The following is a 57,255-nucleotide window of genomic DNA, read 5'->3' on the forward strand; positions in this document are numbered from 1 at the left end:
AGCAGTTGTAGCAGGGCATGCGGCAGTGGCAGAGCGTGTGGCGCAGGGAGCAGTAGCGGCAGCAAGTATGGTGGTGGTGGGAGCGGTGGCTGTGGCAAGAGTGGTAGGGCAAGGCGGCACTCCCCATTTCACCTGAAGAGGCGAAATGGGACACCCAGCCCATACTGGGGAGCCATGCCTCGGAAACGTATAACAGGCCAGCAAGACCCCTATTGTACTTGCAGTGGATCTGGGGCAGTGTGTGGCCCAGAGAGTCCTTATCAATGCAGTTATCTGGCTGGGAAAGATCCGGAATGCTTCAACATTCAGAAGACGTCCGCCGACGGATTGTGGTCCCTAAAGAAGGCCCTGAGGAAACAGAGGCTGCCTCACGTCCACCAGAGGATGTGGGGGCTGATGAAGAGGAGGAGGAGGAGGAATTGTCTAGAGCAGTTGCTGAGATACAGGCCCCAAAGAGCAATCTGGAGAAACTTGATTCTGGGACAAGGTCCAGTCTGGACAATGGGATGAGCGAAGAGACGGAATTTGAGTCTGTGGACAATTCCACACTGCTTGCAGAGGCCAACTTCCCAGTCACTTCCTGGGGGGGGGACCCCTCAAGCCCGCTGTCCCCAGGGGCCAGGACCATCACACCAGGCTCAGAGATCCGGCAGAGAAGTACTTGCCCCAGTTCCTGAAAAGGGGTTTGTCTGTGGCCGCACGAGCCTCTCCTCAGCCTTTTGCACTGCTCCCAATAGATAGCACCCACCCCAGGCCTTGCTCTCCAAGGGGAGCCTCTGCACCCAGCTTGTATTTACATTCCTTTTTCTCTTCTCCCACCCCTCACTCCTCACCCAGAGACACTGTAACTTAAAATAAAAATTTACCAGCTAACGAAAAAAAAAAAAAAAAGACCCCTATTGGCTCCACAAGTCACCTGGTTCCTCCTTGGTTGACCAATGATGTTTTTTCCCCTTGCCACTGTTAGGAGAGCACTGTGGAGCGACAAAGCTCAGTTCATTCAGTTGTTCAGCTGGTGCAGATAATAAGTTTTTTGGCTGCGACTGGCAGATCCTCTGGTATGAGCCCATACCTTACAAAACCATAGAGACCCGTTGCTTGAGAGATGAGTCCGAACCCTCTTTGGCTATTGAGATACATAGGCTCAACCCATAAGCTTCAGGGTTAAGGAAGTATGGGGGAAGAAGGTGAACCTACCAAATTTTCAATTTCTGAAATAGATATGTGAACTGAAGCCCAGCCACCCTTTGAGGCAGCACAGCAGGGAGTTGGGTTTGCAGGCAGATAAGCTCAGAGGGAGACAGATGCATGGATGGGATTTTCCATCCAGCAGTCACAAGACGCTTACTGGGGCAACTGAAAAGCAAGAGAAAACAAAGCTAATGCCTGATGATAGGAGCAGTCATATTGTGCGGCAAAACTTTGGAACGGTTGTCAGGAGTTTGCTGAATTTTTATTTTTGTAAAAAAAAACCCAGCCAACAACATTATTGCCTCAACAGATTTGCTGACATACTACTGTACACTTATTTACATAGGGCTGCTTGTCACAAAAGATTTATCCCCCAAAGGACTTTGCAGAAGAGAGCCTTCTGCACACACACAGTGTACGCACCAGTGCTCTGGCAAATAGGCAGTGGCATGACTGATGTGGCTCTTTATCCACTGCCCACACAGTGTGCCTGCAATACTGTTTTGCCCTGTCAGTGGAGAACCTCTGGTCTAATCCAGCCTGCCTGACCCCGCCAGGCCATTTCTAGCCAACTCTGCCCTACCACCCATAAGGTGACATCATTTTGATCTGCCCCACAACTTTTTGTCAGCTCTGCGCTGCTACTTTCGCCACTTCCTTTGTGGCAGGCCTACAATTTTGTGGGTGAGGGACTGACTGTTAAACCACTCTGAGAACTGTAGCTCTCCACTGTAAACTGCTAATAATAATAATAATAATAATAATAATAATAATAATAATAATTTATTTATACCTCTCCCATCTGGCTGGGTTTCCCCAGCCACTCTGGGCAGCTCTCAACAGAATATTAAAAACACGTTAAAACATCAGGCATTAATAGCTTCCCTAAACAGGGCTGCCTTCAGGTGTCTTCTAAAAGTCAGATACAGTGGTACCTTGGGTTACAAATGCTTCGGGTTACAAACTCCCCTAACCCGGAAGTGGTACCTTGGGTTATGAACTGTGCCCCAGGATGAGAACAGAAATTGTGCACTGGCAGTGTGCCAGCAGTGCGCTGGCGGCAGGAGACCCCATTAGCGAAAGCGCACCTCAGGTTAAGAATGGTTTCGGGTTAAGAATGGACCTCCGGAACGAATTAAGTTCGTAACCCAAGGCACCACTGTAGTTGTTTATTTCCTTGACATCTGATGGGAGGGTGTTTGACAGGGCGGGCGCAACTACCGAGAAGGCCCTCTGCCTGGTTGCCTGGAACCTCACTTCTTGCAGTGAGGGAACTGCCAGAAGGCCCTCAGAGCTGGACTTTTTGGATTTTTAAAATGAAAAGCAGCCTGGAGATGGAATGAATGAAGGTCAGGGTTGTGCAAATGGGATCTCTTGCAACCCCAGCAGCGAAGATGAAAGGAAAGCAAAGCAAGATAACTCACAGCATGCAGAGCAGAGCAGTCCTCCCCAAGCCTTTCACTCACACAAGCACATGCCAGCCGACATCTATGAAAAAATTGAAAATGTTATGGTAGATCTATTACTTGTATATATTGCTTTGGGGCATATATATTTTCTCAGCTGAAACACAGCCAGCTCAGTATTGCATGTTGAAAGGATCTCAGACAGAAGGGCCCAGGAATTTGTTGTTGTTGTTTAGTCATTTAGTCGTGTCCGACTCTTCGTGACCCCATGGACCAGAACACGCCAGGCACTCCTGTCTTCCACTGCCTCCCGCAGTTTGGTCAGACTCATGTTTGTAGCTTTGAGAATACTGTCCAACCATCTTGTCCTCTGTCGTCCCCTTCTTCTTGTGCCCTCAATCTTTCCCAACATCAGGGTCTTTTCCAGGGAGTTTTCTCTTCTCATGAGGTGGCCAAAGTATTGGAGCCTCAGCTTCATGATCTGTCCTTCCAGTGAGCACTCAGGGCTGATTTCCTTAAGAATGGAGAGGTTTGATCTTCTTGCAGTCCATGGGACTCTCAAGAGTCTCTTCCAACACCTTCGTGGATCACTGCCTTGCCGTGGCGAAGGGGCTTGAATAACTCAGAGAAGCTATGAGCTATGCCATGCAGGACCACCCAAGATGGACAGGTCATAGTGGAGAGTTTTGATCAAATGTGATCCACCTGGAGCAGGAACCGAAAAGCCACTCCAGTATCCCTGCCAAGAAAACTCCATGGACAAAGACAACAGGCCCAGGAATACCATGTTGTAAATTAAAAAGGACATTTTTTGGGAGGTGGGACATTTATCTAAAAATGTAAAGTGGCTTGCTTAAGCCCTTCAATTCTCTTCATTGCTTTCATCAGTCATCTTCAGAACACCTCTCCAGCTTCAGACATACCTGGAAGGAAAAAAAAACCCAGGGACAATTAGTGGGATAACTATCATCTGGCTCAGACATCTCATTTGGCTTCTTCCTGGTGACTTCATCTGCTAACTTTATCCATTCATGAATATTCACCAGTTTCCTTTCACACACACCCTGTTTTGTCTTTCACGTATCACATCAGCAAACACCAGTCACCTCAAAGCCTCCCATGCCCTCACACATACAACATTTAAAAAAACTTCCCTATACAGGGCTGCCTTCAGATGTCTTCTAAAGGTTGTATAGTTACTTATCTCCATGTCTCGGGGGTCAGATAGCTCCATACGCTCCAACATTTCCCCAATGAAAATGGGGACATCCTAAGGAAAAGTGGGATCAAATCAGAAACTGTGACGGCTTCCGTAAATCCGGGATCGTCCTTGGAAAACAGGGACACTAGGAGGGTCTGTGGCTTCAATCCACAAATATAGCCACAGGCTTCTGTTCACTGGCTTCTGAACTTCAGCCAGCTGAGATCCACAAACATCAGTTTGCTTCAGCTTTGCAGCATTCACTGGTTTCCAAATGCAAATGCCACCAGCTTCCACCCACCAACTCCTGCCTGCTTCTATGAGGTCCATTGCTAGGCACCAGCCAGCTTCTGACGATGGATATCAGCAGCCTTCAAGCCACAATCTCCCACTCAGCAAGCAAACTTGCCTTGTTATTGTGCCACAGCATCCCGTTGCCGGATGATCACCTCCTTCCATTCACAGGCTCATCTCTTCCAAGTGGAAGGAAATTGGGCACAGTTGATGGTCACAGTCGTTGCCAGCTTTGTCCTGCTGGGGGGGGGGAGGGGGAGGAGGGAGAAAAATGTCTTTCTCCTTGGCCTGCCTTTTTATCAACTCAGCTGTCAAGTGCAATGGCAGCAGCTGGGCCTTCATCTCTTTGGGCCTCACAGTTATGGAAGCATCTCAGTAGCGATTTAACTGTCTGCTTGTTTATTATGGAAAGAAATTACAGCCCACTCTTCATCTACCCTGATAATGGGCCGGGGGACATCATAAAACTGGAGCAGGGCATGTTTTCCAGCACAAGGGCCGCATTCCTTTGCAGGGAACTTTCCAGGGGCCATATGCAATGACACACAGAGTGGGTGTCATTCCAGCTCTGCAGAAGCCAGAGGTTTCCATGCCCCCTATAATCTCTCAATCCAGTTAAGCAAGAAGCAACATGTTATGTACTGAGCTGAATAGGATCCAAAATGCAGCAGTCTGATTGGGCCTAGAACAATAGGATTCAGAATGCAGCAGTCTGATTGGTCCTAGAACAATGCAGCAGTATGACTGGTCCACAGGAGCTACCCAATCCAGCTCCAGATGGAATTGAATCCACAACCTGATTGGCCTAGAGGAGAATCCCGGAATTAGCCAATCATGTGCAGCCCATTGTGTAAATAATGTATATAAAGCAGATACTGTGGGGGAACTTCCATTCCTCCTCACCACTATGAGCTGAATAAAGAGCATGAAATCCACTTTCAACTCCGAGTATATTTCACATCATCACAGTTGAAGGAAACTTTCCAAGCAGGCATCACCATAGCCGAGGAAGAATCTATGCTTCCTGCCTCGTGACGTCTCAACCCACATGTCAGACCCATCCATTGGCATCCTGGCTTTTCTGGGGTTTATCTTGTCATAGTTCCCATCAGAAACTCTGTCTGAATCTGAAACTCTGTTTGCCGAGCGTATCGCTCTGTGACTTTGGAACCCACATGTCAGATCCAGTCATTAGCATCTTGGCTTTTTCTGGGTTTGCTTTGTCACTGTCATCACCACCAATAGGGTGCCTTTGCAGGATACCCATATTGCCTCCCCCTTTTGCTTCGTCCTGAGCACTGGTACACCTGACCATCTTCATGTCAGACACCAGCAACCTGGAAGACCCATGCACACATCCTGCATGAAAAGAATGGGTATCAGACATAACATCACATGTCCCTCCAACCTTCCCACCACCCCCTATGTTAACATCACAACATAGTAAGAAGAAGAAGCCATTTATAATGTCGCTTTCGTTCTTCTGGATGGTTTCACTCTGTTTACAGCCTGAAACAGAACAGCCACGCTGCATCAGCTGGGCTTCTCGACCTGGAATGAAAAACATGTTAGACATCACAACATTCAAAGCTGTCAACCGGCCCTTATTTGGCGGGAAAGTCCCTTATCCCAGTGCTGTGTCCCACTGCTGTCCCTTACTGATGATGTCCTGGGTTTCAAAGGAAGCAGCTCCTCTCCCTCCCTCCCTGCCAGCCAGGGAGGAGGTGACGGTGATTTTCCTTGCTGCATTCCCTTTGCCGGGTTGCTGCGCTGTGGGAACCACCGCTTGAGGCTTCGTTTGGCTGCTGGCTGGGCTTTTTGCCTTTGGCTCGGTGGGGCTCAGAAGTTGAACATACCTGTGCTCTGAAAAACCCTTATTTTGGCTGCTGGTCCCTTATTTCCAAATCTGTAAGTTGACAGCTATGCACAACGTTACAGCTTTTCAGTTCCATGGTCCTGGTGCTATGCACCTCCAAGGAAGAAAGACTGGTGAGGGACACGGCGTGAGGAGCAACCTGAGGAGAAGACAGAGTAGCCTCTGTCTCCCAGGCTACAGTTTCCTACAACTGCCATAAAATAAATGATAACTCTACCTTGTTCCGGTCGCCGAGAGTTGTTGAGAGATGCCTTTTCCCCTCGCAGAGCTACATTTCCCAGATTTTCCTGGGAAGAGGGATCGATTGAGGAAACCAATCAGGGAACTGTAGCTCTGTGAGTGGAACAGGGATCTCCTAACAACTCCGAGCACCCTTAATAAACTAGAGTTCCCAGGAAGCCGTGACTGTTTAAAGTGGACTCTCCTTCCTTGGAGGGTTCTTAGCAGAGGTGGCCACCTCTCATGGATGCTTTAGTTGAGATTCCTGCATTGCAGGGGGGCTGGACCAGATGACCCTTGGGGTCCCTTCCAACTCAGTTCTATGATTCTATGAAATTTGGTTGTATTTACAGGGATCCTGTCAGCTGCAGGAGAGCGAAAACATCCAGAGAAAATGACCAAGTGCCATCTAGTGGCGATACAAAGGCATACAAGGGTGAAGGAAAGAAATGGAAAAGTTGCTGCTTTCATTTCTGTATTGCAGGGGAAGCCTTCGTGAAATTGTGGACTATGTTCTGCAGTGTTCCTGGCACTGGGCAATGGGGACACATTAAGTATTCTCCTGGTTTACCACCGGTCTTTCTGCCCAGCAGTCTCCCTGGCTCAGCTGACAGAGCTGGTCTCAGAGGAGATATGGATGACATCCAGACTGCTGGTTTTGGGGGACTTCAACATCTATGCCAAGGTGACTGGCTTTGGGGTAGCTCAGAACTTCATGGCTACCATGACAACCATGGGGCTGTCTCAACACATCATTGACCACACTCTGGACCTTGCATTCTTTTTTTTTGTTTTGTATAATTTTAGTAAGTTTTTCTATTTTACATTTTAGAATATTCATTTAAACAACATTCAATCAATGACTTCCCTTCTTCTCTTTCCGTGGATCAGTTTACATACCATAAACCCCTGCATATTTTACACAAGCTAAACCATTCAGTATTCCATTATTACATCCATCAAAACTTATCTACACTGGTTTTTGTTTTTTTGTGCACCGTTCCTGGAGATACTGCAATACCAGGTCGATGCATGGAGTGGATGGAGCAAGCCCCTATTCCATCTCCCAGCTCTAAAAATCCATTTAATATATAGTCCTCAAACAGAGGACATATCAGATATTAAACTGATAAGAACAGATACTACACTTGATCTTAGCCAAAACTTATTTGCACTGTTGAATTGATCTTAATGCTGCCAGCGTTTTTAAATGTACACATGTCCACCCATATATTCAATAAACATTTTCCAATCTTCTTTAAACATATGTTTTTCGTGTTCTCTTATTTTATATGTTAAATCTGCAAGCTGCATATATTCCATCAGTTTAAGTTGCCTTTCTTCTTTGGTTGGGACCTCACTTGTTTTCCATTTTTGGGCTAACAAAACATGGGCTGCAGTAGTGGCATACATAAATAACCTTTTTTGACACTTGGGAATTTCCATCTGAATTATCCCCAACAAAATGAACTCTGGGGTTGTTGTTTTTTTTGAAAAGTACTTTTAAACATTTTTCCCCCCCGATTTATTATAAACTATTTCCCAATACATCCTGGACCTTGCATTCTCAACTGAGCAGGAAGAGGATGATCTGAAATTGACATCAGTCCCTTGTCATGGTCAGATCACTTCCTGTTGAGCCAGTTATTAAACAATGGACTGTGTGTTGGACCCACTGTTCAAGAAATGCTGGGTAGACAACCAAATGTATATAGCAAATTCTTGGGTCAAGGGCAAATACCTGAAGAGGGAACTTCCTCTTGGAGTGTATGGGAGGAAGGACCAAATGTGGTTTCCATAGGCTGAGGACCACACCATCCTATGCCCATTTCTGGATGTCACAAGTCAAGAAGGATATTGACAAATTGGACTGTGTTCAGAGGAGGGCAACCAAGATGAACAAGGGTCTGGAAGCAACATTTGAAAGGGTTTGTAGGTTTGAGTTGAAATATTTTGTAATGTCAATATTGGGAGCTGGTTTACATTTAATGAGGTGAATTTTATTAAGAAATAAAGAAGGTAAATAAGTGGTCATAGAAATGCTAAGATGTAAGGGATTATTTATGAAAGCCAGAGAGTGGGATGGAGGGGAAGTCGAAGCTCAGTTTGAGCATTGTTTTTTGGTTATGAGATTATGGAATGGAATGTGATTATGGTAAAATGTAAACTCAATAAAAAATATTATATAAAAAAAAGAACAAGGGTCTGGAAGCCAAGCCTGCGTATGTTTAGCCTGGAAAAGAGGAGACTGAGAGGAGATATGATAAGCATCTTCAAATATCTCAAGGGCTGTCACGTGGAAGAGGGAGCAGGCTTGTTATCTCCTGCTCTGGACAGTAGGATTCAATCAAACTCATGGCTTCAAGTTACAAGAAAGGAGATTCCGTCTAAACTTCAGGAATAACTTTCTGACGGTAAGAGCTGTTCAGCCATGGAATGGTCTCCCTCAGGAGGTGGTGAACTCTCCTTCCTTGGAGGTTTTTAAGCAGAGGTTGGGTGGCCATCTGTCATGGATGCTTTAGCTGAGATTCCTGCATCGCAGGGGGTTTCCCTTTATGATTCTATCCTTCTATGAGTAAGCAGGGATCCCTGGCTACTGGACTTAAATAAAGCCTGGAACCTGTTTCAAAGACAGGCTGCCCTGCTGAGCAATGACACAGATAATGAGCCAGATGGATCAATCTTTTGACTCAGTATAAGGAATTCCCTGTGTTCCTGCGCAATGGGGCCTCAGATCCTGCTCTCAACTTTATGCTGCTATAGAAACCTAGCAAACTGCCTTATACCAAGGCACTGCATGAACTCCTGCCTCCTAAATACAGCACATCGGGCCATTTCCAAACATTCTGCTCAGCGTTGGCCTGCCATGCTGCAGTGTGAGCACATTTGAAACTGAAAGCATGGAAAAAGAGTGGCATGAACAGCAGTGAAAGATAATCCCTCATGGTGCAAATAAAAGGTCAGCCCTGACAGCACTTGGCTTATTTACCTAAAAAAAGAACAAGACCCCGAGGTTATGTCATGGTTCGAGTAGAAGAAAGGATGATGTTGCCTTTCATGGGGTTCTCACAAACATCTGCAGCTCTTTAAAGAGATGATTATAAGACGCTTCGTAAGGATGATGCCCTTTAACTCTCCGTAGGACTTTCCCCAAATTTAGCAAAGGGTAACATCTGTACGTTCCAGAGCTGGCTGGTTTCAGTTTTGGTTCTCGGAAGGGAGGCCATACAGTGGTACCTCGGGTTAAGAACTTAATTCGTTCTGGAGGTCCGTTCTTAACCTGAAACTGTTCTTAACCTGAGGTACCACTTTAGCTAATGGGGCCTCCTGCTGCTGCTGTTGTGCTGCCGTCGTGCGATTTCTGTACTCATCCTGAAGCAAAGTTTTTAACCTGAGGTACTATTTCTGGATGGGACGCAGGTGGCGCTGTGGGTTAAAGCCTCAGCGCCTAGGGCTTGCCGATCGAAAGGTCGGCGGTTCGAATCCCTGCGGCGGGGTGCGCTCCCGCTGCTCGGTCCCAGCGCCTGCCAACCTAGCAGTTCGAAAGCACCTCCGGGTGCAAATAGATAAATAGGGACCGCTTTCTAGTGGGAAGGTAAACGGCGTTTCCGTGTGCAGCTCTGGCTCGCCAGAGCAGCGATGTCACGCTGGCCACGTGACCCGGAAGTGTCTCCGGACAGCGCTGGCCCCTGGCCTCTTAAGTGAGATGGGCGCACAACCCCAGAGTCTGTCAAGACTGGCCCGTACGGGCAGGGGTACCTTTACCTTTACCTTTACTATTTCTGGGTTAGTGGAGTCTGTAACCTGAAGCATCTGTAACTCGAGGTACCATTGTATATGCAAAGCGAGCGAACAGTTTGGTGGGCTCAAAGAGAATTTCACCGTGCTCCAGGGACAGGAACTATGTCAATTCATATGTGTGAACCCCCACTGTATACAGACGTATGGCCCCCAGAAGCCATTTTGCTGTCTGAGACATTCTTCTTCCCACCCCCCAGTACAATTTATTCTTTGTAAAATACATTTTCGAACAAATACAGTACAAAGGCTAACAGGCTCAGGCTCCCGCATCTCTGGCAAGGAAAGGCTGTGGATTCAGAGGGCATCTCGGTCCAGGAGGAGACCTTCTTAGAAGTTCCAGCACCAGAAGTTCCAGCACTAGGGCTTGCCGATCAGAAGGTCAGCGGTTCGAATCCCCGCGACAGGGTGAGCTCCCACTGCTTGGTCCCAGCTCCTGCCAACCCAGCAGTTCAAAAGCATGTCAAAATGCAAGTAGATAAATAGGCGGGAAGGTAAACGCCGTTTCCATGCGCTGCTCTGGTTCGCCAGAAACGGCTTAGTCATGCTGGCCACATGACCCAGAAGCAGTACACCGACTCCCTCGGCCAGTAAAGCGAGATGAGTGCCTCAACCCCAGAGTTGTCCGCAACTGGACCTAATGGTCAGGGATCCCTTTACCTTTACCTGCTACCTGTGTGAGCTTGCAAAGTGACCTTTCTCTCAATGCAGTTGACTACACAGCAAAATGAAATGGCACGTTTCCCACTAGGTGGTGCTCCAGGATATAGGCAAAACTCTTTCAACTTGAATTTTCTGCTTGCCGTCTTTACCCTGCTCTTGTGTGGCTTCTTTCCCTGTGTCTCAAAGTGATTTTGGATGTTGCGATGCTATTTTATTGTGATTTTGTTTGTTTGGTTTTCATCTCCATGTGGCTCCCTGGGGTGGCCTATTGATTGTATAAATAAATAAATACCGCTCTAGCATTGCCGTCAGATAACCTTTAGGTAATAAAAAGTTAAAATGCCAATGAAGCACTATGACTTAACAACACACTTCGTGGTCAAGGGGGGGGGGGCACTCACCCGGACTTCCTTTTGTGCCATGTTTCTAAGCACAGTGTCTGAGCACTTTTGGTTTGTTTGTTTTTTGCCCTTGCACTTTCCCTGCAAAAAACAACAAAAAACTGAATTGGAGAAAATGGCAACCTGCAGAAAACCCAAATTTGTTCTAATTCAGCATCAATGTATTCCCGGGGAAAGTGTGTGTGTTTCTGCAAAGAGCGCTTAGACGCAGAACTTCAAAATGCCTGGAAAGGGTGGGGCAAAAGATAAGTGGGGATGAGCTTGGAATGCACCCTAGTTGGAGTCAGATGTTAGCTATCGCCACTTGGTAGGCTTGACGTTGAGCTCTAACCTGTGTGCGGTCAGATTCAGAATGAGTTATCCGCCACCGGCGCTCTAGCCGTCTCAGTAATTGTTTCATTGCCCTCAGATCCGTGGAAAACCACGGGGCTGTCTGGGCTCCATGCAATCGGAGAGGGCGCTTTGGAGCCAAACAGTCAATAGCCCTGGTTAACTCCGCATTCCAGCGGGCCACCAGGGAATCAGCTGAAAGGCCATCAACATGGGATAAAGCATCCCCTACCACTCTCTGGAAACCATCTGGATCGATTAAGTGGTGGTGGCGGACCATCCAAATCGGTCCCACCTCCCTGCAGAGAGAGGGGAAGGGTCGCAGAGAAGTCCAGTTGCACCAGGAAGTGTTCTGACCATGGCACTTCTTTAGTTTTGCTTTTACTTAGTGTCAGATCACCAACATCCATCGAGGTGTACACCAGGTCCAAGGCATGTCCGCAGCTATGAGTTGGGCCAGACTTATTCAGGGACAGCCCTGTGGAGGCCATGCTTTCCACGAAGTCCCGAGCAGCCCCTTGTAAGATCGTGTCGGCGTGGATGTTAAAATCCCCTAGGACGACCAAGCTAGGTGGTGGGTAAACATTTGAAACACACCCAAAATTCAAGAAAAACATTCTAGGAAATCACATGGTTTCTTGAAAGCTGTTGCCTTTCTTAGCTGTGAGGCAGGCTGCAAATTACAAATGCACACAGACAAAAATATAGAGGCAAGAGCTAGTTCTGAGTCACGCACTTGGCAGAGATGGGTTTTTCCCTAGAGAGCATTTGCATCTCTGCAGCTGTCGTTCTGGACCTTCAGGCTTTGCACGCAGGTAAAATCCCCATGTTACAGACTGAAGTGCTTGAGAACTGTTATCCCACATAGATATGAAGCCTCCTATTTCTCCTCATAAGGGTTTTTCTTTACCTTTATGGGTTTAAACAGTGCTTCAGTTCAGGTCAAGGCTGGAGTACCATCACTGAAAGCAATGTGTTCCCATTTTTAAGCCATTATGGCTTCCCTCAAAGAATCCTGGGAACTGTAGTTTCTTAAGGGTGCTGAGAGTTGTTAAAAGATCCCTGTAGGATCCCCAAAAGAGGATGTATCTGGGAATTCCCAGACATATGGCAACCCTACACTAGTTGCAGTGTCTGAACTGACCTCAAGGGTAGCCCAATGTAGAATGCATTGCAGTAGTCCAGTCAAGCAATTCCTGTCCAGGAACAGCTAAGTAGCTGGAGAAAAGTAGTCTTGGCCACTGGGGAGATCTGTGCCTGCAGTCACAAGGATAGACCTAGGAATATTCCCAAGCCATATACCCTTATGGGCTGTGTCAGTCAAGAAGGGCGAGGGTTGAGAATGCATGCAGATAGCTGCATACTGAGAAGCACCTTCTCCAGGTCCAGGGCCGGATTTAGGTTTGATAAGGCCCTAAGCTACTGAAGGTAATGGGGTCCTTTATATGTGTCCAGCTGCCCTTTGTCAACAACAAATTGTCGCTGTTTTTTGTGTTGAATATCTACTATATGGTGATTTATGGACCTAATAGGTATCTAAAGCCATTTGCACATGTTGCCATGCAGCCAGTCCATGCAGAATGTAGGCACCCTATATATAGAAGTGAGCAAAGCAGTGATATTTTAGGGAGCAGGCTAGCAGGCGGGGCCCATTACTTACATCATAGGAGCCTACACAATACAAAACACTGTTGCTGTATGTAGGTTTTATTTGTTTTTTATCTTATATTTTGGAAATGTACATCCAGGTGTTTTTTTCCTTTAAATTTTTTTTGGCGCCCCCAAGAGAGTGGGGCCCTAAGCTATAGCTTGTTTAGCTTATACGTAAATCCAGCACTGCCCCTGTCCCTGAGCAGCATCAACAGAAACTGATCCCAGGAAACTCAAGTAGTTGGAATGTTGAAATCCTCATCTGGACATGCTATAATTTGCGGCTGATGGATTTGGGGTCATGTCTGAGCATCTGAGCGGTGTAAGAGTCGCTCCGAAAGAAAGGGAAAGAAAAATCCCTTAATGTAAGTTGCATTGGCGAACTTTACACAACCTGGCCCACCCACTCAATGGGGGAAAACCCGAATTCCCAAATGACACTGGTTGAGCCAGATGAATACATAGAATGGTTTGTGATTCTTACTGAATAAACAAAGCAAACTGACTGTTGCGAAGAGTAAATAAAGAGGCCTTGCCTCTTTAGAATGCAATTTGCTCTTTCCCCTGTTTAGTATCTCTGCTGCTTTTTTTCATCGAGTTTGGAATTTCCACGCTTCTGTAAGAATTTTGTGTTGTGGTTTGCAAGAATAACGTGCCATTTAAGAGAATGCCTTTTGGCTCGTAAAAGCTCCCTTATTCTGGCAAATGAATTTCTGTGGCCCAGATGCTTCATTCTGCACTTTCCTTGCAAATTAAGACAGTTCTGCCAGATCAGAAGAAGAAGAGTTTGGATTTGATATCCCGCTTTATCACTACCCTAAGGAGTCTCCAAGCGGCTAACATTCTTCTTTCCCTTCCTCCCACACAACAAACACTCTGTGGGGTGAGTGGGGCTGAGAGACTTCAAAGAAGTGTGACTGGCCCAAGGTCACCCAGCAGCTGCATGTGGAGGAGCAGGGAAGCGAACTCGGTTCCCCAGATTACGAGTCTACCACTCTTAATCACTACTCTATCCAAAGATCTATCTATCCAGCTTCCTGTTTGTCACTGTGGCCAGCCAGATGCCTCCACAAAGCTCACAAGCAGGGCATGAGTGCAGTAGCCCCCCTCTCATTGTTAGTTTCCCAGAGGCTGGTATTCTGAGCTTTGCTGGAGGTAGCGTAAAGCCAGAATGACTCCATGGGCTGAGCACCTGCTTGGCCCACAGATGGTCCCTGGTTGGGTCCCCAGCATCTCAAGCGGGATGTCCCCTGTCTGAAATTCAGGAGATTCCAAGCCAGTCATTGTAGACAATATTCAGCCAGATGGAAAAGCCATGTTGGCAGGATTCAGCTAACTAGTCCTGCTAGCAGAAGCCCATGCAAGGGCTTTTTCTAGTGCAATGGGGCTTCCCCACTCTTTCCCTCTGCATGTCTCCCATGTCTGTCCTGCTCCTCTGCTGAAGAATGCAAATTCCTAAGTCCCTATCTACCAAAGACTTTAATGCACAAATCAGGTTGGCACATAGGTAACGTGCAATGACCCTTCACAGTCAATGAACTGCTTGCCAGCATAGGAGAAAAGTATTTAATCAGCCAAGTACATTTATCTAGCATTCTTTCTCTTGATTTGTGTTCTCATATTTGCTTCTCTTTGGATGTAATAATACAGTGGTAGCTTGTTTCTCAAACGCCTTGGTACTCAAACAACTTGGAACCCAAACACTGCAAACCCAGAAGTAAGTATTCTGGTTTGGAACTTTTTTCGGAAGCCGAACGTGCTCCGTTTTGAGTGTTACACTGAGGTCTGTCTGTTTTGGATTTTTCTTTTGGTTTTTGCGGCTCTTTTTTTGTTTTCTTTTTGTGTCTGTGTGGAACCCAGTTCAGCTACTGATTGATTGATTGTGTGACTGCACTGCATTGTTTATTGCTTTCATTTTATGGATCAATGGTATCGTTAGATAGTAAAATTTATGATACCGTATTTTTCGCTCTATAGGACGCACCCAACCATAGGACGCACCTTGTTTTAGAGGGGGAGAACAAGAAAAAAAAATTCTCCCCCTCTCTGCCCGGCGCCCCTTCAGCGAAGCGGCAGGAGGTGCTGCGCAGAGAGGGGGAGATTTTTTTTCTTGTTCTCCCCCTCTAAAACAAGGTGCCGTTCAAGGTGCATTCAGTCGCCTTCAGGCGGCTACCTTGGAAGCCTGGAGAGCAAGAGGGATCGGTGTGCACCGACCCCTCTCGCTCTCCAGGCTTCAGTGAAGGCAGCCCAAAGCCTCCAGAGTGTGGCGGGAGTTCCCGCTCCGCTCCGGAGACTTCGGGTTCCTTTCACCTGCTCTTTTTTCAAATTTATTTTGAAAAGTGGTAGACTAATGTAATGGTTGTAAGGGGTTACGTGTGCGTAAGTTGCCTTCAGTTTTGGTTAGATTGCCTGGCCAACCATGCTTTGGCTGACAGCTCACACTCCGTGGCCGGTCAGTCACTTGCAGAATCCGTCAGTGGGCGTTTCTTGAACCTCTTCCAGCATAAGATCTGTTTGACGCCAAGTCTCCTCCTACTTTCCCTGTGCGGAACTCGTCTGTGCAAGTAAGGGGAAGGCAGAGGCGTATCAGCGCTCTCCCCACTAGTCTCTGGTGAAGGGTCTTGGAGCCCTGTCTCCAAATCCTCCATCTCCTTCTCTTCTCTACTGATGTTACGCTGAATTCCTTCCCCCCTGCTGGTCCCCTCTCCTGCATCGTTTTGGAGCCTTGCCTCCACCTCTCGCTCTGATGTCAGTTCCCTGACAACTAGTGAACCAGGTTCACGTCTCTGCTTCTCCACATGCAGCTGCTGGGTGACCTTGGGCTAGTCACACTTCTCTGAAGTCTCTCAGCCCCACTCACCTCACAGAGTGTTTGTTGTGGGGGAGGAAGGGAAAGGAGAATGCCAGCTGCTTTGAGACTCCTTCGGGTAGTGATAAAGTGCAATATCAAATCCAAACTCTTCTTCTTCTTCTTTTCACAGCTCAATTCTAGGACACATATAGCAGCCCAAAGGAGGTCCCATATTTACAGGTTGCAAGGTGCAGCAAGTACTTAAAGAGTTATAGACACAGGGCAAAAGCACAAGCTAAGATGTTGATCCAACAGGCAACCTGCCCCCCTGCCCCTTCCTTTTGAAGAGTGGGGTGGGCCCAGTGTGGCAAGCAGCCAGAGTCCCAGGACTGGGCAAGAAAATGGGCACTCCCTTGCATGGGTTTTGTCTGCAAGGCTTGCTTGTGTTGGGACTGGCGTCTCGACGTCCTTGAACCCCAAGTTCCAGACCTGTTGAGAGCTGAGAGCAGCAGTTTCTTTCTGCTCCTAAATGCCAAGTCAATTTGCCTTAAACTAACACAGTATACAAATGGATCTTTATTAGGTGATCCAGGGTGGAGGAGTGGAACTTCCTGTGCAAAGACAACCTGAGCTTCTGGGGAAAATTTACAAGGGGAGTGGTGGAGGTGCTAAAATCTAAGATCAGCATCTGATGGAAGGAAATGGGACTGCATGATTCATGCATTCCCCAGTGTTAATTTGCTGTTTTAGTTTAAGTGGGTGAATAAATGAGCCTCCATCAGGCAGCTGAACAAAGACAGGTTTTAAAATCTGCAATAAACACAAGAAGAACGCTCTGAAGGCAGCACTTCCTGTGATATGGTATTCGCTTACACAGGCCTGTTTCTGTAGGGCAACTCCTCTGTTTGTTCACGCTCCCTAAGACTTCTCCCCAAGTACTGCTTTGTGCTAAATGTCAGATTAACCATCCAATGTTCTGCTGACATCAATATGGTTACCACCGACGTCACGGGGACCATGGTGGAGTGGAACTAACTTGTGCTTCCTCTGTTTAGGACTGGCCAGATCATGCTTCAGTTGTAGGCAAACAGCTCTCCTTTTGGTCTAATTTCTTTTTGTAAGTAGCCAGGCCATCTGCTCGCAGTTTTTCTCATTTTTATTTTAGCTCAGTGGTATTCCACATGGTGCGCCTTTTATGATCACGGGGTCCGATTCCTCATCTTCAGAGGATAAGACCATGGACTTGGATGGAGGTCCAGAAGGAATTGTCCACAGAGCCAACCAAACAGGTCCTTACTGCCCCAAAAGCTCCAACTAAGAATGTATAAGGGAAGGATTTCAATTTGTATTCAAAGGCAAACTGACCTAATTCACATTTCCCGAAACAATGAATGAATGAGAACACAGCCATTCTTCAAAAGTCATACTTCTCTGAATTTTGCAATGCAGTTTTCTAGCCTAGTAATGTGTAAAAAACAAAAGTCAAACCCCACACAAATAAATGCATATATTAAAGTGTGGATAAAAACGTATATAGTTGTGAAGTGAAATTTGTGTAGGGAAATGGACTGTATTAGATATGCTTTGCAAAAATGTAATACATTAGGAATAAATGCATTCAGAAATGTGTCTGTTATGAGAAATTCTCACTAAAATGCTGATGAACTTTCATGAGAACTTAAGAAATAAATGAATCACTAACTGATGTGGAAATGTGGAGTGTTGAATGGTCTCTTTAAATTTGAAGGTTCATTATTGTTCCACAAGATGTGTATGTCTTTAAGGGCCAGAGCAAATAACGAGACCCAGTTTTACAGCTGTGAAACAGTATAGCAGGTGCTGCTAAGTTGTGTTAATTAAGCTGTGTCAGGAATTGGGTATAGTATATAAAGAGCAGCACCTAGCTCTCTCAGTACCCTGGGGGATGGGTTGGGTCATGCTTGTTGAGATATTTAATATAAAAGGAGTTTTTGTTTTTGTTATTAAAACTTTGATAAAGTTATTTTTGAGTTCCTTGTAATGCATGGTCTCCCCAGCAAGCTTTCTGCAATGCAACTAAACTGCAAATAGCCAACATGGAGAACTTAAGGCACGAAAAATGAGAAACAGAGAGCAACTGATTTGCCCATTCTTACATATAGCACATTAGCCATGCACTGTATCCTGTAAACTCTCTCTCTCTCTCTCTCTCTCTCTCTCTCTCTCTCTCTCTCTCTCATATTCTGCTTTTCCCCCAGACAGGGACTTGAGTTACCTTATAGGAAACACAGAAACAGCTAAAAGATATCACACACACAAACACAAACAAGCAAGTAAACAGACACACACCACTCTTGTTTATTTTATATCCTAAAGCTGGATCATGTGACTCCTCATTCTTCTTTCATCCACCAACCATGAGCAGCAGCGGTGGGAGAAGATGCTGCTGGTGGGATGTTCTCTTCCATGGGACCCTCCTAGACATAACAGCCCTTGTCTGGACCTGAAAAACCCTGATTGTGACTTTCCATAGTTGATCCAGCTTATCCACATATTTGGGGTTTGCATGCCATGTCCAAGGTATTCTCAAGATGCTCCAGAAGCAATATTTTCATGTTTGGGGAAAGTAGCCACCCCCATCCTTTCTCACCAAATGGCTTTTGGCATCTGAGAAGCACTTTTGAAAGCTCAGCCATTCTACAGGAAGTCCATTTTCTTCTCACTTAAGGCCGACTGCTATGATAGACCCTAGCACTTGGCCTTCGTTAGCTCTCTGGCTCGGTTACACAAATATTATCCGGCCCAGCAGTATGTGGTTTCCTTCTACAGTTATGCTTTTCACTCTTGAAATATACTTGGAGTCGAGTGTGGATTTCATGCTCTTTATTCAGCTCATAGTAGTGAGGAATGAAAGTTCCCCCAAAATATCTGCTTTATATACATTATTTACACAATGGGCCCCACGTGATTGGCTAATTCCAGGATTCTCCTGTAGGCCAATCATATTGCAGATTCACTTCCACCTGGAGCTGGATTGGGTGGCTCCTGCGGACCAATCATACTGCTGCATTGTTCTAGGACCAATCAGACTGCTGCATTCTGAATCCTATTGTTCTAGGACCAATCCGACTGCTGCGTTTTGGATCCTATTGTTCTAGGACCAATCAGACTGCTGCATTTTGGATCCTATTCAACTTAGTATATAACAACTCTGTCGCCTGACACATTTCTTTCACTGGAGCCATAACAGACAGTTGTTGCAAGAGGGATGTGAAAAGGCCAGGAAGAGCAGAGGACAGGAAAGATTGCTAGACAACTTCTCAGGTGTTCTCTATTGCTTGACAACACACCTGTCAGAAGCAGGATGTCTCTGATGGCCAGTTATAGGGAATCAAAAGTGGGGGAAGTGCTCCTGCACTCAAGTACTTTTTGCAGGTTCCCATTGGCATCTGATTGGCCATGATGACAACAGGATGCAGGACTAGAAAGCTCTTCTTCTGTTCATATATATATTTTATATGCAGAATTCCTGTGTATGAGAAATCAGTTAATTGTCTGAAGTGTCGGTGGGTTCCCACAAGGCAAGACACATTGATAACAGCAAGAACCTTTATTGAACTACAGAACAGGGCAACAGGGGCAAAGCAACTGCTTATACACATTTCTGAAGGCCTGGGCCACTCCCACTCCCAACGTGATTGGCTGTCTAAAGTTCCAAGCTGCAAATCATGACTCAGAGTTTAAGGGCCAATGGCAGAGGCCCAAATCCTGAAATGTTCTGTGATTGGATATCATGTATCAAATCAGAACACAGGGGCTCAGAATCCTTAGTCCAGATTCAAGCTCAGGCAAACACAGACCACTGAATACAAAACACCATCTGCTCTGGATCAATATTGAGTAGAATTCCATAACAATATACTGTATGTATGTATGTATGTATGTATGTATGTATGTATGTACAGCGGTACCTCGGGTTACATACACTTCAGGTTACATACGCTTCAGGTTACAGACTCCGCTAACCCAGAAATAATACCTTGGGTTAAGAACTTTGCTTCAGGATGAGAACAGAAATCGTGTGGTGGCAGCGGGAGGCCCCATTAGCTAAAGTGGTGCTTCAGGTTAAGAACAGTTTCAGGTTAAGAACGGACCTCTGGAGCAAATTAAGTACGTAACCAGAGGTACCACTGTATGTGTATATGTATCTATATATATCTAGAGAGAGAGAGAGAGAGAGAGAGAGAGAGATCTATGGTCTGTGCCCAAACTTTAGTTCTGTGTTTAAAACTTTGGTTCAGCAAAGCAGCTTAGACTTCCAGGTAAGATCTGGGATCATGAAAAAGCAGATATCTTTCTCTGTCAGCTAATTGCTAGCAGACGTCAAATCTACTGCACCCGTGTTATCTGGTTCCTGGGTTTCAAGGTTGTAGTGACCACTTTGTTAACTGCAACAACATTTTTCAGCTGTGCTGTCACAGGTTTATTACTAGACTCAGGGTTCTGGAATGATACAGCTGAGGTGTCTTCTGGTAGGCTGAGGAGAGAGGCACGTGTTGCTATGCAAGAACGTACAAGAGACTCTTCTGGGGGATGAAGAGTGCTGCTAACATATTAGCTTAGGCTAAGTTAGGCTTGCCATTTTTGTGTGTGTTTGCATTTTTCTAGATGTTCCTCAATTCTTAATTAGTATGATTCTTAAATCTTTTATTCCTATTTGGCAACAGGATTCATGCCATGATGCTATTTTAGTAAATTTTGGTTCCATGTTACCCAATTTCCAATTAAACTTTTTATTGCACTAGCCATAGGCCATGGCATCATTCAGAAGGAGAACAAAAACAAAACAATAACCATAAAAATCATCGGGCACCACACATACAACCATGGTCACGGCTACTAAAATTATTTGTTGCATTACATAGAATAGAGTAGGCAGAAGATTCTCAGGTAAGATGTGCCAAATTAAATATCCGAATCCCCTTTGCAGTTGACCGCTATTTTACTTAGTTCTTCCTCCTGATCTTCTTAGCTGCCAGCACATAGAGTGCTACTTTATAAGTAACAAAGTCATTGGTGACTCTCAGCAGCCATTTCACCCTTTCCACCCTATTCAAATGTGTTCCATTTGTAAACAGGGGTTTTAGAAATTGGTCTCTTGGGTCTATATATAACGGGCACTGCAATAAATAATGGCACAGGTCCTTGATGCAGGGTTGTCCACACAGACAGAGTCTCTCTTCGTAATGTACTTTGCCGTACCGTCCATCTAATACCGCCGAGGGCATCAATTGGAATTGTAGTTCTGTAAAAGCGATTCTTAGTACAGCAAGTGGGAGCTTTGTCAGGTATCTGACTCAGACATGCTCTGTTTTGATAAGTGAAAACCATGGTGAGCTCTGGGTAGAAGCGATCATGGTTAGATTCCTTTCTGCATCAGACCTAAAGAGAGAGTCTCTTAAGTGCCTCTTATTCATCTTCATGGTCACCTGAAGATCTTGTAATTGATATTGGGACAAGAGGTGTTCGATGCCAGGCTTCCAGTATTTGATCTGTTCCTGTTCTGTGTGAGACATAGTGGGGAATCTCTCCTCCGAAAGAGATCGAAGTCTTTTCACATAATTTAGGCACAGGTAATCAATTCTAGCCTGTATTGTTGTCACGTCAGCTTCCTCACGAAGAAGGGCAGCTGGGGTCCCGTTGGGGAGCGAGAGCACTATGTTACCCAACAGTAGGGCCTGCCCTGTCTTCAAATTCTAGCTTCCAGACTTTCCCCCCTCTCCTGTCTTACTTCTAGCATTAACTCGTATCTGTTCTTGTTTTCCACTTTCTCTAGGGGGCAAATTCTAACCCTTGGCTTTCAAAACATGATCCTAAAAGCTGGAGGATGGGAAGAGATCAATGACACCTTTACTAAATATTGTAAGTGCATCTTTATTTTATACAACTTGGTATACAATGGCAACTTGGGATGCTTTAACTAAAAAAACCTGACAACCACTGGATAGCAAAACAATAACTATGGACCAGGAGACTCACAAGCAAACACTGAAGCAACATCTGTACAGTGGCTTATTTACAATCATTTTATAGATACATTAACAATATTATTATTAATATTATTATTATTAACATTTGTATCCTGCTTGTTCCAAGCAGCTCAAGGCAGCGTACATGAAAATACTTCATTGATTTCATCACAGTAACCCTGTGAGGCTGGCTGTTTGTCTTATTTACAAACTGCTCCACAGACTGACGCCATCAAAATGGTTTACAAAAAGGTTAAAAAAAGAGAAATGAAATACAAAAAGAAAAAGAAAAAAGAGAGAGGCTGGGACAGAGTGTCTTGCCTGAAAAGCATCGTTTGTGGCCGAAGCAGAAACTTGAACCCAGGTCCAAGTGTAGCACCTAATCCCTAAGCCACACCAACAGCAAACCTGATATCACACAGACTGTCATCAAGATGCTAGTACATTATCAATACATGCTATCGAGCAAAACATTGCAATTTTACATGTGGTTTTCACAGTCATCTACCTAGAGCCCAAAAGGGCTTTTCACAGAAGAAGCACCTTCTGGGAGTTTCTACTTCACTTTGTTTTAATAATAATAAAAAAAAACAAGACCACATTCCAAGTGCTATTTACATTTTGAGGACTTTTCCATTTTCCTCCATCCATTTTACATAGGATTCTTTCTATTCCCCTTCAAGGAAGAAACATGTGCAAACAGCTACTGCGCTTTCCTGTCAAGTGCTTTAACAAGGAACCGGAAACGAAGGCTTCCCTTTGGCATCACACCAGCACCACCCAGGTGAGGTAGCCTGACAGAGATTCCATCCCATTTTTGAGATGGGGAAAACCGAGGCAGCAGAGGAAATGCTGGAGACTTCACAGGCCCTTGAATCTGGTGGGACCTCTAAGCCAACTTTCATTTTATCCTGGCATTCTGGTAGCAGCATAAAGACCAAGCCGCTTTCTCCAAAACTAGGACCTGGGGTTGGTTTTTGAACTATGTGGCTGAGTCTGGAAGGAGGCTGGAGCTGAATTCAGGTCACCCATGAATGGCAGCTGTTTGAGTCAAGCAAGAGGCAACAGGCAAGCTCATCGCACCCTGATTGTTGAAAACAAATGTTTGTGGGGCAAGGTAGCTGTTACGCCAATGTCCAGCACACTCAGGATGCTTCTGGTTTCATTGCGGGACAAGTTTCCTTTGATGTACAAGATGGCGGAGAGGTGCTCCTTGCTGTCAAAGAGGAAACACGGAGTGTCAGAATTTGAAAGGATACAGCAACACAGAGGCAGTAGAAATATTCAACAAAAGAGAGCAAATCTGGGACTCCCAACTTTCTGAACTCGACTACTGTCCCTGATTTATCTAAGAACCTAAGAAGAGCCTGCAGGAATCAGGCCAATGGCCGATCTAGTTCAGCATCCTGTTCCCACAGGGGCTGACTAAGATACCTGTGGTAAGTTTGCAAGTAGGCTGCCGAGACCATATAAGACTGGTCCTGAAAGACCTACATTGGCTCCCAGTACGTTTCCGAGCACAATTCAAAGTGTTGGTGCTGACCTTCAAAGCCCTAAACGGCCTCGGCCCAGTATACCTGAAGGAGCATCTCCACCCCCATCATTCAGCCCGGACACTGAGGTCCAGCGCCGAGGGCCTTCTGGCGGTTCCCTCACTGCGTGAAGTGCAGTTGCAGGGAATCAGGCCTTCTTGATAGTGGTGCCCCCTCCTCAGATGTCAAGGAAAAAGAACTATCTGACTTTGAGTAGATATCTGAAGGCAGCCCTCTTTTGGGAAGTTTCTAATGTTTGCTGTTTCATCATGTTTTTAATTTTCTGTTGGGAGCCGCCCAGAGTGGCTGGGGAAACCAGAACTCTGCAACTTTTCCTCATAGGGAAGTTAATCTATCCCCTTGATCAATTTGGTTGCCCTGCAGATGAGAATATTAAAATAGTGTTTCTACATGTCTTTCCTAGCAGGAAAGGCAGCAAGTGACGGGATGTGACTAAAAGAGGAAGGACCTTGTTGTTTAACAGGTATATCCTGTCTGGGGAGTTTACAGCCAACATTGCAGTTCTCTTGACAGTAACTCTGCCTCCTGTGCTCCTGTACTCATGTGGACTAGCGGCAATGAGTATGAGAAGCACCCTTTTAATGCATGGGATGTGAGGCATTGGCACTCTAATTTAGAGTATCAATTCGCCACCAAAATGCCAGGTGTGGAAGTGTTGTTTCATTGAAGTGGGAACAGATTCCCAACCTGCAGCTAAAGCCCTGTGATACCAACTTTAAATAGACATGGCTTCCACAGAGCTGCAATTCCCAGAGTTCCCTGGGAAGAGGGATTGGTTGTTAAACTGGGAATTGTGCCTCTGTGAAGGTAATAGGGGTCACCTAGCAACTCTCAGCACCTACAGCTCCCAGAATTCTTTGGGGGAAGCCATGACTGCTGCTAGATGTTGGAAAACTGGCATTGGGCTGGACACAGATACTAGAGTACGGTCAACAGCATTGACTGAGAAATTAATAAGCCAGGCCAGAGTGGCAAAGGGCAGATACAACTCCTTTTCCTTTTATAACATGTGGCGAATGTTTATTGAATAAGTAAATTGTTCAGACGGAGGCAGGAATCCACCCAACGCTCATGGGGAAATGTGGCGTGATCTCTTAGACCAATCAAACGAAACTTTATTACACAGCATGACAAAAGTCTGTAATTTTATCAGGGCAAGTTATTTGTTGTTTCCTGTTGTAACAATTGCTTTTTCAAAATGTATCACCAGTACCATGAAAAATAAATAAAAACATTACAAAAAAGGTATTGTGTTTTAAAAAGGTATTGTGTTTTAAAGGTGCTATAGTGAGCTTATGGCCTAATTTAGGCCTCGCCAGGCTACGTCTGGGAGAAGCGAGAGAAGCGAGAAGCGTTTGTTGAGGGAGCAATCTCATGCTTTCACTGCTCTAGACCTCCAGATGTTTTGGGACTACAACTCCCATCATCCCTAGCTAACAGGACCAGTGGTCAGGGATGATGGGAATTGTAGTCTCCAAACATCCGGAGGGCTGGGTTTGCCTATGCCTGCTCTAGCCATGTGAAGATGGCAGGCATGTGATTATATCAGCAGTTATGTCTGCCTGCTGCAAAAACGTCCTAGCTGGATTATACTACTCAAGTTTACCAAATCTGTGGTGCCTTATTTCATGGGGGTGGTGCTGAGGCAGTGGCTCAAAGTCAGCAACCAGCTATCTTACCTAAGTGTGGCACTGCTGCCACACTGGCTCAAAGTTTCCAAGTAACCCAGGAGTTGCCAACCTTTTGGGGCCCCTGGGTACATTTGGGCACCACCACAAAATGGCTGCCATGGGACGCAAACCCAACCCAACATGCACACTGGACTTCACAAAGCACAATAAAATACCCATTTCACAGAAGGCAAACTGGTGAGGCTCAGGGATGAGGAACCTGTCCAAGAAACTGAATGAACAATTCTATGCAAGCCCCAATTACATCGGAGGAGACCTACATAGGGTGGCTCTGTGTTGGCAACCCGAGAAGTGAGGTCATAAATTCTTTTGCTCTTACCTGATATCTGGATATTTACTGGCAAGCATTCCGACTTCAACCATGACAGTATCTGTACCTTGGAGTTTGATGATTTCAGCCAGGCTTGGGAGAGCATAACCCAGCCATTTGGCAGTGGACCCCTATCAAGTTAAAAAGACCACATTGAGTTAGTCAACATGCAGATCCCGAGATAAAAATTAGGCCACCCATATACTCAAAATATAGAATCACAAGGCTGGAAAGGGCTAGGCTGCTATGGAGACCCTGAGACTCTCAAGGCAGAGTCCTCACCATATTCAAAGAAATCTGCTCAGGAGATTTTTGGCAGACAAGCCATATTGGAAACATGTCCCATGAAGGCAAACAGGTTGAAAACTACGTTGCTATTTATTTATTCTGCTAAAGAACATTTCAAAACACACACTTCAACTTCTGCCAGATGTCGAATATCTGGCACCCTCAAAATGTCCCCACCTCTTCAGCTCATGTTTCTTGCATCTCAATACTCTGCCCTATAAAAGTACACAGAAATTCTAGATTGCGGCACTCCAGCTTAACTTGTCTACATTTCACATCGAAGACATGTGGTTATGAAGACAGACATCTGCCTCCATTATAACCATGATACCAGATTATACATCTTAAATAATATTTTAACAGCCTAATATACAGATGTGATGTGGTATATATCTTGCCAAAGATATGTTTTGCTAAAATTTGTTCACTGGAAGCCAAGAGTTGTGAGTGCCGAGACACTGCTGGGCTCAAGGATGAAGCAAAAGGCTGAGATGGAGGAGGAGGAATCGGAGAATGACCTGAGGGGGTGGAGGCCAGGGCACAGAGGCTGGAAGAGACGGGATGTGGCAGCCCTGGCTGGGGAAGCAGGCAACCCATTTCCCTTCTTCAGCCCTGGAGACTGGAGCACAGCAACTGTGATGGCCTGGGATTCGGACTCAGAGGCTCAACCTGAGGAATCCCAGCCTGCACAGAAGTCCCCGCCTCCAGAACCAGCTGAGCCGGGGCTGGGGCCTGAGCCTGAAGGGTCCTCACCTGTGCTGGATCCTCAGGTGCAGGCACCAGCTGAGTCTGCTCTGGCCCCTGAGGTGATGGAGGACCCATTGCCTGCAGGTGCTCCACCCTCAGCCCCGTCAGAGGAAGCTGGGGTTGCCTCTGGGTTCGGTAACCCTCCAGCCTTTCCTGAACTGCAGAGGCTCAGGGCAGAGAGGCGGAGGGAACTAAGTTCCCGCAGGAGGAGTGCTCGCCTCCAGGCTAGGAGAGGCGAGACACCTGTGGACTGGGGCTGCCCTATGCCTCGGGGCAGATAAAAGCCAGTGAGCCCCAGTCCCAGGTTGCGGGAGCAACATTGTTGGTAGCCTGTTCCTGCCTGCACCCTGTCCTGCTCTTCTGCCAGAGTTCCTGACCCCAACTGACTCCCCGCCTTGGACCCAGCTACAGCTTTGACGGACAGCCTCCATACCACACCATCGACCTCGGACTGGACTCGGACCTCGCCTCTCGGTTAGCCCCTGGGACCAGCACAGCAACAGAGGGAGAGTACCAGCCCACCATTAGAGGTAGAGGAACCAGGGTCAGAAGTGGGGGGCACAGCCTGGTTGCCCAGGACCTGGTGGTGCATCCGTCACTAGGGACAGATGCACCCACCTCAGTTCAGTCTGCACACTCAACAGTCTCGCAGGGCCCAGGAGCCTCATGAGGAAGCTCACCTTCAAAGCTTGGTGGTTGGGCATGCCAACTTGTTGGGACAACTGTGTGGCTTTCATGCAGTTCTGACCTTTTCCTTGCCCTGATCTTGGACTCCTTAAACTTGAACTGCAGGTTCAAGTCCAGCTAGCCTCACCTTTCCTGCCATTTTTGTTTGTCAACTCTCTTGCTGCAGCCTGTGCCTGTGTCGGGATGAGCCACACCATACATTTAAAGTAAATGGTTTCCCCAAAGAATCCTGGGAATTGTAGTTTGTTAAGAGTACAGAGAACGACAGTTCCCAGGATTCTTTTCGAGAAGGCATGTGCTTTAAATATGTGTTGGATGTGCTTTAAATGTATGATTTGGACCTGCCCTTATTTGGAAATGAGGATGTCAAACAAAGCTTATTCCCAACCATACGTGCTGAGCATTATGCACAAAAAATGCTTCATATATCCTCACAAAAATTAACCGACACTCTGGTGTGAATTTCTCCTAATATATAGATTTGTAAGTGATTTTACCCAACACAGGAATTTTTGCAAATAGTCTTCCCCAAGGCAATGCAATTTTGTACATTATTTTCACAAGGATGTGTATTCTTATGCACACACTCCATAGGTACATGCATTTCTGTACACATTGCTTGGCTGGAGAACTGCATGGCAACATCTGGAGAAGGGTAGGATTTGAAGGATGGCTGTGCTTCCTTTCAGAAAGTGAAAATTAGGTAGGTTCATCTTTAAATGCAAACTGAATCACATTTCTCGCTCATCCTTTAAAGCCCTATATGGCCTAGGACCCTTGTACCTACGCAACCGCCTCTCCTGGAATGTCCCACAGAGGAACTTACGGTCTTCAAACAAAAACATCCTGAAGGTCCCAGGCCACAGAGAGGTTAGGCTGGCCTCAACTAGAGCCAGGGCTTTTTCGGCTGTGGCTCCAATCTGGTGGAACGCTCTGTCACATGAGACTAGGGCCCTGTGGGACTTGACATCTTTCCGCAGGACCTGCAAGACAGAGCTGTTCCACCAGGCCTTTGGCCAAGGCACAGCCTGACTCCCTCCTTTGGCAAACTTCACAGAACTTTAGTCAAATGGTTGCCATCAATTTGAGTTGAATTTATTTTAATGAAATGATTTTAGAATGTTGTATTGTTTTATTGTTGTTAGCTGCCCTGAGCCCGGCTTCAGCCGGGGAGGGTGGGATTATTATTATTATTATTATTATTATTATTATTATTATTATTATCCCTAAAAGCATGCAGCAGTAGCTTGTTAAATGTCAGGGGCTGCATGTTGAGACTGAAAAGCCTATGTTGAAAAACAAGACTTACATTCTCTAAGCAAAACGTGCACAGAATAGAGGCGTGCTGTTGGACAAGCTCAGACAAGTTCTTTTGCAGTTCTGGGGTCCTCAAGCTAACCTTCTTCTTCATAAGCCTTGAAATGTACTCTTGGACCAGAAAGAAGTGGATTTTCTCAATGACAGCCTAAGCAAAAGAAGCAAGTAGTTAGTCCTTTGCGATCAGACGAAGGAGAGAGAAGACACACACAAATCAATATAGCTTGAATTCTAAAAATACCAAGAGAAAGACTTTCCAATCTTGCCTAACTGGTTATTCTGAAAACAAACTGGTTTTTATAATTATCTAGAGCAGGAATGGGTAGAAGGCAGATTGGGGTTTACTGGAAGATCTCCTGAGTGATCTGTACTGGATCGTAAAGAATTTTTGTTCCCATTTGTTCAATGATAGCAGCAACGAAACATCTCCTCTCTAAATTATATAGCTGAAATGCAGAAAACTTTTTTTTGGGGGGAGGGGTGTTATTGAACTGTAACCATGTTAGCTTACGGGCTCTCTTAATAGGCCATAATTTGTTCCAAAAAGACTTCAGAAAAAATAAACATTGAGTGAGTTATGACCGCGAACGATGTACAAAGCATAAGAACTATCAGGTGGGAACCATAAACTTCCCCCCCTGAAGAGTTCCTGCTGCACGTTGACTGTTGGCTCTCATAATTAACTTCATTAGCTGGGTAGATTATTTTAAGAAGACAAAAGTAGGAAATTTGAATGCATGACCCTTCCCTTGTGAGTTTACATTGGCTTTTTGGAATGAAAAGCAAGCTTTCAAAGGAAAAGGGCTCTTGTGGTTTGGGTCAAGCCCTTGAGCTTCTGAAACTGAAAAAAGGTCAAGGACAACGAGCAGTAGAGAAGGATAAGTGAGCGCAGCTGATTTGGTAGGCCAAGGAATTGAAACTGAGGAGGTCTCTTCTTTGAGCCAAATGTAAGACACTCGGCAGAAGGTCTAGAACTGTGAATGCTGGATCCCTGCAGAACATCAACAAAGGGTGGTTTAAACCCTTTCCTCAGCCTTTCAGTTCTCCCCTGAATTTCAATATATTTTCACCTACAGCCTCCATCCTTTTCTTTTGGGTTTCTGGGAGCGATACCTCCAGTCTAGGAAGTCTTTTTAAATTTCTCCAACACTATACGGTGCATACACTCATACATAAGGGAAATGTGTGCGTACAGCATCAAAAACAAAGCCTTTCTCAGTTTTAAACTCTCTTATAAACTACAGTGGTACCTTTGTTTACGAACTTAATCCATTCCAGAAGTCCACTCTTAAACCAAAGCGTTCTTAAACCAAGCCGTGCTTTCTCACAGCAGCGGGGGACTCAATTTACAAATGGAACACACTCAACAGGAAGCGGAACATGTTCTGCTTCCAAGGCAAAGTTCACAAACCAAAAGACCTACTTCTGGGTTTGCAGCGTTCTTAATCCAAGTTGTTCATAAGCTAAGCTGTTCTTCAACCAAGGTACCACTGTACTGCCCATTTTCAGCCTTAGGCTACAGGAACTGATTAATCCTAGTGCCGGTCTTAGAAAAAACATAAAACTTCCTCCTTTTCATTAGCTTACCTGGCGAAGAGGGTCTTTGAGAGCTCTCAGCGTAGAAACATGATGTATGGCAGTTGCTATGATTTCATCAATAATATCAGTGCAGGAAGCCCATTTTCTCTGGGTAAACTTTCTAAAAATAGGCTGGGGGAAAGTTCAACACAAGAGAAACAGTTCAGGTTTTGGAACAGAATTTCCTACATTTCCTACATTTGCATTTTGCTACTTTTGCACATTAGGAAAAAGGAACTGAAAAGTCTTTCAAAATATGGTATGCTACATTACTAAGATTGGTGAGGGCAGGGCAACCAGTAACCTCAGACAATTCTCACTAACCCTTCTCCTTCCAGGCTGCGTCCATCACAACAAGGGTGGCCAGATGCAAAGAGGGGACAGGGCTCCTGCACTGTTCACAGTTGTGCAGAAGAGGGAATTTTAGCAGGTGCTATTAAAGGTCCAGGAACCCCTTCCTCTTTTTCACCTGGCGGTGCTGACTCCAGATTTGGGGTGGAGGCCTTGGGCAAGAAGACCCCCCACCCTCTGTCTTATTCCCCTATCAGTCTGTTGTTGCCAGCTCCTCCTCTGCCTCACCTTGCGACAACTTGCTTCCCAGACAGAGACAATGAGCAAGCAGGCAGTGGAAGCTCCTTCTCACTTCCATCCAGTACGGTTGTTTCCTTGCTCATCCCATTTCCTCACCAGATCAAGAGGCAGCAGAGCAAGCCGGCTGCAGTGGCGAAGAGGAACGGCAAGAACAGGCTGACCTTCTCCAGGCTTGTGAGCGGTGCCGGCCCCATCATTAGGCAAAGTGAAGCAGCCGCCTTAGGCGGCAGGTGCTGGAGGACGGAAACAATAGCAGTCTCCCGACTATTCCTCCTAAGCCCTGGGGCTGCTCCTCTCTGTTGGAGGACAGAGACTAAGCTGCCTGTCAGTAGAGTGGAGGATGTTATTCTGAAGTGCTGTCAGCCACTGGTACAGTGGGAATAAGGAGAGGGTGCCATCGTGCCTGTTATGTACCGAGTTGAATAGGATCCAAAATGCAGCAGTCTGATTGGTCCTAGAACAATAGGATTCAGAATGCAGCAGTCTGATTGGTCCTAGAACAATAGGATCCAGAATGCAGCAGTCTGATTGGTCCTAGAACAATGCAGCAGTATGATTGGTCCACAGGAGCCACCCCATCCAGCTCCAGGTGGAAGTGAATTCGCAACCTGATTGGCCTACAGGAGAATCCCAGAATTAGCCAATCACGTGGGGCCCATTGTGTAATTAAGGTATATAAGGCAGACGTTTTGGGGGAACTTCCATTCCTCGCTACTATGAGCTGAATAAAGAGCATGAAATCCGCACTCGACTCCGGGTATATTTCAGTGCCCTTTGCCTCAGACAATAAAAAACATTGGGCAATGGTTGATGTCCCGGCCCTGATGCCTGAATGGCAGAAGGGAGGAGAAAAGCAAGAACCAAGTTCTTATTGCCCTTTTTGGACACCTTATTTGTTATAATTTGTTTTGTAATTTTTTATACTGCCCTCCGTATAAGTTTCCAGAGTGGTGAGTTATTTCTTTTAATCCTCTTTCTATGCACACCCTTTAACTGGCTGAGTGGTGTTGTCCTAGGAGAGGCAGTTCTGCCACCTCCAATATACTATAGTAGAATCACAGAATTGTAGAGTTGGAAGGGACCTCGAGGGTCATCTAGTCCAACCCCCTGCCTTGTAGGAATCTTTTGCCCAACGTGGGGCTCGAACTCACAACCTTGAGGTTAAGAGTCTCATGCTCTGCTGATTGAGCTATCCACAGGGGAAACCCAGAGGTGTATCATGCAGCTGTAGGGTTACCTGCAGTTCCTGAACCACACATTGAATGAGCACATCACAGCCAGTGGTCTCAATGTCCCTAAGAGCATTAACAATTTTCATTCGGATATAATCCTGTCCTGATGTTTTTTCAGTGTGGGACCTGAAAGGAAGGAAGAAAGAAAGAAAGAAGCTGTGGTTTGTCCTGCCATTGTTTCATGACGTCACCTGCTGCCTTTAACTCTGCTCTTGCAGTGGCAGTTGATGAACTCATAGAATGATAGAATTGTAGAGTCAGAAGGGACACCGAGGGTCATCTAGTCCAACCCCCTGCAAGGCAGGAATCTTTTGCCCAAAACGGGGCTCAAACCCATGACCATGAGATGAAGAGTCCCCTGCTCTACCAACTGAGCCATCCTGGTAAAGATAAAGGTAAAGAGACCCCTGACCATTAGAAGAGAAGAAGAGTTTGGATTTGATATCCCGCTTTATCACTACCCGAAGGAGTCTCAAAGCGGCTAACATTCTCCTTTCCCTTCCTCCCCCACAACAAACACTCTGTGAGGTGAGTGAGGCTGAGAGACTTCAGAGAAGTGTGACTGGCCCAAGGTCCCCCAGCAGCTGCATGTGGAGGAGCGGAGATGCGAACCCGGTTCCCCAGACTACCGCTCTTAACCACTACACCACACTGGCTCCAGCCAGTGACTCCATTAGGTCGAGTCATGGCCGACTCTGGGGTTGCGGTGCTCATCTCGCTTTATTGGCCGAGGGAGCCGGTGTACAGCTTCCGGGTCATGTGGCCAGCATGACCAAGCAGCTTTTGGCGAACCAGAGTAGCACACGGAAATGCCGTTTACCTTCCTGCCTATTTATCTACTTGCACTTTGACGTGCTTTTGAACTGCTAGGTTGGCAGGAGCAGGGACCGAGCAACGGGAGCTCACCCCATCGCGGGGATTCGAACCGACAACCTTCTGATCAGCAAATCCTAGGCTCTGTGGTTTAACCCACAGCACCATCTGCGTCCCTTGAGCCATCCTGGTAGAATGCAAATAAACCCAGTGGCATCAAATTCCTAAGTAATGGTGCAACCCCCCCCCCAGCATTAACAAATTATGTTTGCTTGCCTGTAAAGTGCCACAGGGCCCCTTATTTTTTGTTATAGCCGAGCAAGGGACACATGCGCTGTGGGAGGACCTTGTTATGTAAGTCTAGCAAACTAAATTAATGGATTTATGGCAGAGGTGGAGCTTCCCTCTTAGCCAATATACATCTCATAATAAATTATTATTTATTATTATTATTATTATTAATTTATTTATATCCCACCCATCTGGCTGGGTCTCCTCAGCCACTCTGGGCAGCTTCCAACAAAATATTAAAATACAGTAGTCCATCAGACATTAAAAGCTTCCCTAAACAGGGCTGCCTTCAGATGTCTTCTAAAAGTCTGGTAGCTGTTTTTCTCTTTGACATCTGGTGGGAGGGCGTTCCACAGGGGTGTGCCACTACCAAGAAGGCCCTCTGCCTGCTTCCCTGTAACTTATGTAACAACATAAAATCACTCTGCCTGTGCTCAGGGGCACCCTTAAAATGCCTGGTGTGGAAAACTACATTAGGGAAAGTGTTCCTTCCTATTTATGAAAGGAAGGTTGTGCCTTTTTTCAGATGGTACATGGGAGCTGCATGTTTGACTTGCATTCAAAACAGTAATTAAAAAATATATATAATTGGGTCCCCACTGAAACACTGTAACCTGCCCTGCAGGGATGTAGTCTGAACCTGTACCATTGGTGAAGTTCATCCGTTTGACCATATTCATTACATAAACAAAGCTTCCGTCTTCTGGAACTGGGTTGGACAACTGAATTATGAATCATTTTATAGATGCTAGTCACTGATATGTCTGCAGAGGCACCCAGTACTGACCACGGGGAAACATGGGATTCTGGCCTAAATTAAGACTGGCGGACCTTCTGTGACAGCCTTTGCCAAGCTGGTGCCCACCAAATGTTTTGGACTTCGACTCCCATCAGTCCCAGTTCTCACAGCTCCCATGTACCTGACCCTCCCACTATGCGTATTGCAAAACGACAGCGTTGCCATTCATTACTTACCGAAAACCCAAGCAGCTGTTCATGTTTGTAACTACCGTCGCTTCAAAGTATTGGTTGTTCTTCTTCTCCCTCATGAAAATGTCCAGCGCCTTCTTGTAGCTAGAGAGGCAGCGAAGGAATGAGGTAAGGGTTAGAAAGTTGGCATCTGTATATAATTCGGCATTGATATAATGAGGCTATTATTGGGTTATGGTAATCGAAAACTAGGGACACGGGTGGTGCTGTGGGTTAAATCACAGAGCCTAGGACTTGCTGATCAGAAGGTCGGTGGTTCGAATCCCCGCGACGGGGTGAGCTCCTGTTGCTCGGTCCCTGCTCCTGCCAACCTAGCAATTCGAAAGCATGTCAAAGTGCAAGTAGATAAATAGGTACTGCTCCGGCGGGAAGGTAAACGGCGTTTCCGTGCGCTGCTCTGGTTCGCCAGAAGCGGCTTAGTCATGCTGGCCACATGACCCGGAAGCTGTACGCCGGCTTCCTCGGCCAATAAAGCGAGATGAGCGCCGCAACCCCAGAGTCGGTCACGACTGGACCTAATGGTCAGGGGTCCCTTTACCTAATCAAAAACTAATAAAAATTATTATCGAGAAAGCTGGCATCTGATTCAGAGCCTGCGCTGACATGATCTGAAACGCATTCCTTCGTGACCTTGCTATCCTACCTTTGCAGAAAGGTCAGGAGCTCTTCCAAAACCAGCGTTGACATTTGCTTGCCAAGCTCTGCGGAAATGCCTTCAGCTTCTTTCTGTTTGTTGTGGATAATCTAAAAACACACACACACACAAAATTCCAAGAGTCACCACTGCAGCTCCTACTTTAATATCCGGCAATCCATAGTTAAGAACATAAGAACAGTGGTGGGTTGGATTCCAAAGATTCCACAAATTTGCAGCGTTGGGAAGGACCTTGAGGGTCATTCTAGATCAACCCCCTTCAATGCAGGAATCTTTTTGCCCAACATGGGGCTCGAATCCATGACCCTGAGATTGAGAGCTGCACGCTCTACAGACAGAGGCATGGATGGACCAGTGGCAGCCTCCCCTCCTGTGGTTTCATGCAACATGTGTTCAGTTGCTTGATTCTATGATCATTTTTTATTTATTAAATTTGTATACAGCGTGTTCTCCTTAATAGAAAGCACGTGTTGCGGTGGGGTCTAGCAAGCCACCCGACTGTTGCTGGGCAGATCTGTTTGGATGGCCACAGGCTGTGATTGGGTACTTGTGTTTCTGGGGAGATGTCAATGTTACTAATTTGTGGGTTGGGCTCAAAGGTTTCAAATATTGGGCACCCAGCTTTGGGCTTTCTCTTTTGCTGGGTGCACCGGAACACCCGCTCACCCTCCCTGAACTGGGGATTTATTTTTTTTAAAATAAAATATTTATTAAGATTTTTTATAAAAACACAAACATACATAAAAAATACATCACATCAGAAAAAAAAAGAAGTAGAAAAAGAAACCAATAAAAACATAAGTAAAACAATGAGAAAACAAAAGAAAAGAATCCGCTTTTTAACTTGCTATCTTTATAACCTTCTTTCCTGACTTCCTCACATCTCCTTTTTCTGTGTTCCCCTTTACACAATCAAATTCAGCAATTCCTTATCCTCTTTCCAATCTTATTTAATATTATACATTTCAGCCTATTATGTCTTCGATTTTCCTTTCCTTTTAAATCCATTTATCACATGTTCTTTATAACATAGTCCCTTATATCATTTATTTAGTTTCGACATAATTTTACTCTGGTCTTACCCTTCTTTCTTAAAACATTTTTGCATATTTCTTTTTACTACGTCACTCATGCCATATTATCTTTATTAGAACTGATATCTTTATTAGAACTGATACAAGAATTTGGTCATGTAGCAAGATTTAAGTTAAATAAACAAAAAACTAAGGTTTTAGAGAAAAATTTGACAACTATGGAAAAAGAAAGGTTTCAGAAGGAGACAGACTTAACTGTGGTTAAAAAAGTGAAATACCTAGAGATTAACATGACAGCTAAAAATTTGAACTTATTCAAAGATAACTATGAGAAATGCTGGATAGAAGTCAAAAAAGATTTAGAAATTTGGTCAAAATTGAAGCTTTCCTTGTTGGGTCGGATTGCTGCTATAAAGATGAATGTATTGCCAAAAATGTTGTTTTGGTTTCAAACTTTACAGATTGTGGACAAGATGGACTGTTTCAAGAGGTGGCAAAGAGACATTTCTAAATTTGTCTGGCAGGGCAAAAAGCCCAGAATAAAATTTAAGATATTGACCGATGCTAAAGAAAGAGGGGGGTTCGCCCTGCCAGACATGAAGCTGTACTATGAATCAGCAGCATTCTGCTGGTTGAAAGACTGGCTACTTCTTGAGAACACTGACATCTTGGACTTGGAAGGGTTCAATAACACTTACGGGTGGCATGCATACTTGTGGTACGACAAGGTAAAAGTAAACAGAACATTCAAAAACCATATTGTCAGGAAAGCTGTGTTCCATGTCTGGACAAGATATAAGAACTTATTGGAAAACAAGACTCCAAGGTGGTTATCACCTATGGAGGCTAAGGCTTTGAAAAAACTCAATATGGAGGCCAGATGGCCGAAATATTGGGAGATATTAGAACAAGAAGGAGACACACTGAAATTGCAGAGTTTTGAGAAATTAAAAGATAAAGTGCGAGATTGGTTACACTACTATCAAATTAGAGAGGCCTTTAATATAGATAAAAAAATAGGCTTCCAGGTGGAAAAATCGAAATTAGAAACTGAACTGCTAGAACCTAAAACTAAGATTCTATCAAGAATGTATAACTTGCTGTTGAAATGGAATACTCAGGATGAAACAGTTAAATCAGCTATGATTAAATGGGCACAGGACATTGGCCATAACATTATGTTTGCTGACTGGGAAAAGTTGTGGACCACCGGTATAAAATTTACGGCACGTAATGCCTTAAGAGAAAACATTATGAAAATGATCTATAGGTGGTACATGAACCCAGTCAAGCTTGCAAAAATCTATCATTTGCCTGATAACAAAAGCTGGAAATGTAAAGAAACTGAGGGAACATTCTTTCACCTTTGGTGGACATGCCCAAGGGTTAAGGCTTTCTGGGAAATGATATATAATGCATGCACATATTTTATTACCTGGATGGCATCTATATGAAGTTCACTGTGATAGTGACCAGCTAGTTTTGGTGGCTCGTTTCCCTCTGCCCATTTCTTGACTTCCAGTTGCAGACAGTTAGCCAGGGAGCGTTTAGCAGCATCCTTTATAAGGAAAGAAGAAAACACCAAAACACAGATTAGCAGCAGTGTTCACATTTCAGTTACTCTGCCACCAATTGCAGGGCCAATCAAAAGTGTCTGAAGGGTCTTAAGGTCCAGGATTCAACTTTAAGTTGGCCAGATGCAGAAAAGGGTGGGACTCCTACACATTTAGTTGCATAGAAAGGGACATTTCAGCACAAGTAGCTTCTACACAACTATTAAAAGGCCAGGAGCCCTGTCCTTCTCTTCACCTGTTCAGCTGTCCCCTTTGGGAGGGAATGAGATTTGCCACTATGAGCTGTTTCACCTGTCTTTTGTTTGCCTGTTCACATGGAATGCTGTTTGTGATTGTATAATTATCATTTAATGTTCGGAATACTGATTTTAGAGTGTTGTTATTTCCTGTTTTATTGTGTGTTTCCCTAGCCTGGAACTATATATGGTGAAGGGCAGATTATAAACCCTATTTTAAAAAATTCTTCAAACAATAATCACAAATTCTCACATAGAAAGGTGGCATTTGTATGCAGGTGTATTTTGATGCATTTAATAGAATGGAAGTTTATGAGTCATGGCGGAGGGGAGAGCACATGTACTAATTCAACACTTTGTTTGTTTTGTTGCTATTTTGTTAATGTTGCTAATATTGTTTTATAGATATGAATGCTGTTGTACTTTGTGAATCCTATAATATGATTTTTGGTGTAACTGTGATGTTCAGCTTATTTTTTAGTTGTTTTGTTAATAGTGTTACATAGATGGTAATTGTTTTATTTGGGATTTGGGATTGTTTTACTGATGATATGTTAAGTATTCCATACGATTTATGTTATTTTAATATTTTGTTTGTAAGCCGCTCTGGAACAAAAAGTGGCATAGAAAAAGAAGAAGAATAAAAAAGAATCCCTGCTTCCGCAGCCACTAACAAAAATAGAACATGGATAGTTGGGGAAAAGAAGAAAGAGAGAGAGATTTGCTTCAGATTAAGCTCCTGTGTGCTTGGGAGAAGGTTTGCAAGGCATTTTGCAAAATGGTCCATCTCACAATTATCCCCCCCCCCCCATACTTTCATTTCACATACAAGATGATGATGATGATGATAATAATAATAAATTTTATTTATATCCCGCCCTCCCCGGCCAGAGCCGGGCTCAGCGCGGCTAACACCATTAAAATTACAGTAAAAGCATAATGGGGGGACGGACGGACACCAATTTAAAATACAGGTTAAAATGCAATTTAAAATGCAGCCTCATTTTAAAAGTAGTCGATAGATCAAGACCATAAGGGGAGGGAAACATAAGGGTCAGACTGAGTCCAAACCAAAGGCCAGGTGTAACAGCTCTGCCTTGCAGGCCCTGCGGAAAGATGTCAAGTCCCACAGGGCCCTAGTCTCTTGTGACAGAGCGTTCCACCAAGTCGGGGCCAGTACTGAAAAGGCCCTGGCCCTAGTTGAGACCAATCTAACCACCTTGCAACCTGGGACCTCCAAAATGTTGTCATTTGTGGACCTTAAGGTGGGGCATACCAGGAGAGGCGGTCCCGTAGGAACGTGGGTCCTAGGCAGTCACATTATTTTAGAGCAGGGAATCTGAGCCTACCCTGAGTACCAGCTATGGCTGGACTCGAGCTCACATCAGCGGACAACTATGCCTGCCTTGAATGAGGCCCGGCCAACTCCTGTATTGCATGACACACCCTCTTACTTTGGGATCTCCTATTACAACACAATAGGGGCCACAATAAACATAGCAGAAAGTGAAAAGGCACTCTTATTTGCTGAAACACTGAAGGAAGGTGAGGACAGGTGACCTCACCTAGGCCCGAAGTCACCCCCCACCAAAGCAGGCTCGAAGCTTCTCAGAGCTTTTCAAAATCATTTTTCTCAGCAGCTAAAAGGCATTAGCTAAGCATCAGAAACATTCCGCTTGCTGTAACTAAAAAGATTGCAACAAAGGTAGGGAACACAGTCCACTGTTTCTCAGGCCTTTCTGATGCCTTCTGGCCTTGCTAAAGAACCACATTGCAACTTGCTTTCTGTCTGGGAACCATGCCAGAACAAGAGATTGAAACATATCTGAACACTCTGAAACCCCTTTCCTGGGAAGGGTGCCAAGAGTCCCAATAGTCCCAAGACAGCTTTCTGTTCATGCTCAGAGGGACTCCTGAGGGAGGAGAAAGGAGGAGGGAACTGGAAAGGGGTATATATGCTTGTGCACATGACAGTGAATTTCGTGCATGCTTTTTGTGACTTATCACACTTGCTCCTTCTACCAGTTCATGGATGGTAGAAATAAAAGCCTTTTCTCCGAAACTATTCCTTGAGTGTCTGTTGACTCCCACTTCCCTTTCCCAGGCGCAATATTTTTCCCACCCGAGGGCAAAGCCTCATAAGGCTACACCACAAATTGGGTGGACTACAAAAACCGTTTTGTAACAGTGCCTGGACAGATTACGAATAAAAAACAAACAGGCCTCTTACCACTTCGTTAGTCAGGTACGCCGCTTCAAACTGTTTGATCTGCCTGAGCGGCAAAAGGCTTCCGAGATGGGCTTGGTCTAAGTCTTTCACTAAAATGGGGTGGTTTCTGATTTCACTGAAATGACAAAAGAAGATCACATTCACATCCCTTGCAGTTCATGGCAGCTGCTTATTCCAATTCCCAAAGAACAACAGATGTGAAAGCAGACTTGACTGCATAGCCACAGAATACTTGGCTCCAATGTGAAGCCGGTCTATGTTGTATATCCAGTGTTTTTACATTTCTGACTTGTTCACAGCCTTGAGCAAACGGCTGATCCAGCAAATTCTTTATTGGGACTCAAGCACAGTACTTTGCATGAGGCATTGAAACAGTGGTGGGGAAAGGATTTTAAAGGACTCGTTAAGAGAGCTGAATGGAACTGCTTTTCAACACACAAGAAACCTGAAAGGGAATTGGAGTTCAAGTGAAGTACAGTGGTACCTTGGGTTTCAGACGCTTTAGGTTACAGACTCCGCTAACCCAGAAATAGTACCTCGGGTTAAGAACTTTACTTCAGGATGGGAACAGAAATAGCGCAGCCGAAGTGGGAGGCCCCATTAGCTAAAGTGGTACCTCAGGTTAAGAACAGTTTCAGGTTAAGAACGGACCTCTGGAACGAATTAAGTTTTTAACCCGAGGTACCACTGTAGTCATAAGGACATAAGAAGAGCCTGCTGGATCAGGCCAAGGGCCCATCTAGTCCAGCATCCTGTTCTCACAGTGGCCACCAGATGCCTGTGGGAAACAGGGCCTGCCACCCTGAAGCCAAATCTCAGGGGCATGTGAGATCCCCAAAAGTGCCCCATGAAAAGACCCCAGTGATCAAGGTGGAACACCAAGAATCTGGCAGCCTGTAAGGAACTTTGGGTCCAAGTTATATAGGGCTTTGTGAATTAACACAAGAATTTCAAACCTGACCTGGTGGCAATTGGGTTACCAGAAATATTTGAAATGTTGCTTAATGATTTCCATTAGAATCAGAATGGGCGTAATATATATATATATATATATATATATATATATATATATATATATAGACACACACACACACACACACACAGACACCGTATTTTTCCGTGTATAAGACAATATCCCCTCCCCCTATTTTTAAAATGGGGGGGGGGGGTCGTCTTAGACACGGATAATGCATATGGGGGATTTCTTTATTTGAAGTCCCCAAAAATAGGGAGCCTATTATACACGGTGGCGTGTTATACAAGGAAAAATACGGTATATATTTTGTCATCACCATCAAAAGCATCCAAATGTGCAGCAGCAGAACATGCCACAGTCAATTGAGCCCTGTCTCCCTATTCTGATCAACGGAAGAAAGGAGACTCTTTCAAATACTAGATCAGAATATGCACAGGAAGCTGTTCTGCTCAGTTCCTGTTTGCCCTGGCTCAGCCTCTCCTGCATTGTACACCGCCCCCCCCCCCCCACTGAAACATGCCTACATTTCATTGGATGCCTGGATTGTTGAAATTCTGCTTCTGCAATTCCTTAACCTTCAGAACCAGCATTTTTCAAGGGTGTGGGACATAAGCCTGCCATGGGGAAAAGGCGGCCTGAAAGCCCTAGTAAACATGCAAAACATTTTTTTTAATCTTATCCCTCAATTCCATTTTCTGCAGTGTTCCTTCAGCATAACTCATTTTGAGTGCAGAGTGTAAAGCGGAAGGTCCAGAATAGCTTGGTAGTAGAGCACACTCTTCGCATGCAAAAGGTAGACCTGATACAGTGGTACCTCAGGTTACATACGCTTCAGGTTACATACGCTTCAGGTTACAGACTCCGCTAACCCAGAAATATTACCTTGGGTTAAGAACTTTGCTTCAGGAAGAGAACAGAAATCGTGCTCCGGCAGCACGGCAGCAGCAGGAGGCCCCATTAGCTGAAGTGGTGCTTCAGGTTAAGAACAGTTTCAGGTTAAGAACGGACCTCCAGAATGAATTAAGTTCTTAACCCGAGGTACCACTGTATCTGTGTCTGAAACCCTGAGAGCAATTGACAGTTAGATGCACTAATGGGCTGACTCTTTATGAACCAGCTGTTTGTTTGATGCAGAATTTGGATGGTAGATGTTGAGATGTGGGAAAGAGGAAACGGTTCAGCCAGTGAACAGAGAGGCACACTGTCTGCTTTTGGGCTGGCCAGACGCAGGGCAAAACCGCTACTTACTTTGGATAGATATTCTGCACCCAGGTGAGGAGGAGGTAAGTGTCCTTCCTGCCCAGTTCGAACTGAGCAACCATCTCGAGCTGAGCTGAGAAGCACTTGTGGTAGAACTGCGCATAGGTGCTGCATACTTGGAAGTCCTCTGGGTAATGGCCCTTGATGTATTTCACCACAGTGATCAGGTCATCTTTCATAGCCTTCCCCATGTGCAGGAAGCTGTGGGCGGTTGTCGAGAGGCCCTCGTTGCTGTCAAACGGAGGCTCTTTCATTCTGTCGGTTACGGACTCCTGGACTGCACTCCTCCACTCGTCTTCCCATCCTCTGGGCCGGCAATGCGCAGCTTTCCCAGATGCCTTTTCTTCCAACGTGCATCTCCTGTCCTCCTCCACCTGTTCTGCTACTGTCTTCACTGCATCCCTCAGGAGTTCTGGCTCAGCCTGCGCGATGCTAACGGACTGACGTATGATCCTGAGGACCTCTTGCTTCAAAAGTCCAAACAGATCTTCAATTTCACTCTGATGGTCGACACTGTCCTCTTTGCACTTGCTGCCAGAGTCAGTGCTGCATTCCCTCTCCATGGCCAGGAGATGTTGGCTGGCGTCGAAGAATCTTTGATCTTTAATCAGTTCCCTGATTTGGTCAGCTGGCAAAACAAAAGGAAGAACAACTTGGTACCCAATAACACTGAGATTCAAATTTCAATTGTCCATGCATTTAACTTACATCCTGCAGTAATAATAATAATAATAATAATAATAATAATAATAATATTTTTATTTTTACCCCGCCCTCCCCAGCCAAGGCCGGGCTCAGGGCGGCTAACAAGCAATAATAAAAACAAGTTGAATGAATGCAACTTAAAAACAAGATTAAAATACAACATTAAAATATTGAAACATTAAAATATTAAAAGCCTCATCACAGGAGGAGAAAAGAAAAATAAAGTGGGGGAGGGAATCAAATTGGCTCCAAGCCAAAGGCCAGGCGGAACAACTCTGTCTTACAGACCCTGCAGGGCCCTGGTCTCATGAGGCAGAGCGTTCCACCAGGCCGGAGCCAGAGTTGAAAAGGCCCTGGCTCTGGTTGAAGCTAATCTAACTTCCTTAGGACCCGGGACCACTAGGGTGTTGCTATTTATGGACCTTGAGGCTCTCCGTTGGGCATACCGGGAGTACGAGGGTCCTAGGCCGTAGACGTATGCACAGCTCATAATTTGAGAATAGAAACGATAATTGCTGTTTCCAGCAATTTATATTATTGTTTCCAGTAACTGGTAGCCAGAGAGAATGTGATCTTGCCAGGACTCTTCCTCTGCCAAGGGAGTCTTCAGACATTACAATGAGCTCAAGACAGTGAACGCGGGACTGTCATGCCCGAGTTGGGGTGGGTGTTTGAGTTCCTGCCTTAGCGTACACCAGAGTTTCCCAAACTTGGGTCTCCAGCTGTTTTGGGACTACAGCTCCCATCATCCCTGACCACTGGACCTGCTAGCTAGGGATGATGGGAGCTGTAGTCCAAAAACAGCTGAAGGCCCAAGTTTGGGAAACCCTGGTGTACACTGAGGATGTGTACACATCACTAGCTTAAAACACAGCAAAGTTGATGCTGTTGCAGCATTTCAAATCTCTTCCGCTTATCATTATAATGTTCAGCGTGGCTGGATGTATTTACAAGTTGCCTACTCTTCGTCCACACCAGTGGGCAGATAGAGGGCATGGATGGCTTCATATGCCTTAAGTTTTCATATGGGATAGAAGCTGATTTTAGGGGGAATGCATCGAAACAACTATTTCTCAAGAAACTACATGACAGAGGTGGCTTGTGGCTCATGTTGTGAGAACATGCCTTCACAAACCAGGAGTGGGAGTGTCCTGGGTGTATATACAGGAGAGCAAGGAGTCTCACAGTCTTCCAAGTGCCTTGCATGCACGGGCTTTATTGCTTTCTCCTCTTGCATTTTTAGATCAGTGACACAGGAAGGATCAATACTCTTGATACCCAGGGATGGAGGGATCAGCCCATGCCAAGTTCACGTGTGTTCATTCATAACTCTGTTCTATCCTATTTCCGCATCAATCTTAGGTTTTTTTTTAAAAAAAAATGCAGAAAAATCTATATTTATATTTAAATATGTATATAAGTACATGCTTTTTTTTATAAGTACATGCTTTTGAATGCATTCTCTTTATTATATGAGAAAACATTTTTACAAAACTTTTTTTTCGCTTGCTGTTCTGGCTTCTGGGATAGCTGCGCTCCATAAGACGCACACATATTTCCCCTTACTTTTTAGGAGGGAAAAAGTGAGTCTTATAGAGCAAAAAATACGGTATTTTATACATTTGGAAACATACGTAAAAGGGCACCGTTGCGCCCATGAGACCATGTTGGAAGCCCCTGCTCTAAGAGACCAATAAATCTGGTCAGAAGAGAATCTTAATTGATGGACAAATTTATGTTGGGGGCAGGTGGTCCTTCGGGGTGGTCATACTGTACCTGTAACTGGTTTGCTTTCCCTTTCATTTGGAGGGTCCTTCTCTGCTCTTAAGGGTTTTATTCTGTTTTCTCCAAGTGCAAAGTATTTCAGACCATCAATGAGTCCCATCTTCACTTTCTTCTTTTTCTTCTTGTTATTTTGCTTAGGAGTACAATGGCATGTGTCATTGTCTTTCGAAGGCAACCCTTGACTTTCAGTTTCCACCTTGTCCTTCGGCGGAGCTTCTTCTGTCGAGGATTCGATCGACGTGGAGTCAAATTCTGATTCGGAAGATGTTGAAGGCTTGGGAGCCTCACTTTGGACCTTAGATTTTGAATCCTCAGCTTTTACAGGACCGCTAGAGAATATGGTGAACATTTTTATTCCCATCATCTTCTAAGCCTGCAAATCAAAATGAAGAAGTTGTCAGGTTGCAGGATTTGCATTCAAGAAGCCGAAAAGGAAAACCATCCAATGGTCAAAGGTTAGACAGAGGAAGAAGAGTTCAGTGACCAGCTCCTGTGTTTAACAAAACAGTGAAAAAAGCTGATACTTATTTAAATATTTAGCAGCACAATAGCACTTTTAGTGGACACCGTGTCATTTGTGACGCATACAAGTTCACTTATCTGAGTGTTGTTCTCATACCCTCCAAGTGTCCCTATTTTCCAGTCCCGGATTTATAGAAGCCGTCAAAGTTTCTGATTTGATTCTGGAATGTCCTGCTTTTCCTTAAAATGTCCCTATTTTCATCGGAGAGATGTTGGAGGGTATGGAGTTATGCAACCCCCGAGCCAAGGAGATAAGTCACTATACAACCTTTAGCAGACATCTGGAGGGAATTTTTAATGTTTAATGGTTTGTTATGTTTTCAGATGGCGCTGTGGGTTAAACCACAGAGCCTAGGGCTTGTCGATCAGAAGGTCGGTGGTTTGAATCCCTGTGATGGGGTTTAACCCACAGCGAATTAAGTTCTTAACCAGACGTACCACTGTATATAGATGTAAATTTAGAAGTAATCACTATAATGCAAATAGGAACACATCTTACCATATTGAAGAAGAGTGCTGCCAACTGAGCTGTGTACGTCCCCAGTCTGGTACCCAACTCCAAAGCCCATCTGCTCTCCCTCCCCACGATTCTTTATCTTTAAACCGCACATGGACCAGGCAGCCCTTCAGTCAGAGAGGACTGTGAAGTGTGAGATAAGGCTACCCTTTCCTCTTGAGTTTTTTGTGCAAAATACTTTTGGGTCTGCCAGTGGAATGGACACCATTATTAGCAGAATGGGTTTCACCTTCTCTGCAGCTCCCGTGCCCCCTAAAAAAAACATGCTCTGGAACAGTTTGAGAGTGGGGGCTGCATGTGGGGTAGGGGGGGGGAGAGAGGAAGGGAAAGTCCATCTGTGCAATGATGATGCCCATAATCTCCCCCACACTAATTCATGGGAAAATCACAGTGAGCACCAACTGGTTTCATTGGTCCCAATGGAACATTTGTCACTGACTTCAACAGAGTTTTTCTTTCTTTCTTTTACTCTTTTGAGATTTTCCGGTGAAGTGGAAAAAGTGTTCAATTACTTGAAGAAGAAGAAGAAGAAATGATTCAGGGACATGTGAGTGACAGCAGCCTTGAAACTGGAACGGTCACATGGCATGGTTTCTGGAATAATGTGTTTTTGAACAGGCAAACTCTCTTGTTTATTTTAGTGGTGACACGGAAGCTAGACAGCCATCTCTAGGGAGGGATACATCTTTGATGCAGCACTAATTATATTTCGGAAACAATGGCTGTATAATTTTCCAAGTTTGTGTTGCCCAAGAAGGATAGCGGAAACCATGCAGTTCTCCCTTTGTTAAACTGCACTCCAGAATTCCTTTTTTTAAAAAAAACTTTTTAAAAAATGTTTCACATGATATTTATTATTACTTGCTAGAATCACAGAATAATATGATTGTAGAGTTGGAAGGGATCCCTTAACCCCCTGCAATGCAGGAATCTCAGTGTTTTTTAGTAGAGGATTATGCACGGGGACCTTGTAAAGCAGGGTGAGTTGGTTTGAAAACTTTAAATCAAGGCAATTCAAAACAGCAATTTATTTTCAAAAAACCATCATGAGAAAAAGGGGGGGGGGAGCAGATTTGAACAACTGATTATTATCAAGTTCCCCCAATGGCACACCGTCTATTTCCTAAACAACGATGCATGTAAGCATGTCTGTGGACAACTAAATATACCACCTGCTGCTTGATTAAACTTCATGTTTATATTAGAGGATTATGTACAGGGTGAGTTAGTTTAAAAATCTTTGCATTGCCTTGATGAAGAGAAGATTTTGGATTTGATATCCCGCTTTATCGCTACCCAAAGGAGTCTCCAAGCGGCTAACATTCTCCTTTCCCTTCCTCCCCCACAACAAACACTCTGTGAGGTGAGTGGGGCTGAGAGACTTCAGAGAAGCGTGACTGGCCCAAGGTCACCCAGCAGCTGCATGTGGAGAAGAGTCTACTGCTCTTAACCACTACACCACACTGATTTAAAGTCTGCAAACACATCATTATAAAAAAGGAAGGGAACATCTGATTTGAATCAGAATAAAATCAGGTTTCCCAATGGCACCCCGTAGATTTCCTAAATTGTACATGCTAAGTGTACAATTAAATTTATTTATTATCATTATCTCATGTGTCGACTGCTCTTCCTCCCAAAGGAGCCCAGCGTGGCACCTGCTATGATATGTTAACAGTATACAGTATACTCTTTCCAGTGCTGCTCCTTTCAGTTTCATTTTCCGTTTTCCCCTAAATCATGTTTCAATCCCACCATTGCTCCCATTCCAAAACCTTTGCTCATGCGAGTCATCTGTTTTGGATTAGGGACAACTTATTTGATTACAGACGGAACTTTTCTGAGGCAAACAGCTGGCGGCATTTACTTTCCTAAACTGAAAAGGAAATGCCTTTTGCTTATACAGTGGTACCTCGGGTTAAGTACTTAATTCGTTCCAGAGGTCCATTCTTAACCTGAAACTGTTCTTAACCTGAAGCACCACTTTAGCTAATGGGGCCTCCCGCTGCCACTACGCCGCCAGAGCAAGATTTCTCTTCTTATCCTGAAGCAAAGTTCTTAACCTGAAGCACTATTTCTGGGTTAGCGGAGTCTGTAACCTGAAGCGTATGTAACCTGAGGTACCACTGTACAATTGCAGATTTAAGATAATCCAGGCTGCAATACAGTTTTATTCACAGTTCCTTGGGAGTGAGATGCATTGAACTCAAAGGGTTCTGAGCATATAATATGTATGGGATTGCACAGTAAAGAGTATAAAAAGTAGGAGCGCACACAATCACCCAGTTGGACACTGCAAATCTAGGGGGTCATGTAGTCAAACTCCTTGCTTAGTGTGAGACTCTTGCAACCACAGAGTCCCTGCTCAGAAAAGGAATCTTGCAACTACTGAATCCCAGACAGACAGCCATCCAGATTCCAACCCCCCCCCATATGATTGCTTCTATACAAGTCCCTCATCCTGCTCTCACAGTGGCTAGCCAGTTGACAGTAGGAAATCCACAAGCAGGACATGAGTGCCATAAAGCACTTTTGATTTCCAAGTCATGAAATGAATGCACCATTTACATAAGAGCTTTTTAGGAACAGGAAAGGCACTATACTGTCCTTGACTCTTATTACTTTGGTTATGTTGTCGGATTAGTAAATCCAAAGCTATTAACAGCGTTTTCTTTTGAGTGCTTGGCATTTATTTTAGCAAGGCATCAGAGGCTCCTGAGACCTGGCCATGTATTGAGAGAAGCATGCAGAGCCCACTCTCTTCTCCTGTGAGCAAACTGGATTTAAAGGGTGCAACTTTTTCTTTCTTAGTAACCTTTCCTTCTCAACAAGTGCAAAACAACAACTCTCAAGGTCTTTTCGTCGGCTTTGCTTGGAAGAGCTGAGGCAGATTATGTTTTTTAAAGCCTGTGCAATAGCAGAAACTCCCTGTTGTTGAGTCATTTTCCTGATAAGCTTAAACTGCTCTTCGCTTACACTAAATAAAGTAATGCAAACATAAAACATTGGCCAGGTCTGCTTGTGAGTAAGAATGCTTAGGATCAGTGAGACTACAGAATTCCACATTCAACATTGCAGTCACACGATCCACACACAGAGCATGCGAGAGTCTCACATGTGCTTGTCCGCGTCACATGTGAAAGAGGTACAGTATTTGACATTAGTGTGAACTAGCGTCAACAGTGTGAGACAAGCTCAAAGACTACATGGAAACTTCTCTGTGCCTTTGTCTATTCTGTGCAATTCTGAGTTGAGCAGAATCTTAGAATTGTAGAGCTGCAAGGGACCACGAGGGTCATCTTGTCCAACCCCCCCTGCAATGGAGATCAAGAGTCTCATGCTCTGCTGACATGAGTTACAGTCTAACCCAGAAATGCTAGTCAATGGATCTCAAAGTTTAGGTCCCACCAGAGTCCCATAATCAGGAGCTGTATGCCAGATCCAGATGCATCAATATCTGGTTTGCAGGGTGCAATAGCCACACCATGGGTAGGAAACCTGTGTCCCGCTTGATGTAACTGGACTACAACTCCCACCATCCCCCACTGACCATGCTGGTTGGGGCTGATGGGTGTTCAACATCAAGAGGGTCACAGGTCCTCCGCCCCAAGCTGCCTAAGTCACACATACAAAGCAGCATCTAGCTGTGCTGGAGGAGACTCTTGAGAGTCCCATGGACTGCAAGAAGATCAAACCTATCCATTCTTAAGGAAGTCAGCCCTGAGTGCTCACTGGAAGGACAGATCCTGAAGCTGAGGCTCCAATACTTTGGCCACCTCATGAGAAGAAAAGACTCCCTGGAAAGACCCTGATGTTGGGAAAGATGGAGGGCACAAGGAGAAGGGGATGACAGAGGACGAGATGGTTGGACAATGTTCTCAAAGCTACCAGCATGAGTTTGACCAAAGTGTGGGAGGCAGTAGAAGACAGGAGTGCCTGGCGTGCTCTGGTCCATGGGGTCACGAAGAGTCGGACACAACTAAACGACTAAACAACAACAACAACAAAGCTGTGACCATCATTGCCTACAGTTGCAAGTCTAAGCTCACTTACCTGGGAGTAAGCCCCACTGAATTCAGTGGGCTTTACTTCTGAGTAGACACGGTTAGGCTTCCACAGCAAACCACCACAGATCTTGCCAAACCCAGCCCTGCCCGGCTTAACTTAATTTTCACACATTGTTGCTGCAACGATGTGACACAACACTCGGAAGCATCTGAACACACGCCACCCTCTTCCCTCTTCCGGGAGCTCCAGGGGCAAATTTTGGATGAGCCTGTGAAGGCTGCAGTTAGAAGGGCATCAGTTCATCGGGGGGCATCAGCCAGAGGGGGGAAAAATAACAAGTCCTGGCTGGACTCACTTAGAGAGTTTGTTGTTGCACAAGACCACGCGGAGAGCCCGGTTTACAGCAAGCTTCAGGGCTCCCAGCAGAGATCAAGAAGTCGACCAGCGACGGGAAGAGGGCTGGCGACCCCCTTAAGGCGGTCTGAGATCAGCCACGTGGAGGGAGAGAAGGACCCAGCCCTGAGATCAGGAGTTGGGGAGCGGAGCAAGAAGGACTTACAGCGGATTCTGGTTGACTTTGGATCGGGGATGACAGGATGGTTGCTCTTCCTTTCTCTCTGTCCCTCTCCCTGGGCAGCTGCAGCGCGGTTTCTAATTTTCTAGAGAGCACCCGGGGTTATAAAGCAGGGAGGAGGAGGAAGAGGAGGGGAAAGGCGAAGTTACCACGCCCGCCACCTTCCCCCGCTCCCGCGTGGGCGCCTTTGGAAATTCCGTCTAACTTGCATCAGGTTAGGTGGTTACAGATGCGCAAGGAAAATCCAGAAGGCGGGATTTCCTACTCTGGAGCGCAGGGAGAGAAGTCAAGGCAGAGGAAGAAAATGATCAGGACTTGTTCTTTCCTCAATGGCAGCAAAAAGCCTGGGGTAGGCATCGCAGGAGGTCTGCGCCAAATGATTTTCAGAGCGAGAGATTTATTTGGAGAGAAAGCCAGGAAGAGGAGACACGACGGAAGTTTATAAAAAAATCGTGCGTGGCAGAATGGAGAAAGTGAACAGCTTTGGTTCGTCTCTCGTTGCGCTCAGTGAGGCTGAAGGCTGGGAGAGTCAGGGCACATAACAGAAAGGCGTAGCCCCCCTAAATCAAGTAAATGAATAAAAATACTTAACTCTCTGACCAATCGCTTCGCAGGTAGCTCGATTTTGTCGCGACCCCCTAACATAAATCCTGGCTACGCCCAGGAACTTTGTTGTTGTTGTTTAGTCTTTTAGTCGTGTCCGACTCTTCGTGACCCCATGGACCAGAGCACGCCAGACACTCCTGTCTTCCACTGCCTCCTGCAGTTTGGTCAAATTCATGCTGGTAGCTTCGAGAACACTGTCCAACCATCTCGTCCTCTGTCGTCCCCTTCTCCTTGTGCCCTCCATCTTTCCCAGCATCAGGGTCTTTTCCAGGGAGTCTTCTCTTCTCATGAGGTGGCCAAAGTATTGGAGCCTCAGCTTCAGGATCTGTCCTTCCAGTGAGCACTCAGGGCTGATTTCCTTAAGAATGGAGAGGTTTGATCTACTTGCAGTCCATGGGACTCTCAAGAGTCTCCTCCAGCACCAGAATTGAAAAGCATCAATTTTTCGGCGATCAGCCTTCTTTATGGTCCATCTCTCACTTCCATATATCACTACTGGGAAAACCATAGCTTTTACTATACGGACCTTTGTCGGCAAGGTGATGTCTCTGCTTTTTAAGATGCTGTCTAGGTTTGTCATTGCTTTTCTCCCAAGAAGCAGGCGTCTTTTAATTTCGTGGCTGCTGTCACCATCTGCATGATCATGGAGCCCAAGGCTTGGATGGCTTTAAAAGAGGATTGGACAAATTCATGGAGGAGTGGGCCATGAATGGCTATGCAATGCTTCTGAATAGTGCTTGCTGGAAACCACAGGAGGGGAGAGTCGCTTTTGCGCTCAGGTCTTGCTTGAGAGTCTCAGGCAGGCATCTGGTTGGCCACTGTGAGAACAGGATGCTGGACGTCAAAGTGTAAGTAGATAAATAGGTACCGCTCCGGCAGGAAGGTAAACGGTGTTTCCGTGCGTTGCTCTGGTTCGCCAGAAGCGCCTTAGTCATGCTGGCCACATGACCCAGAAGCTGTATGCCGGCTCCCTCGGCCAATAAAGCGAGATGAGCACCGCAACCCCAGAGTCATCCACAACTGGACCTAACTCTCAGGGGTGCCTTTACCTTTAAAGGTAAAGGTACCCCTGCCCATACGGGCCAGTCGTGTCTAACTCTAGGGTTGTGCGCCCATCTCACTTAAGAGGCCGGAGGCCAGCGCTGTCCGCAGACACTTCCGGGTCACATGGCCAGCGTGACGAAGCTGCTCTGGCGAGCCAGCACCAGTGCAGCACATGGAAACGCTGTTTACCTTCCCGCTATTCAAATGGTGTGTGGGTGTCATGTCATGCGATTGATTATACAGGGCAGGGCTCACCTGCCTCCCCCCCCCCAATATTTTATTCAAGTTGGCAATCCTGTTCTTGTGATTGGTACTTCAGAGTACCACAGGATGCCCAGAGTTTGATGATTAGCTGGTAGAGCCTAGGAGTTCTGGAGGACATCACAACAACAAGAAAACCGAGATCCTTTTTCTTTTTTTGAAAATGCACAGCATGAAGGGTGGAGTTCAAACAACAGTCCTGTGTCTTCCTCCCAGCCCCGCAGCTGTAGTGGGAGCAGTGAGGCCTCACCTGCTGGTCCTGCCTTCAACCACTGCCCATATCTGGTGTCTAGGTGTTCCCAGCAAAACCTGAAAGGTGACACCTATAATTGTGCAGTTTTTTAATTGGGTGGAGAGAGCTTGCACACATGAAACTGTACCCAGGAACCATCTCCCTTGTCACGTTGTCACCTTGATGAATATAGCTGTCATTTTGGGTTGGGGGAGACATGCCTTTGTTGTGGCCTAGGGTCTGTTAGCCTGTCCTTCTCTCCATGGTCCTTCACATGGAAGAAGTTCAGCCCTGTATGGGGAAGTGCATTTTAATATTCCAGAACTTCTTTTTTTAAAGTCTAAGTGACTTCTTCTTTTTAACAAGAAGATGAAAACCACCATTGAAATACGCACACCTTCCCTTTCTCATTTAGCATTGTCCTTTAAATAAATCCCATAGCAGGTTTGGCAAAATGAGGTTGTCTGGTAATGTATGTGCTATTGTTACAGGGTGTGCTTCCTTCCAAGTTGTCATTCATTCAAAGTGTCTGTTCATTCAACCGATTTTGTTAACTGCGTTTTCAACACTAGTTTAGCTGTTTGGACTTTCCAAAGAAGGGTTATTCTTTTCCGTCTGGGGTTTTCCACGAGTAAGTTTAAAACATCCTGGTTTTGCTAAAACTATAGATGCCTTTTTAGAACTGTTGACTCCTGTAAATATAGAGAAGTGAAGGGACAACAATGGAACACAGAAGTGGAAAATACATTCGTCCAGGGAGGTCAAAGCTCAAAACAAGCCCAGTGACGTAGCGTGGGTTATCAGCACCCGGGGCAAGGCAAGTAATTTGCACCCCCTAACCCTGGATTTGCGCCCCCTAACCCTATCCCTAACCCTAACCCCCAGATGTTGCGCCCGGTGCGGCCGGCCCCCCTGCACCCCCCACGCGACGCCACTGAACAAGCCAGAAAGGGAAAAAGGATTTGGGCTCATGCTCTGCTTGTGAGCCTCCCATAGGACTCTGGAGGACAACGGTGAGAAGAGAATGCTTTGATATGATCCACCAAGGTTCTTCTTCTTAGGACTTCTCTACAAATTCATCTTTTTTTATAAAAATGATATTTATTCAAAATTTCAAAAATACATAGATATATAAAAAAAGATGAAAAAAGAAAAGAAAAAAACCAGGAAAATACAACAGCAAAAAAGAAAAAAAGAATAAAAAACATAAATAACAAAGAAAAATACGAATCCAAATTACATCCTTTCATTTGCTTATTTCTTGGACCTCCTCACACCTCCCTTTTTTTATTCTAACTTAATTCATTATTTCAGCAAATTCTTCCCATACTTCTCAATTTTTATTTAAATAATTTATCTTAACAATCTGTCTCTTTTTTTTTGTTAACTCAATATATCCTTTCCAACTTTTACTATATTCTGTTATTCAATTTACCGTTAATTTCTTTAACCTTATCTTACCTTAAAAACCATAAAATTTCAAAGTTTAAACCATATTTATACATAACTCCTTCAAACCTTTCTACTAAAGCCAATTAATTCCTTTCCAGCATATTCCCTGATATTTCATAAGTGTGACACTCATTCCAAAAATAAAAAAAAATATAAAGAGATTCTCCTCTAATTTTATCCAACGTCCCTTCTTCCTGGTTTCGGGTTATGTCAGTCCTTTCTAACCATTACATCCAGTCCATCAATCTGGTGTTCTAATGTCCAAGGCTCTTGGGTCTCTTCTATGCCCCCTCTGCGGGTTTTCTTGTTCCTGTTTATACTTGCACCCTTCCCTTTCCCTTGTTGGTTTCTTTCGTAGTTTCTTCCCTTTCTTCTTGAGGAGTGGGTCTCCGGGGAATTCCAACCGGTAGTAATCTCCATTTTCTTTCATCAAGCTAGCCCATTCCCCACAGTCCCACTCCCCCAGGTTAACTTTGTAATCCAAAAAGTAGTTATTCCAGAAATAGTTGTCAGCTTGTTTCACCGTCCCACCAGAGCTAAGAGCTTCCTTAACTCCAGATACTTCCAGACACACTCCAAATTCAATCTTCCAATGCTGCGGCTTTTGGTCATGCAGGACTTTGGATCTCTCCATTTGTATCTTTTGAGGTGCAATCGCATCCTCTTCCATCTTCATCTGCCCTTGGGCTTGCCCTGTCAAGCCAGTTTCCTGAGTTGGTTGTTGTAGAATTTCTTTATCTTTGTTTCCTGTTAGTTCATATTTACTGGCTACAGCAGTCATAAAGTCCAACTTTTCATTCATCAAGTTCATTTTCTCATGCAACTGCTTCAGCATAGCATTTGTTTTGCCAAGGGCAGACGCTAGAACTTCCTCCCAGCGCATTTCTGTTCAAGGTCAAGCAACTGGTCCCACGGTCTAATTCTTACAGCTGTAAAGTCTCCCTGTAAACTGCAGCAACAAACTTACAAGCTCCCTCTAGGGGACACAATTTCTATTTATGGCCATCTTTAAAATGTATCCAACAAAGGGAAATTTGCTTTCGATTTTCAAATACTTTGTTTCCTTAAAATACAGAAGTGCAGAAAGCAGCGTTGAAGTTAATTTGTTTCTCTTTTTTAAACTATCTGTCAAAAGTGTTCCACTTTCAATCAATGGACATCTCCAACAATTTCTGTCCTGACGCCCTGTCCCCAGGTTTGGGACAATGGAAACTTATATTCCTTTACTCTCTCTCTGCAGGCTTATACGGTCAAAGTCGTCCCCACCCCCTTTTCTCCTGCTGTCAAGGGGGTTTTATTGGTTATAAATGCAGGAAATTTCAATCTTTAAATCAATTTTCCAGGCTATTTAGCTTGCAAAATCTTTGCTTCAGTCTATTTACAAAAAGCGGAGGGCGGACTTCCTGTTTAGACCTCCCCGCTTCGTTGCCTAATTCATGAGTTTCATAAATTTCTTAATCGAATCTTCCGTTTTTACTCACGGGTACTTGTTTAGAGTCCAATTGTCATCAGGAAAAAGTCAGCGCTCTCCGGCAATGGCTGTGCGGCTTCCCTCCATGAAAGTAGCAATCGGTTCGCAACACCGTGCTGCTCACCCAACTCCGCTCCGGAGCCCCAAAAGGGGTTTTCCCGCGAGTAGGGGAGGCGCTCTTGGTGCTCTGCCGAACCCCGCGTTCCCAGGCTTCTCCGCCTGGGATTTCTAGCGGGTCTCCGCCTTCGCCGCAGCGGGAAGACCCAATTTCCACGGAGCCCGTTCCTCCAATCGGAGGAACTCCGCCATTCGCCGATGGCGCTGACCCGGAAGTCCCCTCTACAAATTCATCTAGCGTGCTTCCAGATTGGGATCCTGTATCACAAATGGGACTTTAATTCCAGTTTTTCTATGTGCACATTTGGCCTGTTAAATCCCACACATTCCTGTTTTCCCAGACATTGCTGCTGAACGCGGCAGTTAGACTGGTGACTGGGAGCGGCCGCCAAGACCATATAACATTGGTCTGCCCAGACACTGAGGTCCAGTGCCGAGGGCCTTCTGGCGGTTCCCTCACTGCGAGAAGCCAAGTTACAGGGAACCAGGCAGAGGGCCTTCGCGGTAGTGGCGCCCTCCCTGTGGAACGCCCTCCCACCAGATGTCAAAGAAAAGAACAACTATCAAACTTTTAGAAGACATCTGAAGGCAGCCCTGTTTAGGGAAGCTTTTACTGTTTGATGTATTACAGTATTTTAATATTTTTTTGGAAGCCGCCCACAGTGGCTGGGGAAGCCCAGCCAGATGGGCAGGGTATAAATAATAAATTATTATTATTATTATGAGACACATTGCTGTCTACAGCAGCTTGATGGAATGTATCCACAGGTTGACTCACTGCAGGAACAAGGTCAATTTGTAGCTCAACAGCAGAGCAAGGTTGTTTGTTTTTGCTACTTAAGTCATTATAAATACAATAGGTACTCTGCATTGGGTTCCCAAACTGTGGTCCATGGGCCGGTGGTCCATGGCATGTGTGTGAGGAATGGGGGGAGCAGCAGCTGTGAATGGCAGGCACAAGTCATTCATTCATTCATTCATTCATTCATTCTATTTACATACCAGCCTCCCTCCCAAAGGAGCTCAAGGCATTCTGAAGCCTTGAATGCTGAATCTGACCTCAGACTCAAACTGACAAATGTTACACTGAACATCAGAGAACTTTGTTTAACACAATAGGGACATCCTGTGTGATGTGAGACCTGGATTGGTGTAGTGAGAGCCAGTGTGATGCAGTTGCTGGAACATTATTACGAGAAGACTTGGTGACTTTGGACCAGTCTAAGAACTCTCAGCCTGGCCTACCTCACAGGGTTGTGGTGAGGATTAATATGGAGGAAAGGGAAGAAAGGCAGGATATAAATGCAAATAAATAAATAAAATATTCCTATTGGTTTTTAATTTTATTTCTATTACTTCTTTTTTCTTGTGTTGCATTTGTATTGCAGTTCTATGGAGTTCATGCCGCAATGCAATCAAATGCAACATATAATAAATCAAACCGTAGAACTGTAGAATTGGTAGGGTACCCCAAGGGTCATCTAGTCCAACCCAATACAATGCAGGAATCTCAAGAACTTGATCGTTCAACGTGGCAGCACCTGCACTTTTGAACTCGCAGCCTATTGATATCAATCAGGCACCTTCTCTGTATTCTTTTTGGTGCCTGCTGAAAACATCCTCGTTTAGACAAGCCTACCCAGATGCTTGGAAATGCGGGTGTGGATTTTAATCTGTTTTTAATATTTTAACTTTTTTGTGTTTTAAAGTACAGTGGTTCCTCGGGCTAAGAACTTAATTCATTCCGGAGGTCTGTTCTTAACCTGAAACTGTTCTTAACCTCAAGCACCACTTTAGCTAATGGGGCCTCCAGCTGCCGCTGCGCCGCTGCTGCACGATTTCTGTTCTCATCCTGAAGCAAAGTTCCTAACCCGAGGTACTATTTCTGGGTTAGCGGAGTCTGTAACCTGAAGCGTATGTAACCCAAGGTACCACTGTATTGTAATTTTTTTCTGTAATTTTGTTTTACCTTTTCGTAAACTGTTTTTTTTAATCAAGCCATGTATAAAGTTTATGAAATAAATTAATTAAAAATCATACAGCATTTAGCACAATGCCTTATAATTGTTACAACGAGCAG

The 57,255-nt window shown here is 45.1% G+C and overlaps 1 protein-coding gene across 1 annotated transcript; it reads right to left on the reverse strand.

Annotated features, from left to right (window-relative positions):
• Window positions 1-21,708: 21,708 nt before the first annotated feature.
• Window positions 21,709-50,102, reverse strand: TNFAIP2 (TNF alpha induced protein 2). The gene is made up of 12 exons (XM_079993704.1): window positions 49,978-50,102; window positions 44,363-44,744; window positions 41,870-42,509; window positions 39,646-39,760; window positions 37,041-37,163; window positions 34,560-34,660; window positions 33,902-34,000; window positions 31,828-31,948; window positions 30,009-30,131; window positions 28,414-28,569; window positions 25,392-25,513; window positions 21,709-23,044 (listed from the first exon to the last, which is right to left on the reverse strand). Exons 2-12 carry the CDS (start codon window positions 44,733-44,735, stop codon window positions 22,903-22,905), a joined length of 2,115 nt encoding a protein of 704 aa, XP_079849830.1. The 5' UTR covers window positions 44,736-44,744; window positions 49,978-50,102; the 3' UTR covers window positions 21,709-22,902.
• Between the last annotated feature and the right edge of the window lie 7,153 nt (window positions 50,103-57,255).

Source organism: Podarcis cretensis (genome assembly GCF_951804945.1).
Source record: "Podarcis cretensis genome assembly, chromosome: 1".
Classification (NCBI taxonomy): Eukaryota; Metazoa; Chordata; class Lepidosauria; order Squamata; family Lacertidae; genus Podarcis; species Podarcis cretensis.

What these genes read in the sequence shown, in the direction of transcription:
- TNFAIP2 (XM_079993704.1), bottom strand. Translation starts at nt 44,735, where the DNA reads ATGATGGGAATAAAAATGTTCACCATATTCTCTAGCGGTCCTGTAAAA. An exon ending in AACAGCTGCTTGGGTTTTCG is followed by an intron (nt 31,949 to 33,901) that starts GTAAGTAATGAA and finishes CCTTCCTTTCAG; the next exon opens with GTCCCACACTGAAAAAACAT. An exon ending in GTGTGGTTCAGGAACTGCAG is followed by an intron (nt 30,132 to 31,827) that starts GTAACCCTACAG and finishes ACTTTCCCCCAG; the next exon opens with CCTATTTTTAGAAAGTTTAC.